This window comes from Blennius ocellaris (genome assembly GCF_963422515.1).
Source record: "Blennius ocellaris genome assembly, chromosome: 19".
NCBI lineage: Eukaryota > Metazoa > Chordata > Actinopteri > Blenniiformes > Blenniidae > Blennius > Blennius ocellaris.
Genome location: NC_137668.1, coordinates 19,493,025 through 19,556,631, shown reverse-complemented (window position 1 = coordinate 19,556,631; position 63,607 = coordinate 19,493,025). Strand labels below are relative to the sequence as shown.

The following is a 63,607-nucleotide window of genomic DNA, read 5'->3' as shown; positions in this document are numbered from 1 at the left end:
ATACATATTTCAAACTTGGCACACAATATTTAAATGTGCAAAATTTTAAATATGATAAAACTGCAACCAAGCACCAAAAAAAAAAAATCAAACAAACAAAAAACAAACGTTGAAATCAGGGCCCTGGGCAGCGGCCTGTTGCCTCCCCGGTGTGACGCCTCTGCTCCCTCCCATCATATAAACGCGCCTCCAGCAGCAGGCTGCAGGACGTCTGACCCAGACAGTCGTCCCTCGGTTAAATGGGTTATGTACTTTCTGTAAAAAAAAAAACAAAAAAAACAGCCGATGTGAAAAATATCTGCACTTGCAATTGAAAGACGTACATGGATGGAAAACTGTAACAGTACCTGGACCAGCGCGGCAGTTTTCCTGGTGAAAGCAGCGGCTCCCTGGACGCAGACCAGGTTTGTGTCCCCGTCGGTCTCGCCCTGATTTCTGCACTGCTTTTGCTTCTGTCGTCTCTAACGTGAGGAGCTGCACACTGTGTAACATGTGTCCCAGTCATGTGGGGAGAAGACATTCTCATAGCACAGTCACTGGTCTCAGGTACTGTGGAAGGACGAGAGAAACCGATATTAAGCTCTCTTATTATGATTACACTTTTGGGGAAGAAAAGAAAAACGATAACAGAGGAAAACTTTAGGTTTGAAATTAACAATAAAGAAAATAACTTAATAAAGACCGATTTAGGAAGAGTCTTTCACAATGCTTTTATCTGAGTTATGGCTGAAAAATGTTGATTTACATGAAAAAGCAAAAAAAAAAAAAAAAAAAAAGATGAAGAAGAGTTGTCTTTTGATTTTCATTTCTTACATCAAAATAATTTACCAGGAAATCATAGTTTGTGCCTTTATAAGTAAAATGTTTAATGCTGAAGTAAGTGTCCCTCGTCTGTCACGGCGGCGGCGGCGTTTGGTTTGAGGAGCGACTGAGGTGCCGAGTGTGCAGAGTTTCCGCTCAAAGCTGTCTTAACCGTCGCATTTCGTCTTGAGGTTGAACATAAATCATGCAGCTCTGTGAGGTTTACCTTTAATAAATCCACAAGTGTCCAATCCAGCTGTTCGACATGGTGGGGAAAAAACAAAACAAGTCACTTATCAGGGTTTGAATCTTTTCCACCTGCTGTCAACAATGGTTTTTTGACGCCATAGAAAGTTCAGACATTTACGGCATTCGTTCTAATCTGAACCCCCGACGTTTTCTTCAAATTAATTTCACTCGTCACTATTCTCTGAATAACAGACACACCTGCACAATGACTATATGTCACCTTCACTACAAGGAATTACAGGGACGTATTTGGTGCATATTTCAATAATAAACCCGAAATAGTTGACCCAATAAAAATGATGCTTAAATGCCTCTTTGAAACGTCATACATGGTTTTGAATATACTGATCAGTATTATCAAGCTGTGCAAACCTCATTGGATTTTTAACTCACCTTTGCGTGGTGGAGCGGCGCTGCTTCTGGAGATCCATCTCAGCCCCCTAATCTATAGTTGTTCACCAGAGATTTAAAAAAAAAAAAAAGGTTTTCCTCCTACTCAGAAGATTCTGTCACATCTGTATGGTCTGACCCATTGTAGACAACTGTGTCTGAACCATAAGGTAAAAACCCAGACTTTGTCCACCTTTACATTTGCAGGAACTAAAATACGAGTCTGAATGTTTTTCGGTCTCAATTGGAGATTTGAGGTCAGTTCATTGTTGATAAACTGAAGGAAAGCCTCGGGTCACGTTTGACTTGCACAAGAATTAATGAACTTTTAATGGAGTTTACAGCTGCGCTTCTCATTTAAATCGAACCTTTAAGCCGTGAAGGGGAGATAATGTGATGGGAAGGAGGAGGCGGTTGTACCTGGTGACAGTATTGTGAATCATGAGCTTCTCGCAATGCTGATTGAATTTCAGACCCCCCACACGAGCAGAGCCACGTGTTGGCCGCTGTATATGAACCCAAACTCGTCTCCAGATGTTCCGCGGAACCACGCAGGACGCTCCGGTGCGCTTTTACGCGTGGGGCCCGTCGCTGAACGAGGAGCTGAGAAGAGGAAGGAAGGAAGGAAACTCTCTGAAAGACAGAGCGGTTCAGCTGAGCAGCTAAAGGACCCAGCTCGGCTTAACCCATTTCATTTGCTTTATCTGACTTCTATTTTTTTTCCCTTCTGGGTAAATATTTCCCGCTGGGTAAATATTACGAATTCATATTACAAATATTCCATATGCATTTGCATAGACATACAAGATTATATATTATAATAATCTACAAACATTTGAATCAATCTATTGGACTTTGTATGCTGGATCGATATCAAGAGAATTTGTTCTTTATGACAAGTGACACTCACTGTTCAATTTTAGTAAAATATGCAGTCACAAACTTAAAAAGACACTGGGCGAGTCTCTCCAAGCCGGGGCAGTTTTTACGCCAACAATGTAGAATCAATTTGCCTTAATGTCATTAGCTTAAATTATTTAACTTTAAAATGAATTACATATATTTTTATCTGTAAGCTCGTTTCAAAAAATTAAGCATAAACTCAAAATGGCAATAACTTGGGCACATCATTGGTTTTAACAAGACTTCAAGAAGTTTGGTATGAACAAAATAAAAAAGGGCTTACTTCCACCTTCACTTTTTAGAGACTTTGGTGCAATTTGGCTAAAACTGAGGATTCATCTGCAACATTCAATTAACCAGTTAAGATTTTAATGTATTTGATTAACATTTTGCTGTAATTTGGAACTTCACTGATTCAGGAAAGACTCAACTAATATTTCAACTAAAATTTCACAATAATTAAAACAAAAAGCTAACATCTTTGTTGCTTCACTAAGATTCAGCAATTTCTTAATGTACACTTTGACACTGTACAGCTAAGATTTAACAGTACCAACTGAACCAGCATATTTTTCATGTCACACCCATTAAACAAGAATTTCCACCACAGCACACTGAATAAGACACTGGCAGTCCTGTTAACAGACACGTGAAACCTATATGAATTCTTAAACACAAATGTTTTTCGACTTAGATTCTTGATATAAATGATGTGCAGAAATTCTCCCATGAAACCACAAACGTAAGTACGAAAGAACAACACTGTGGGTTCCCTTTTATTCTTAAAATTTTATGTACAAGTGTGACTGATTTATTTTTTTCAATGTACATTCAATATAGAAAGTTTATATACGTAATATTACATTGAACATTTCACAAATTGCACTAGTCTTTCACATAGATTCATAATCAGAGTCAAAGTCATTCGTCGTGTCAGCTGAAGCTCATTTTCCGGTGGTTATTATTCACTTATAAATATTCTAGTGCTTTTTGCATTCTGGAAGGGAGAATTACTTTGGAAGAAAAAACCAGGTTGGTCTTTAAAGAGAAACAGGAGAATGAATGAGATCAGAGGAAAGAGAGGCAGGACATTAGATGAGCATGTGTGTCTCATTTTGGATTAGATCAGATGGCATCAGTCTGAAGGTTAAAGTGACATTTCTCACCCCAGTTAGCCGTTTTTAATTTTCTCAGAGGTGAATAGGTCCTGTGCGTGGTGGGCGTGTCACAAACCAGCCTCAGTTAGAAGAGTTGTGGGGTTAAATTCAGCCAATCGGGATAAGAGCAATAAGAAAGTGGATTAGAGACGATTGACAAGTAATAAGCCTCAGTCCTCTTAAATCTGTCACCAAGAAAGAAAACGGTAAAAAATATATTCATACAAAAAGTAAACTTTTTTTCATTTCACTGAGAGAAACAAGAAAAAGTAGCACAGAAACAAATAAACAAAAAAAAAAAAATGTGGTCATCCGTTAAAACGAAGCGCTTTTTCCAAGACTTGAGTGCCATTTGTAAAAGTTGGGGGGGGGGGGGTCGGGGGAGGAGAGTGATACTGCAGGAGGTGTTGCAAGAGACGGTCACTGACGGCCCGCTTCTCCCCCGGTATATTTTGAGTTGGATTTCTTTGTTGTTGTTGTTCTTTTCTCTGTGTCTGTCCCCTGTGTGAAGGGGAGCTGAACGGTCCCTCTGAGTTGTGGCCGTGGTGGAGCTGCAGGCCGGTCTGCCTGCCCGAGCGTGACTGTGTCAGTGTCCTTCAGCTTTGGTCTCCGTTGTCGTTGTCCACAGGGGGTGGGACGCTGGACATCACTGTGGTGCCCGTTCCTGCTGTCAGGTAACCTGCGACTCCTGGACCTGCGAGGAAGAGGGCGGGGTAAGAGGCAGCTCAGACGGGACTCGAGAAGGGAGCCGGATCGTGAGTGGAGAACTAACAGTGAAAGCTAAGAAGCTAAAACTACAGAGTGCATGAAAAGATGATCGCCACACCGACAACAGTCACATTTGGCACATGTGGACTGAACATGGTATGAAGGGGTGAATTCATGTTTTATTTGGAGAATATCTGCAATGTAAAACTATTTTACATACTTATATATCGAGTATTGCGATATGATTTGAAATAAACTGAGCATCTGACAATGTCCCTACAGAGTTTTTCTTGAAATGTGGGTAAAGACAGGATTTGTGCAGCCTTCAGCATGCATGTCTTCACAGGCTCACTGTCGAAGTTTTAAAGCTCTGTTTTGGTTTCGGCTCTTTCAGACATTTTATAGCAGTTGTAAACCCTCAGCTTATAAAAACCACCATCGACAATCTGATAAAAAAACCTTAAATATGCCAATTGATTGCATATTTTTACTATTCCAGTGACAACATAAAGCAAACCAGGCTGTGATTTCTCCTTTCTTCCGCTACCAGTGTGAACATGGCGTTGATTTCCAACAATAGAGTACAACTCAGTTAGTGAATGAGTGTGAAGATGGGAGATACATTTCAGGGTCATGGGATGGAGAGGTACAGGAATGGAAAATTAAGTGAGGGATGAGGATGGTGAAGGTAAAAAAGGAGGGGGGGGGAGGGGGCAGTAGGAGCCAGGTCACAGACTACCTGCATTAAGAGCAAGAGAGAGGAGGGCTGTGAGGGCCCAGCTCAGGAGTCTAGAGCCCACCTCGCAGTGGGCTGCTGGCGGCCAGGAGAGAAGGAGTGGATACCCCTGAGGAGGAAATGTGGAGGAGAGAGAGGAAGGGGAGGGCAGAGCCGGGAAGTTAGAAGACACGGACAGGAAAAGAAGGGTTGCTGGGTTTAAGCACAAAGTGAGGAGTCAGCCACGAGGTGATTTTTTTTTTTAAGGATAAAGCAAAGCATCAAGACTCATCAACAGGTGAGAGAGGAAGACAGAGACTCACCTGCTCAGCAGACAGAAGATTCTACAACAGAATGTTAATCTGTGGTTTAAAGTGACAGAAAAAAACCGTACCTGTCACGTAGCCGGCAGTCTGAGACTCTGTGATGAAAAGATCGTGCTTCTGGTCTTTGAAGGTGCTCCACACCGAGGACCTTGCGAGGATTTCATTTACCTGCAAATCAGGGACGAACACAGTTTTTAGACGAGGAAAATAACCACAAGGTAACACAGAGAAACCAAATCATTTTCAATTGTACCTGCTCTCCGTACTGCAGACTGCGACTCATGGATTTGAGTGCCTTGACGATCTGAGCCTTCGTGGCCGAGGGGTTATCCAACGTCTCCAGGCCGATTCCTTCCAGTAGTTTGAGGAGGTAAGGCACCAGTTCCACTCTCAGAGCCTGTCAGCGAGTCACAGAACGTGTCAGTCAGGGCTCATCAAACACAGCAGGTAATAAATAACGCAGCAATAACACAATCCATATACCTGAGCCACCAGCTCCGTCTGCTCCTTCTGGAACATTCGGTTGAGAGCTTCACAGGCCAGACCGGCCATGTCTGCCCGACACTTCATCCCAGTCATCAGCGGGCCGATTGTCTCCAGAGCAGCCATGGAGCGCACACACAGCTATGAAAGAATACACGGATTTAGTCAAAGAAGGCAGACGAGGAGAGAAGAAGGAGCTCCGAGTCAAATACGATGCTTTTAATTCAATAAATCTGGTACAGAGTCTGCAACTGTTGGGAGCTGTAACACTTGGTTTGTCCTACCTCATTGTCTGAGAGCACGTGGATGAGGCGGATGGAGCTCTTGGGCACGGCGTTGTTCTTGTGGTTGAGTGCTGCCAGGATGCGCGGCAGGTGACCCAGAGGAGGAACCTGGTCGGCCAGCTGGGTCTGAGTGCTGAACAGACAAACTGCCGCCGTGGTGACCGTCTCCAGAGCCTCACCCTGCCGCGCAACACAGAGTCAGGAAGAAATACGGCAAATAATAAGCAGATTACCATTTATCCATGAACGTGTTTGTGTTGTGCTTTTCCTCAAAGGAATCTCACATTGGGGTTGTTCTTCTCCAGCAGCTCAGTGAGTGTTTCCAGGAGAGACACCAGGAACTCTCGAGGTTTTCGCAACACCCAGCCAGGCTGAGCAATAAAGATACGCAAGAAGACTCCACCAACTTCCAGCTCGCCCTGCCCGGCTCCATAAGCCACTGTGAAGTCCTCTGGCAACTGAGCACACAGAGTGAGAGCTTGTATTTACACACTGAAGGACAACCAGTGAATATCTAGATTATCAACAAGACCACAGCCTCGCACTTACTTTCCAGTTCACATCAGGATTATCCTTCTGCTGTTTAAAGTGCCTGAAAAAGAGTGGAAAGTGTCAAAAGAAAATATCTGCGGCCGGCTAGTTGGACGTGAGCCGATATGAGCGGATGTCACATACTCGAGCATCATCTCCCTCACGGTGGTGGACACTTTCTCCCTCGAGCTGTCATTCCAGATGAGCTCAGGGTTTTCATGCGTCCCCTCAAATATGTGCACCGCTGCCTCGGCGTTGTCCCGCATGGCATCCATGAATACGCCCGGGAGGAAGCGTATCAGTGTTAGACGCACCTAGCGGAGAGCGATACATTAAAAAAAAAAAAAATACAAAAAAAATATGGAAGTGTATTGAGGTTTTTAAAAAAATGCAAGAAAAAGAGATGTCATTTCATCTGCTGACCTTTGGCCCAACCAGCTTGTCTGAGGTCATCTTGGAGAAGAGCTCTGCAGTCTGTGTGCGGACCTGCGGGTGTGTGCAGTTACAGAAGAGGTCCAGCAGATAGATGAGAGCACCTGCAGGACAGAGAGGGAGTTGTCAACACTACAATTGAGGGACGTATGGAGTCCTAACAAATAGTAAAAGGACACGGACCTTTGGCCATAGCCTCTTTGACAATCTTTGTATTAGAAGTCAGTGCATAGAGGGTTTCCAGCACCATTTGCCGGCCTAAAGGGTACAAAGAAGCATATTAGTCTAAAAACTGGAAAAAGGTCAAACTACATTTCAGCGACCAAGTTTTTAATTTTTTGGGTATGGCGTGTTTTCTTACTAGAGGGGAGTGAGTGCAGCAATAACAGGAGGTTGGACAACACCATGGACTCAGCAATGTTGCTCACACACTCCTGGTTAGATGTCACTGTATTCACAACCTGCAGAGAGAGAAACAACCTGATTACAATGCAGGAGACAAAAAGAACACGTCGTGATGGGATATAAAGGCAATGAGCGGTTCGGCTGTACCTCCAAAACCAGCTGCTGCACTCTGCCCGCTCCGTGAACCCGCAACAAAGAGAAGAGCAGCTTGAAATGACCGATGCACTCGGACTCCGACCCTGTGATGATACCAGAGGACTGTTTAGACAAGAAGCTCCAAATATAACAAGAATTAAAAAAAAAAAAAAAAAGTGCGTCACAGTGACGTATCTCACCGGGGTTATTCTTGATGACGTTGCGGAGAGCCTCTAAAGCCATCTCAGCGAAGCGGAGACGCTCGGCGTGTTGCTGGGACTCCACTTTGTTACTCTGACTCATGGCCAGCAGAGTGTGGAGGTATTGAGCTTGAGAGCCGACGTAGTCCAGCAGACTGGCTGCAAACGCTTTAGGAAACTAAACACGCACACGGTGGGGGGGAAATTAGATCATTAGCATTCCTTCAATATTTTATACCGTATTGGAAACAGCCTCCTTATAAATGCATTTACTCATGATTGTCATTCATATGTCTGGTAACTTCCTAAACTCTTTATGATACTGGAAAAAAGAATCATAAATTACCAGAAAGAGAAGAAAAAGAGCTTGGCAGACACACACACTTGTCGTTACATTGGCCCTTCAGGACTTCCACAGTACAATTGTCCAATCACAGACCAGATTTTATATTGTATCACTGATTTGTAACCTGAAGGTCTCATACACTCAAAAACAGTCCTAATGAAGATAATACAGATATTAAAAGATGAAGTAATCTTCGAAAAAGGGACAGACATGCCGCACATTTTTAGAAAATCCCACAGCCGAGGAATAAATTCAAAATCAGCTTGCATTCTATTCAATGATAATAATAAAAATAAAAATAATAATAATAATGCATTAGTTTTATATAGCGCTTTTCTGGACACTCAAAGATGCTTATGTGGTTTCATTTAATCAAATATTAGTGTGCTTCAAGTCTGTTTCCCTTGATTTTATTCCTCTTTCAGGAACCATCACACAGGAACAAAACCAGCCTGAATGTGTTGTGATAAGAACATATTAGCTCTTGTGATATTCACCTCCAGTGGGAATGACGGCTGTTCATTGTAGACACGAACAAAAATCTCCCCCACGATCAGCTCCTTGCTGTGATCACCGAACAAAAACTCTGCACCAAAGCTTTCATCATTCTCTCCCTGTGAAGAAGCAGAAGACAGGAGGGATTCAACACAAGACACCTTATAAACTCATTAATGTGACTGGAGACAGAACGCAGCATGCAGTCGTTCTTACCCTTTTGATGTTTCCCTCTTGTTGACACTCCAGAAACTCCAGCAGCTCCGCTCGCGTTCCATTGTTCCAGATCAGGTAGGGATTCTCAGAGTTACTATTCAGCAGCTTCAACACCTGACGGAGAGAGGCGTTTGCAGTTGCGGCGCTGAGGGTAACGCTCGCTGACGCCTTGTGACGAGCCGCATTTACTCACCTCAGCGGGAGATCCGGTTCCCAGCTTCCTTGAGATGTACGGCGTCAGCATGGCGGTTAAGCTCTTGCGGATGGTGGGGTTCTCCGGAGGCGTGCCCTCTATGCCGTTAGTCTCCGAGACGGGGTTGCTTCCATCTGGGCTGGTGGGGATTTGCACGTAACCTCCCAGGCGGCTGAGCGCGACCATGCTGAGCTTTGCCAGGCTGTTGGCGACCTCCTGCTGGTTCGTGTCCTGGCTCGCCTGCACGCCGCTCTCCTCCAGGGTGTAGTCGTAGTTGAAGAGGCGGACCAGCAGGTGCCAGAGCACACCAGCATGATACAGGTGGGTCTGTAGGAAGAAATCCACTGCAAAGGAGCTGACGCACTGGACTGCCAGGGCTGCAGTCTTTGGAAGACCCTGAGTGAGAGGAAGGACAGGAAAGGAATCACAGGAGACTCGTTTTCGGTCTGATATGTTGAGCTGTACGGAAGCAGAATGATAAGATATAAAGTATTTCAAAAATATAAATGTTCCTACCTAAATTATTCGCATATACTTAATAAACATTTATTGTAGTATAATTTCCAGCTCTAGTAAGTCTTGAGACATTTTTTTTTTTTAGAGGCCAAGGAAATTAACCAGGAATTAAAAGTTTCCTAGTACTTGGAAAAGCTTCCTGCAGTCAAAATTCAGCCATGGATAACTTATGATAATTCACTCGTTAAAGGTACACTGTTTATGACATCACTAATATGACAGTGAAAATGACAAGAAAACCAAATGGAGTGCCAAAATCTTACCTTTCCATAGTACAGGATGTGGCAGAGGTCTCTGATGATGTTGGGCATTTCAATGATTTTTTCTCTGCATTCCTCAAACTGGGCTGCAACACTATAACACTTACAGATGTGCCCGCACACCTGTAGCACAGTTAAGGGTTGACAAAATATTAAGGATACTCATTACATCACTCCAGCTTGGAAATATGTCTACATTTGTATGTTTTCTCATAGTTTCTACCTGCACAACCATGTCTTCAGGTTTGCTTGATGCAGTCAACACAGCAACACATCGAGAAAGAGCTTCCAACAGGATCTGAAAAGATGTGATCGAATATTGTTTATTTTGGTCTTGACCACTGTGCAAACGTCCACATTTACACAGGAATAGCTTCACTGCTTAGCTGAAGATTAGGATTTGTTACCTCAATGCCGTTCTCACGGCGCAGCTCCTCAGCATTCAGAGCCGAGCAGTTCACTGTGTGGAAGGCCAGCTCAGCCGCAGCGGGAAGGAGAGGGGAGGTTTTCGAGAAGAGTTGATCATCCACCGTTTCCATGGTGATTGTTTTGATGAGCATGGGGTAACCGGCGTATTTGTAGGGTTCGAGCTCTGTAACGCCGATCAAAACAAAACCAGAGTCAGGTGAAATCTTAACATAAAGGAACTTACGGCACTATGACAATATGCTAGCCATAGTTTGTTTGACATAAGTGCTCACCGAGTTTGTGCCTGTTGAAAAGGATGCTTTGGGTTTTCAGGATGAGGATAATGTTTTCTGGATCGGGGCCGTCAACGATTCGGACAGACTTTGTGCAGAGGAACTCATAGGCTTTGTTGACTTTCTCAAACATTTCCTAAAGCAAACAAAACATGAAATTCAATCGGCGCCGAGTTGATACATAAACAGATTTTTTTTTACTGGATGTGATCAGACGTACTCTGCCCTCTGGGTTTTTATCAGGATGGTACTTCTGTGCGAGTTTGAAGTAGGCTTTCCTGATTTTACTCTCTTCGTGCCTAAAACAAGGGAAACAAGTAGAATCATTACGTAATCTATTATAATCACATCTTGGTCAGTTTAACGAAGGACACGTATGAACGTTTTCCACTCACTGTCCCTGTCCTTTGGGAAGGTTGAGGACTTCGTAGGCGTCGTCCACAGACATCGAGGGAGGTTTCTTCTCCACTTCCCTCTTCCAGGCTTCAAGTGTATCTTTAAGCAGCTTCACCTGCAACAATCACAACAAAGACATCATGTATGAGATATATTCCCTAGGTTAGCATAGACTGGCTGTAGGAGCAAACACACATACAGCATCTCGAATGGGCCAGTTGGGGAAGCGGGTGGTGTCGCACAGATGTCTGAGGTAGTAGATGTTGCAGAAGAGTTCGTAGTCGAGTTGAGGGAAGCTGATCACCGGGATGGGGCAGTACTGGTACAGCGCCCGCGTGTTGCTCTGCAGTCGAGGGCTGAAGTCCGCAACATGAGCTGCTATCTTCTCAATCATCATCCGTCTGAGTGCAGAAAGAAGCACAATTGAATCAAAGGGGCTTTTCCTTACTGTGCCTCCAAATATCACAGCATTGTCTAGAAATACAGTGGCAATCCTGCACAAAGAAAAAAGTTGCCACCTCATCTCACTGCTCCAAATGGCCTCCGGTGTGTCAAATTCTCCAAGAAATATCTCAGAGAAGCGCTCGGCCTCATAGTTCTCCAGATAACACACCATGGCCTCAGGCAGCACCGGCCCCAAAACACTGCGTTGCACGATGTCCTGACCCTTTGCCTGTGGAGACAACATCACAAGCCTGTGTCATTTTCAAAGAGACCATGGATATTCAGAATCCAATTCTACGTGCTGTAATGTGCGAATCAATAAATAGCAATGAAATGTTTCACCTCCTCTGATCTGAAGGCTTGTTTTAGATGAGTGTATTTCAAGAACCTGAAGAAAAACAGGAAATTCAGACAACAGAATCAACATAACACGCACACACACTACACTGAACCTGAAATGGTTTCATTTAGAAATTGATGACCAAATACGGGACCCTGCTTTTTAAGGCATTAACAATGCTCATGTGTTTTCACCTGGCTACAGGAAGCACATTGGACCCTGTGTACATCATGATGAAGAAGAAGACCCCGGTTAAATAGAGGCGCTGCAGATTCGGGTTGTCCTGCATCACCAGGAAGAGAACATTGGCAACCTTCTCCACAAGAATGGGGTCAAAGGTCAACAGCAACTAGAGAGAACAAAGTAAAACAAAATGCAATCAAAGACAAGTCGTTTCATTTCGTTCAATAATCCAAAGATGCAAGATGAAACGACGTCTAATGTCACACTGAGTGAATACCTGGACAATGTGTGGGAGACAGGCATTGTCAGTGATCATCCTCTTGATTTTAGGTAAAGGACGGATGATCGCATTATCTTCGTCCCTGAGATAAAAAAAACAGTTATAATGTAATGTTACAGTTTAAGTGTGAAAGTTCAAATCAACAAAAGTTAGAAAACTTTCTGTTGATTCCCACCTGCTGGGGTAGTAGTGGCACATCGTGATGAGCATGTTGAGGATGAGTGTAGCCAGGTCTGACTCATTCATCACTGCCTGTCCTGAGGCCAGCAGGCACCATTTCAGCTGAGGAATGGCCTGCAGGGGGCGCCAACCATCCATCCCTTGAGCCCAGCAGCGGGTCTTTGCCGTTAGGACACCAGTGCTCCAGAATTCCTGCATCTGGGACCCAAAAACATAATGATGAGTGGATGGTAGCTTTCACTACTATTTAGGTCATTTGCTTTTATGTAAAAGCACAGTACGACTATTAACAATTAACATACCTCCTCAAAACTGAAAGGTCCCCTTCTTTCTTTGTCGGCATTACCGAAGTACCACTCTTTCTCACTCTCCCTCTTCATGTCTGGTGCTGCCTCCAACACATTGGTCTGTGAAGAGCAAAAAACCCCATTTGATACTCGAGGTTCTTTTTTTTTGATTATCAGGAACATCAGGTATTGTACAGCTGCATCATTCAGATTTCACCTGTAGCGGAACTGTAGCTCTGCTGGTGTGAAGATGAGCCAAGGTGAGCAGGTCCACCAAGATACGGACTCCATTTGAGTCCATCACCTCCTTCACGTTTTTCTGCAAGACGAAAAGAGAAATGTCAACAAGTAACAAAACTCCGGTTAATCAAAATCGCAACAGCAAACAAGTTGCTTACCCGGTTGAGAATGAGCTTGTTGAGGAAGAGGATGAGTCTGTCTCTTTCCAGTTTGTCTGTACACTGCAATCACAGAAGTGTTTTGTTTTTTTAGATTTCGAGGCAAGGGAACGACCAAAAAAATGTAAAACACTTTCTTACACTTTTGCACAAACTCACCCGGTCCAGCATGCCCACAATGTACTTTGTGTCGGTGAAGGGGCCGATTTCTTCGTAACACTTTCCGTAAACTATTGCGAGCGCCTGCAGGCACAGGCACTTCATCGTAACTTTGGGTGTCAGCAAAAAACGGTGGTAGAGCTCGTTGAAAAACTCGTACCTGAAAGTAAGCAGGAGAAAAAGCATAAATTACCTTTTTTTGGATTGAGCTATGAGTAATTATTTAAATGTAGAAGGTTCTTACGATCGCTTGATGGCGCTTGATTCTTCATTTTCATCCTCCTCCAGCAGCAGACGCAGGTAATAATCCCCAATCTTTATCTCATCTGAAAGGCACTCGTATTTCACCTGCAAAGCGCACAACAAGTCCAAGTTGAAGGAAGCTTTTAACGCAATGCTGCATAAGTGGGCTTTTGTCTTTTACTGAGTGCAAACCTCAAACTCCTGGTGGTTCCAGGAGATGACGGTGGCACTGCCCAGCTCGCGGTCCACACTGAAAGCCCGCATCTCTCCCTCCAGAGCGTCCCGCAGCTCCTCCCTGGTTTTCAAGTTCCAGATGAGGTTGGAGCGGGCGTGATCAAGCTGGAATCTTTACAAACAAGAGACAATTGAAAAAACCCCAAATAATAATAATAAAAATGTCACACTGGACATCTTGCATATTAAAAAGTTATTGGTGTGGGAATAAAGCAAAAAAAGACTAAAATATAAAGCAGAAATGGAGTTTTTAAGGTGGGTTTCGACTTTTCCACGCTTGGTCAGGTTCAAATAAAATCTGTAACATTTGCTGCGTTGGTACAGTCAATTTGTGGAAGTGTGAATATGTGTATACATTTTAAGAGCTTTTGGTTGATATGCCAGCAGGTGAAAAGCCCTCAATATAATCCACCACGTGGTGTTAAATTTAGAGCAGCATACTGCGTTGTTGAGGAAATGTACCCTTCAGTAAAGGTTTCTTGACATCATTTATTAAAAAGAGGAATGAGAGTATAAAACAAAACTAACTTGGGTGCAGGCGTTTTTTCTCAACTATCTTCTAGACCCAGAAAGATCATCTTAAATATCTTAGTCTTATCTGTTATAAGTACACAAAAGCAGAGTTTACATCACACAAATTACAAAGTTGTACCTGTAGTAGAAAAGCTCCCAGTTTGATTCAATCTTTATCCTCTGCCGTCTCTTTCTCAGGATGACAGGCTTTTGGTTGGGATTCTGAAATTTAAGGACAAAGCAAATGTTTTAAAACTTAATCACAACTACTATTCCCAGCATTCTTTTTTTTTGCCAAAACAAGCTTTGTGACTTTAAAACGGCTACAAGATAAGAAACAATATGGACACAGAAGAACAACAGACGCAAAGCAAATGTCACTGTTGAATGATGAGGGGAAAAATGGTTTTAGAGAATGGAGAAAGTTAAAGATTAATGAAACAAACACCAAAAAACCCTGACATCTTAACACAAGAAACACAAAAACCAAAAGGGATCCCAAAAGTTGTGTATGTTTCAAAGTGAAAGAAAGGTCTTCGACGAGTGTAATTTTTCCTGTTTTCTTTACATACAATATTTTTCATGACTCACAAAGTATTTGCACTTTATAAACATATCGAAGTGGAAGCTTCTGCTCCAACTTTTAAATTGTTTTATGCGAGTTAGACCACATGTAGTTTGGAGTCACAAAGAAACGCAGATTAAAGCCTGCAGAAAGAAAACGGCTGTACACGTCATAGGCAAGTGTTGCGTTTCATCCATTACTTTTATATCCGTCACAGAAGTCAAGCTGTGTCGGCGCTGATCTGTCAGTGGCTAAAGAATGCACGCACACGCACTCACACACACAGACTCACACACACAATATGTCACATGAAGATGAAAGACGGTTGGCTCAGGAGGAAGAATGTGGAAAGAATACAGTATGGATCCCATTGGTCAGTCCTACTTACCAGGTTATTTCTGTCCTGCTGCATTGTTTGACAGCAGAGAAAACCACATAAGACAAGGGGAGGGTGGGGCAGAGACACACAGAGATTACTGTTCCTCTGATCAAAACACAGATGAATCACAACAAAAGGATCACAGGCTACAGTACTACCAATAGACAAAGGCTGATACACTAAAATCACTTTAGGCAACATTGAAATTACTGACTATCCGTCTCAGTTATTGCACCTTCAACCACAAGTACAATTCATTACAAGTGAAGCAAATTATAAAAGTTGGTTGTGATTAGCCATTATCCAGCAAAAGCAAGCCAATTAACATATATATGAGGTAAGCCCGGGTCATTGAAGGTGTCGTCGGCGCAAAAAGAAAATACAGGTGAGGACATAATTGATTGGAGCAACAAAAAAGCAGGCAGAAGTGACCTGAAGCTTTATGAAATAGTACAAACACCAGAATGTCTGTAAACACAACACACATGTTCCATTCTGTATTATTATACATCCAAACTGATGTTTTTTTCCGGAGAAAAAGATGACATTTAAATGAACATTTTGTTCCCGTCAAACCACCAACACACAAACATAGACCTGTAAACTTTCCTACATTAAAAACAAACAAAAGGAGCCACAAGCAATTTAAACAGCCAAAAGATAGAATACTTTCAAAGATGTGTAAATGTGATAGTTTCTTGACATACTGACAGCACAGTGTCAGGTTGCAACAGCACTGACTCCCATGTCCATGCATAAAAACAGCAGCAGCTGGAAATGAACCCAGTATGCATCTGGATGCTCTAGCAGTGTTCAGCATCAGTGCGAGGGGCAACGGGGGGAGACACCTGGGCAGGTCCAGACAACAGCAGCAGCAGCAGCAGCAGCAAGATAACAGGGTTCTTTGAAAAAGTAAGGCAACGCTTACCTCCTTCTGGGCTATGCCCATCTTATCCCTCCAGTGCATGAGCACGATGTCGGCTTTCTCCTTGGCAAACTTCTCCACCTCTTTGGCTGCTTTGCCTGCTATCCGCTGCCACTCGGGCACTTTGTTCCGATTTAGTTGGTCCTGCGGGAAACAAAGACAAAAATCTGCATTTGCACTTGGAGATTATTTTATTTCATTCTGCAGAATTAAAAACACCCATATCATTATGACCACTAAGTTAATATGATCCCATTTTACAGCCCCATACACAACAAACGGTGACGCACTGCCTGCTCTTACACCTCTCTATTATATCTTGCATTAACTACTGCAGTTTCAGCGACAGCAGCTCTTCTGTTGGATGAGATCCCAACATCAACCTTCGCGTGCGTCAATGAGCCTCGTCAGCCTTGCCTCGGTCGCTGCTTACTTCCTCTGACCATTTCTGATACACACTGACCACTGCAGACTGAGAATGCAATACACAAGCTGCTGTATAGCGATGCCCGGCCTCCATCCGACGTATATGCATATCCACTTTTTTCCCCCACTTTTAACAGACTGCGGATTACATACAACGATTTACAGTCGCTGACCAGCCAATAAGGGGTCACAAAGATATTACGAATTGAACGAAAATCAGCATTTGTAAATCATCAATATTTGATGCAACACAGCTGCTTTGCGTTTGCTTTTGAAGGTAGTAGCTTTTTTTCCCATGATGCATATTTTATGATTTGATCATCTTTGATGTTTCATCACCATTAACAGATAAGACACACAAAGAAATACAAAATCTTAATAGATCCAGAGCAGAACCATCAGCTTATTAAATCCATGGAGTATACTAAATGCATTTATATATAGTCTTTAGCCCTCCATATAGTAGAACACGTTTTTCATGCGTTCCCCTTGGGAAGAATTAACTGTTTACTCCTGCATTAAAATATGCCAAGACAAATAGATGTAATTATTTTCACCTCTCACTGGTCATAAGGTTGTAAGAGCATGTTTGAGTGTATGCGTCCAGGTACCGTTGCAATTTTCAAGTTGTCTCGGATGTGCATTCTGTCCATGTCTTTCTCTGGGACGGCGTCTGCACTGTCGAGGTAGGCCAACAAACCTGTCGGCTGTACATTGAATAAGGAAAAAAAAAACGAGATAAGGGAAAGAGGGCCAACAATACTTAAAACCAAAAAAATGTTTGCAAATACAAAATGGAAGATGGCTGAGAAAATTGGGATGTAGTGTTGTTTTGAGTTGACATTTAGTCTCCCCAGTGTAGAAACTATCCATCTATACTTTCAATAGTTCTCCTGATCTAAATGGAACTTTATTACAAAAGAAGAAAATGCTTTTATTCGCTATAACCTTTTAATGGTTGTGCATTTATAAGTTCATATAATTTATTTAAGAGTGTAAAAACTGACAATACAATTCATCTTTCATGAATACTGTCATTTTCTAGATGCATCAGTACCACGAGTTACAGTTTGCAAGATAGTTGCCTTTCATACATGAACAAATCTTCTCTCCATGTCAAGATCTGAAGGTTTCACTAATGAATTAAAGATTAGAGCCAATCAGTTATTTGAGGCATCATTTAATGTACTGGCATTATTCTTTTACTTTTTAAATTTGGATGGATACTTCAGTGTATTTCTGCAGGATTGAAAAACCAAGGCCGACATGTAAGATTTTATGCAAAGCATCTATTCACTAATACATGCTGATATTAGATATCCTTCAAATAAATGTCTTCTTCTCAGTTCGAGCTCATCTCATTTGCAGGCTCACCAGTATTCTCTTCAGGAGGTTCATGGCCACAGGGTTCTCCGCTATCCACAGTCCCACCAGGTGACGACTCAGCTGCCTGAAAAACATCACACATCAACTGTTGAGTTGTTTGAAGATGGTCCTTGATGTTTTAGTGAAGTACAAGAGTGTAACTTGGAAAAACACACAAGCAGCTGGAGCCAAAAATAAAGCCAAACGTCTACATTGTGATGTGTGTTTACAGACCTGTTGGTGAGCATCCGCTGGTCTGAGCTGATGGTGAACAGCGACGTGTGCAGATGCCTCGGCAGAGCGCCTTCACTCAAGGCCAGCTCCTGCATTTTAGTGGCTATGTCCTTGTCTCCCTCCTGAGTTTAAACACGGCTGCGTTTATTATCATCGTAAATTGCACGCCTAAAGAGATCATTTAATTGTAAGACTGTGGAGCTCTTTAACCTTTAGGAGACTAACCTCAATGATGGCTTTCATCACCAAGCCTGCTCCCTTCACTATCGCCATGGAGGGATGCTAAAAATAAAGACAACTTTTAATACAAACCAATCTGGTGGACAGAGTTTTTCCGGCGGGACACTCTGTTTTTCTTTGATTGCCCCACCTGGAAGAGTTTGAACAGGGTTCGTCCATTTGAGGCAACCATCTCCAGCAGCATGTCAAACTGCTGACCCTCTGTGGTTTCACTGTAGGGGGCGCAAAGGGCAAACGTCAAGAAATCCAACAGGGAGCTGATGACCAAAGCTCCTGTTCCATGGTCCTGTGGGGGGGGGCAAGAGAAGCAATATTGAGAATATTTCAGATGCAAATGTATTGAAATGTATTTTCTTTAAATGCCCGAGCTTAGGTTCCAAACAGGTTGTTGACCATAAAAACAGATGTACCACATTCGTAATGAATTTTTCAAGAAGGTTTTCCAGGAACTTCTTGGAGGACAGCAGAGAGGCCTTGTTCAGCTGCTCCTGTCTCAGGTCATAATCATCATGCATCGGCTGGACAGAATGATAAAAGAAAAAAATCTTAACGTCTTGGAAAATACAAGACTTGTATGTGTTGCATTTGTCTGTGTGTATAGGGTTCCCATAGAGATATTTAGGTGATACTTACACACATGAGGGCACAGAGCATGTCTATAGCAGCATGCGTTACACCATTGTTGTTCCTTTTTAAAGCTTTTACCGTCTTTACTCCCAACTTTTCCCTGAACCTACAACACACAAGCAAATTCTCCAAATTAAAATCAGTTAGACATATGCGAGTTAGGCCTTGAAAGCACTGAAGAAACAAAAACAAACAAACAAAAAACAAATCATATGAATACTATTATAATAAGTGGTCTGGGGTTGGATACACAAAGAATTCATTGCTTCAGAAGTGGCTTGTTGTTTCTTTTGCTGATAAGCAGTTTTTAGCGGTAAATCACGTTTGTTTAAAAGCTTATTTTACAGCATTCGGTGTCTTGCACTTATATGAGGAAAACGCCAAGCCACACCAGCAATGAATCTGTCAGGAAAACCAATTTGGGCTCATTTGCTTCACAAGGCACGAGGAACAAACAGTAAATACAGTTCCTCTCATACATCTCAGTGACCCTGAAAGACTGCAAAGGATCCCTCATAGGACGGATACACAAGAATGTAAAGGAGTGAGTGACCAAAGTAGATGATGGGAGAGAGAAAAAGGCAACTATGAGAGGATGAGATGGTAACCGTGGAAGTTAAAGACAAATTGCAGCAGACAGTTGGGCTGAACGGAGTGAAGTGACATAACCTCCTTTCTGAAGTGCCCGTCTTTAAGCCTGAGATGAAAGCAGACCAATGATAAAAGAGAAGAGGGCTGACAGACATTGAAGAAAAAACTCTGGAATAAAGATCAAGGATATAAAATACAGGCAGACAAAAGGGCAGACTGAGATGTATGGATTCATATTTACGTTGCATCTGTGAGTCCAGACCCTTGACCAGACCTTGGAATGACAGAGCATGCCCATTACTAGCAGCTCCACAAAAAAGAAGCACACTTCAAAAAGAGAAATGAACAGGTAGGTGAAGTGAAAGATGTGCGGCGGTCTTACTTAGGCAGCTGGGTGAAGGCCTGGAAGCCAGCCTTGGAGGCCACCAGACGCCGAATGGCCTGGAAATGGCTTTCCAGCTCAGCGTTGAGAGCGGGCAGCTCAGCCTCCTGAGTTAAAAGAGCCAGGATGGCGTTGTTGATGAGCTTCTCTTTGTTCTCAGAGAAAAGACCCTTGAGAAAAACAACAAAGGAGACAGAAAGGGAAATCAACATGGATTCCACTTTGGCAGATGGATGGACTTAATTACAAAGGCGTAAACTCACATCTTGGGTTACTGCATGCAGCACTCCACTGTAGGATATGTTGGCGTTAAATCTGAACACTGCATCTGCAAAGTTTCCATCTAAGAGGAGGAAGGAGGAATGGAACAATTCAAGAAAAGAAAAGAATCACTCGCAGATGTCGACGCAATGTGATTACAAATGTCATTTTGGAGACACTGATAGTGTTGCATTGGACTCTGAATGACAATGATCATAAATAGCTGTTAAAAACAGTTTGTCAGTGTGAAGTGGGAATGAATAATCATCTGTGATGTGTAATAAACATCCCCGTCCATTACTGATGTTTCTTGTTTAACACCATCACTGGCCTTCTGACTTGCAGCTGAGAAAGATCATAAATCCTCCTGTTACCGGCTCAAAAAGCACCTGTTTGTACCTTTGAAATAAATATCATGAAAAGAAACATTTTGGATGTTGTGCATTTGCTTAAAACAAAAATCTAAATGGTACAAACTGGAGCGATGGCAAAAGGTAAGTACAAATAATCATGTACTTATTCTCAAGTACGATGCAGACTTTCTAATGTTTCGCATCATCATCATTACAATTTGGCATTTTATTTTTACATGCAGTTAGTGAAAATCCCCTGGTTTTGCATAAAATACTAATGTTTGACAGGTTGCACAACCACTGCTCAGCATTAATGGCAACGCTTTATGGCTTTATCGATAATTTACCAACATTAGAATGGTAAAATTAGCAATTTTTCATTAAAACTTTCATTTTATTCTTCATCACACTTAGAAAGCATTCGGTTCTAAAATGATGCATTATAATATATAACTAACAGTTTTAACACTCACTTTATTTCTTGTCTAATAATAATCTTGTCTAGGATTTAAAGAAAACATTCTTGGAAAAGACATTCATCTAACCACCAGGTTTTTCTGCTGCTGTGCATTTATTTTTACAAACACTGTAGTCTCCAAGCAACATTGGACCCAGTATATTAATTTATGTCACTGCTGGCAATTTTCAGCCATTTCTTTAGATGTTTCTATAATAATATCAATGTTTCATGAATAATGGATCGCCATCATCATCATCATCATCACAGAGACTGATATTCAAAGTGAACATCACGGATCAAAATCCCAATCCAGAACAGAGGAATTCCAAGACGTTATCAAACTGAGGTGGTCGTAACGAGATGAAGAGCGTTGACTCACTGGGAGGTGCTGCCAGGAATTTGAGATGCAAGCTCTCCACCTCCTCGTCCACAGGCATGCTCAGCAAGCCCCACCTCTGCCCTCGCCGCGTGGGGGCCATCTTGACGCAGACGTCTCTGTTGCCTGATGCGCGGACTCCATCAAGCAGGCTGGCCAAGAGCGAGTCCCTACAGGCAAACATACAAACACTCAGCTAAATGCGTGGCCACAGGTAAGTGCTATGACGTACTCATAGTGCGTGTCAAGCAGAGTTACGGCCACACAGCCGAACCGCAGCCACATCGGCAACATTCACAAAGTCATAATGTAAATATAGTTAGATTAGGATACAAAAATGTGATCAAATGCATTAAGATATTCCACTTAAAATGTGCGCCATTGCGGCTGCAGTGTCTCTGTAAACAAAGAAAGACGCAGACGTCATGCTTGTGTACCTTTCAGTGGAGGAGAACTTCCTGATCTGACCTCTAATGAATTCAACCGTAAACACCTGAGGGTTGTCAGCGTCACAGATGAGAGCAAATACCTGGAGAGAAATGAGGATGCAAAGTTGAAAAATGAGAGAGTGGGCCAGGGCGGATGACTAATGTTATGTAGGCTCAAATGCTTGGAGCATTAACCTGCAGTTCATACATAATGAAGCAGAAACAGGCAGTTCAATTAACATTCATCCCCACTGGAGCTGTGAAATGGTAAAATTTTCATGAGTTTCCGTTGCTTGAGCTAAAGCTCACCTCTCCAAAGGGTTTAATGGTGACGATGTTGTATGAAGCTGGATCTCTCTCGACAAGACACGTCTCCGTCAGGGCCAGGATGCGCTTGACAGGCTCCTAGAGACGACCAACATGCATAAAAAATATTAAATACATAACGGCACAAAAATGGATAAAATACACAGAAAAAGCAGACACTCGTTTTACAGCAGCTGAACTTCCAGTCAAATATTGAGTCATTAATATCAGATATCACATTGGAAATCCTTTCAAATCTCAGGAAGCGTTCACACTTGTTGTGTGATTTTCAAGAACAAGGACAAAGGGAGCGTGTCCTGACCGGGTGTCGAGGGGTGATCTTCTGCACCACAAACTCCGCCAGAGAAGTGATGCTGTCGTCCGAGCTGTACTTCCCCAACCTGTCGGTCACGAAATCCTCAAAGGTCAGAGCTTCCTTCCTCAGCCGTAGTGTAATGCCGATGAAGTTCCCGGCGTGCTCGATGGCGCTGCTGATGATTTCATCTCGTTGCTCCGAGGCAAACAGATGCTGTGACAAGAAAGAGGAAATGAGGACAGAATCTTGAATCCTAAGCGAACATGTAAGGCAACAACACCAGATATGGACACGCGGACCAAATAAATGCATACCAGCCTGCTGAAACCCCCGGAAAGGATGCAGAATCCTCCTTGGTAATCAGAGACTTCGACAAAGCCCTCGAGATTTCGATAGTCGTAGGAGCACACCACTCGGTTAGTGTGGGGGTCGATCTGGTCGATGCCGCCTGGTCTCACTTCTAAACAGATAGACTTCCGCGCGTCGCTCCAGTGATGCTTGTAGCAGTTGTACCGCTATGATGAGATGAGGAAAAAAAAAATTATATTCAGGTGCATCTTAAAAAAAATACATACAATTAACTAATTCCTGGGGGGAAAATTATTTTGCTAAACAGAACATTTATATCTATTCCATATGAAATTTAATATTTGAAGCTTTTATTATTATTATTATTGATAGGTTCTGTTTAAAAGACCTAAAACAATAATTATCATAATCAAAACTCTGAAAATGCTTGAAGCTTTCTAGGTTTAAACTAGGGTTTTTTCAGATCCACCTGTATATATTCAAAGCAATTAAAATTGTTCCTTTAAAAAAAACAGCACTTACCCTGCCTGTAATCTTTCCTTCTGAAAAATCTGTTCTGAATCTCTGCAGATGGGGGGGGGGGGGGGGAGGGAAACAAGCATAAGATAGTGTTACGACCCCAAAGATGGAGGGAACATATTTCAGGGACAGAATAAGTTCAGTCCTAACTGTTCGTCCTCACCAGTGCTTCTGTGAGCAGCTCCGTCCGGTGCTCTGTTGAAAACTTGAGCGTTTCAGACTTCTTGCCACTGCCTTTGCGGAATGTGAGGTTGAACTCGGTCCCCTGACCTTTTCCTACTGGACCGATACTACAGATATCTCCATAAGGCCACTGGAACAGAAAGAAAGACATCTTCAGCAATGTCGAACCAGTAGAAACAGGAAAGAAGAGAGAAGTTGTGCGTCCGTGTTTGTTTCACCGTTCTCGACTTCTTATCTGCGTGTTGATATTGACAACTTGTTTTTTGTTTTTCAATAAATATTGACGTGTAAAGAACATTGCCCTTAAATTTACACTGATTTGGATTTCGCAAGCAACAAATACCCTATTAGTAGAAATACAAGATGGGCTTTTGTGCTTGGAAATATCCCTGATAAAGTGAGTTCCTCCTTTATTCTGGGATTAATCTTACGGGTTAAAGGGTTACGGCGAGTTCTGCAGAGTACCAGAGGAACACATTGTACATTTTGACAGATCCAAGTAAATGCGTACAATAAAAGGAAAACTCATAATGATTATTCTGAAAATGTAGACACATTATTCAATATCTGCATGTAGCTTCTAAGTATGTTTATTTAAAGCTCTCATAGAAGTTATTCTAATGAAACAACCATATTGAATGTGCACTGCAGTATACATAGAGGTGAGCTTATTCTCAGCCAAACTGTGTTTCAGCTCTTGACACCTCAAAAAGTGATATTCAACAGTCTGAGCACATCCCACAAAACATCTGTGAGATGAATGATGATGCGAGTTCTTCAGCGACATGCTGCATACTGACCTGATTTGTTACTTCTAGTGTGGTGGGGTTGTAAGTGGTAATGCCATGTGTCCCCACTGAGAAGACCCGCTTGTACCTGGAACACACACACACATGGGATGAGTCAGAAAAAGCACACGTGAAGGAAACGCCTACAGCAGCTAAAGCAGTCTCATAATATTTGCGGTGAACGTGCGAAAACAGGACGGGCGTGTGGCAGATCCTGTTGCCTTGACAACTGTGAACATCTCTACATTAATTTGCCATGACAAGGGTTCCTTTATGCTATAACGTTACATATCTTAGCATTTATATTTCCAGTACATTAAAGTGAAGGTGAGGTGGCGTGAGATGAGCTGGTCCATTTGCAGCTAATAGTTGTCCTTTCAAAGTTAATGATGAGTCAGGGACAAGCCAAATCAGAAATGAATGAGATAATCCACATTTAATTTGTAGAGTCAGATTCCAGGCATATCTATGAGAAAATGCCTGAAATAAGGCAGAAATATGGAAGGTTTTTACTAAATGCCAATATCAACGCCCCAATAATTAAACACTGGAGTCAGGGGAATATTACATACCCTTTATTTTTTCAGAGGACCACTCACGGTTGACATTTAATACCGGCAGAAGTCATACAAGTGATGAATACTTTTGATTGAGTTCAGTTTTTCTGCGCAGTCTTGAAATGAAAGTTCACTTATTGTACGTGAGCGGCTCTGTAATGAGTCACGCAAACAATCAGAGCTAATTCATCACAACGGTCTTGACAGTGGAGCTTTCTTGCACAGTCGGAAGGAAGTGCGAAATTCTCTTTTGTCGCTTTTTCTTCATGTTACACTGAGCCAGTGTGTGCATGCGTGCGTGCATCTGAGCACAGGCATGAGCAGTGTGGTTTGGCAACACTTTCAGTTTGTCCTTCCTGCTCAATTCTTAACATTTTTGGGTTTTGTTTTTATCTAAAAAAATATGAGTCGTTGGAGGATTTTTGACTGGCTAGTATTTCTGGAGGCGTGTTAATTACTGAGCTGTCTTCGTATGTTCATCTGTGTACATCATGTTCCACTCGCACTTAATGACTCTGTGAACCTGGTCAGTCACGCTGACTTGGCTTTTTTCCTTTTTGCACATCCTCATTATGTCCTGAACAACAAGAGGCCCGGTGAAGCCACCCTTCCGTCGGCTCATCCCGTCAAAAGGCAGAGCAAAAGAAAGCATAATCGAGGGTTTGCTTCCACAAAATGCATTTGTGTTTGTATTGCATGACAAACACGGGCAGACAGAACGGGCAGAGTGAGCCGGAGGCACGGCCAGAGAGGAACATTAAGCACCCAGCTCGTCCCTCCTTCAGTCTCCACAATTATACAAGTGTCCTTTGGGATATGTTCCTCATTAGGCTGTACAAACGCACCATCTCCTTCAGCACTTCTTCCCTACACTTCGGTTATTTCAGGCTGCAGAGTCTGACACCAATGAGTGTCCACATGTCTTGACCTTGGAACTAAGTGGCCGACTTAACTTGGGTGTCAGCACAGGCCTGGTTAATTATTCATTCTCTATGGGGCGATGTTTTTTTTTTTTTAATATATTTTAAGAATTCATTCAAGGGAAGAGACAATATTCAGATTTCTTTAATCAGTGTGTGTCTCACAGCCATTTACTGTGTTCACTTTTCTAATATTGTTAAATCTAATTGATTAAGGATGCATCTTGGAACTTAATAGGTTGACAACACGAAGATGGTCATGAGTAGCATCCTTTTCAAAATATATTAGATATGTTTTAAATGTCTATATAACACATAACATGTAGTTACAAGCTGTGAATTAGAGCTGGAGTTAATTAAATAAACAGAAGCTACAATTTGCTACCAAAAGAAGAAATAACTGCACATTAAATGGTTGAAAGAGTTCCGAGTTGAAGTATTATTGGCAGAATACATCAGTAATTTATTGTAAAGGCACTACACATTCAACATCCCTATTGTTTTTGCATCTGCCTACTAAAACCAATGAATTACAATTTACAAGTCATGCTGCTGCAGTTCAAAGTTACGTCAATAAAACGACATGTATACAAATCAGCAGAGACTTGGCTTAAAATTGTGTTTAGTATCCCCATAAACTGTTTATATCATTATGTTTGGTTGTCATAGACAAGCAGTGGATGTTATATTAAGTCCATTTGCAAAACAAATTGCTTCAGAAGTTTCTTTAACCCTATGATGAGAAATATCTATAAAACAAGCACAATTTTTACCACAAATATAATCAGTGAAAGGTAGCAGTATCATCTCCATTCAGCCGTACTGTACAGCACAACTTTAAACCTCTTCCTTCCACTTCTAGGGTTTCATAATATAAAATTTGGCAACTTCCTGAATCTGACTAAACTCTCCTCACAACTGCTTCTCCTCAAAGAAAACATGATTCAGTTCTCACAAAGGAAAACATTTGTGTGCCTTTTGAAAACTCTCATGCCGAACACAACAACTAAATCCTCTACTTAAGAATGAGCACAAACATTAGATTGGGGAAAGTACCAGTACACAAAGGAAGTCCAAGCAAAACTCAATTATAATATTACAAGTAAAGTCATAAGATTTTGTGTATCTTGTGTCAGCTAAGCTGAAGTAGCTTAGTTTAAGTGACAGCAGTAAGATATGAAGACAAACCATACTGTGATTTGCAAAAACGGCATAGAACACAGGTCATACAAGGCGAGACGTTTTACAGGATTCATTATCAAAATTCCAAGAAAAGCATGTCAGTCAGGGAGGACACAAATTAGTCTAACTGAATGTGTGACTAAAGTCACAAGACCTGGTTTAACCATGTTCATGAGCACAGAAGTCATAAAGCAATGCTAACAGTCAAAGTCTACTGCGATCCTGCTGAATTGAAACTAAAAACAATCCCAACCGAGAGACCATATTTTTAAATTAAATTGTAATGAATATTACACTGGATGAGTTTGTTAGTGTGAACCTGAAAGAAATCATTTTAAGAGGTAGTTGCTATGAAACATCTTGGGGTCTGGAGAAGTCCAGTGAGACTGTCCACTGTCAAACATAATGTCAGGTTATGCAGAGTCAAAAGTATCATACTGATTCAAAGAGCTGTACAATATATTGCAAAATGATCAAAATGTCAAAACTTGCATTATAAATCTAGCAAAAAAAGCTGCAATAGATGTGCATTTGTGCACTCCATATCAACGTGTTTAGCCAATCACATGGCGCCACACTGCAGCCTTGTGTAGATCACTTCATCACATCATACCTGGTGAACAAGGCTGAAACAGAACAAGGAAAAAAAACATGGCAAAAGCTTATGAGTTGCTGTTTGTTTGAACTGCAGTCGTGTGGTGAAAAAAATAATTAAATAAAAACAAACAAGAAGCAGTTGTGTCTACTCATATGAAGTTGAATTTGATCACTGGGTGCTCAAAATGATCATCTCTGATAAAGCACAGAAATATATTATAGCACAGTGGTTCACAACCTGGGGTACCGGACCCCCATCTGTGCCCTCGAGGTCTGTTCTCTTCTGAAGATTTTTAGATTAAATTTGCACGTCTCAGAAATCAAGGAGGGGCCCGTTACTATTCTCAGAGGCAATCTGGGGGGAGCTCCAGATGAAAAAAAATGTTAGGAAACACTAAACAAACAAAATAAGCTTCACTTGCATATCTGTCTCCTCCTCCTCCCTCGTCATGTTTACCCTTCGACTCACATTACTGGCCGATCCATCAAATCATTATCTCATCCAAATCCGCGAACAGTCCCACATCTATTGACGGCAGCGATTTCGGTTTCCAAACATGACGGACAATCTTGTTGTGTAAAGCAGAATCGGTACGACCCACATTCATCCAGGCTCAGCAGGAGAGACAAAACATGTGCAGACTAATTCCGATAATTCAGTCTGGCATGGATGGTACTTCAACGCTCGTTCAGCTGGACAACTCAGGGGGCATTAGCAGGATGAGCCTCTGTTGATGGCGAAAGCTCTGCAGCCCCGCTTTAAGTTACCAAAGCCAATGCAAGGCCTTAATGGGACAAAGACGTTTAGAGAGCGAGTATTGGTAATGTGATCTCACCAACGCACTGCCCAAGCTGGAGCTTGCTTATAGCATTATCTTCAAGGGCCACAAAGCACCAAACATGATGAATTCTAAAGCAACACTGGAATAAGTAGGTATTGGGTAACTTCTAGAATGAAAGAAAAAAAGCCTCAAGCATTGATAAAAGCCATAGGCAGCATTCGATTTACAATTTGATGCTTTTTCACACACTATGTCTTCATCATTTCACTATCGTTAAGACAAGAATATCAATTCATGTTATCGCTATTCGTGCTGCTTAAAAGAAAGGCCAGGAGGATTGTAAATACACAGGGAACCAATCAGACATCCTCTTCCTCTATCAGTGTATGTCTGGACCTGTTATGACAACAAGGCATAAATAACTAACCTACATCATGCAAATATAGAAATAAAGTTTCTGGTATGCTTTAGATTTAGATTGCATCATGTGTCAGACAGGAAACCATCCATAACATCTCTAATTAAAAAAATATATGCTTTGAAAACTACTATCAGAAATGCTACTGGACTCACACCAACAACAACCTTCTACATAATTACATTCAATTATGTATGTGTAATCTATTAAATAAAACAACTTGTCTGAGTGGTGAGATTATTTTATTGTTGCTGCACTATTAGATGTCTCCTATAACAGTTTAATAAACCGGTATTTTCCAAGCCTGCATACACGGGTTTCATCCTCATCTTTTTCTGACTTTATGCGACTTCATGCGATAGCAGAACTCTGCAAAACACTCTGATCACATAACTGCTGATCAGTGACCACCAAATGTGGTCTGGAGACCTCCTGCTCCCATCTAAGATCAGGAAGTCAGCACAATTGAAGGACTGAGTCAGGGTGTTCTCAAATCACCTTTGCAAATGACAGAGAAAAGCTCAAGTTAATAAAGGCTTGTAAAAAAAAAAAAAAAAAGTTCAAAAAAACAATGCCACACAAGCCCTGAAATACAATCAGTCAGGGGGAGAAAAAAAAAAAGAAACAACAAGTTGGTGTCTTACTTTCCCCTCCAGGAGTGTTTAGTGGTGTAGAAACAGGCCAAGTCTTTGTTCTCTTTGACGACATTCATCTTTTCACAGGACCTACAACGCAGAAGAAAGACAAGTCAAGATAAAATGAAAGATTCACCGTCAGTTTAGTGGGGAAAATGAATAACTAAAACAGTGTCTTTCTATAGTGAAAGGTCTTAGACTCTTTTTTAACAAGTAAATACGACATTCAAGTTTATGTGGCACACGTTCCAATATATGCAGACGCACACTTCACACAGTCATTCAACATTTTCAGTCAAGAGTGAAAGCCTCCCCCCCAGTCACTCCCTCTGCTGTGGAAGTGATGCGGAGTAAACAGTGATTATCCAACAGTAAAGAGAAGCCGTGAAACACCGATTCTGCACAGTTACTACCCGTTACACTCGTAGCATCCATACATGTGTTGGTGGCACATGGCTTCTGATTAACCACAACTCTTTTCTCATAATTAAATCCTCACTTCATCTCATTTTCCAGCTCATTTTGAACCAACGTGCAACTAAAGCCATTGATGTATGAATTTCTGAGCACAAACAGAGGAGGAATTTAATGTGTCGAGTCCAGCAGCTGAACATGTGTGAACAAAATCAGGTGTAACGTAAAGAGATCATTGATCCCTGGTGAAGAAAAAGTTAGGACCGTGTCTTGGTATCTGGCCATTTGTCAGATATAAACTGGGAAAAGCTCTTATTGTCCTTCAAAAACAGGTTCAATTCAGCCAAGAAATAAACTAGAATTCACCTGCACTGCTGTAACACCTTAAGAGTTCTTCTCCCCACCCGCTTTGGATAAAATCTTTGTCGTGATATCCAAGTGTAGCAGTTTGGGACAAACCGAGGAAAATTCAACATGAATGGATCAAAGAAAAGGCAGCCATCAGTACATAATAAAGCAAAAGGAGGGAATAACTGCCTAACCTATCGTCAGTGCAGTAATTTGCTGGCGACTGCACTGTGACAAGGGGAACCTGTGTCAGCACTCTGCCAGGATCCTGGAAAAATCTGACTCCAGTTTTCCTTCCTCTCCTTTTCAGCAAACAAATGAAGCAGGGAGCAGCAAATAAATGAGCAATTTATTGCCTCATTATTCACAAAAGAGGCAAATATCTGGTGGCAGAAGAACAGGATGCAAAACAAAGACTTCAAATGGGGCCATTTTAAAGATACACAGACAAAAAGCTTAGTATACTCCAAACCAAGTCTTGCGTGAATATTTTACATTCAACTATTCATGGGGCCATATAATGAAATTAATCTACTACAAAGCAGGGAACTGATGACATGCAGCGTAGAGTCTTAGCATGAAGTACTGCATAACTTGTGCTTTGATGCAGCAGAGGGTGGAGCAGTTTTGTTTTTTTTCTCTCACTGTGATAAGAATAAGAAAAAAAAATGCTGAGGCAGACTCCAGGATTTGGTCATGTGAGCACCTTTCCTAACAATTCCCCTTGTCTGTTTGCATATCAAGAACACCAAACTGTGATCAAAAACACACATTAACAAAAAGCGACATAAATAGAGATGGTGTGGAAACCCAAAGAAGGCTAATGGGTTTATGCAGTCACACATTCTTAAACTGATCTCACAACTTTGTCTGAGCAGGTTTTAATAAAAGCTGATAGCTGCAACAGCTACTGTGTTCCCACAGCGGATGATCACTCTTGCTTTTTAAATCAAGTAACGCTGCAGTTCTCACTTGGCAGCATACATCTCCTAAAATTTGAAATCAATAAATTAAAAGACTATCATTAAATCAAGTAACTTCATCACTATAACTTTGCTTGACTTGAGTTTTTAGTCTCATAAGTTAAAAGAAAACATTGAATCACCTCTTCCCTTTTGAAATGCAAAGATAATAGGTAATGTGCTTCAGCATCAGAATGGGTACAAGGGTTGATAATCATGTGACATTGTGACAAAATTACATGACCCAACCCATGTTTTTATATCCCAAGTTAAAATTGTGTTTCTTGTCCAGACATAACACCACCTAAAACACAAAGAAATCAAATTGAGCTGAAGCTGATAGAAAAAAACAATACATATAGCTCTTTTAGCCATCTCATAGTTTAGATTGATGATTTAGATTGATTGGCATTTTGTGAATGTGCGTCCACTCTTGGTAAGCTGCTGGTCTTCCTTTCAATCACTCTCACTTTCCTATCACTACACAACCGCCTTTTCCGGTGTTTCATGTGACCCAACACCAGGCTGGCAAAAATATGGCCCATGAGCCTGAGCCTGCTCACAAAAGAGTTCAATCCAGCCTGTGAAAAGAATACGTGTTATAAAGGAAACATGAACTGAATTGTTTGCCTATTAGAAGTAACATTGTGTAAAGAAGACCTAAAACAAACAATCACAGAGAGAAGCTGCAGAGAACACTTTATGCCTCTTTGTTTGTATTGATGAGATGAATGTGACTATTTAGAATTTGCTTTATGGAAAGGGAATGGCACAACAATTTAATGGTTTATAAGTGTTTCTCCGTTAAATTAATATTAGATGCTCTCATTTGAATTTCATTCTACACTGTCAAAATCCCTCAAAGATTATATTATTTTTTTTCTATTTGCCTTGACATATACCGTGATAAACAAGCCTGTGACTGCAATGTGTTTTTCCTTCTTTCAAACTTTCTTCTGCATTGGATACACATTGCAACATCTCCTGGCATTTGTCAATTACATGAAGCAATCTCTCGGCCAACACAGGAACTTTATGTCAGGAACTTGCTCAGCTTCATGTCGTGCAGCACTTTTAGGATCTCAGTGATCTGGGAAGCAAAATCTATAGGTGCTGCTCATTTTACTTTGCAGCAAGCAATAGATGCACGGATTGCTGGTCATTTAGAAGTGTGAAAAGTACTGATGGCACGTCTCGACTCCCCCCGATCTGTCAAGCAGATCCATGTCAGGAAGCATTAACGTTACCTGGGTTTCAACAAGCAGCTAGCCAAACTCTGCTCCACTGCAGCGGGCCTTCACGCTCAAATGACCGGATAAAAAACTAGCGATTTTAAAGTGGATACTAATACTTTACCTACCCAGTACAAACCCTCAACCCGCATGTTATTGTTATCAGCGTGTGTCTGCAGAATGCGGAAAAGGGTAGCCGTGGCAGGCCAGTGTTGGGCGAGCAGCAGGCTAGCAGCTATCTAGCGCGTCTCTCCGGTTTGTTTGACGGCAGAATTAGCTCGTCGCATTAGCGGCGGGTTTCACTCAAGCAAACATGGACAAGAGCGAAGTGGCAGCGGCTCCCGGCCGCGCTTACCTCTAAACTCGCAAGCGGGCGATGTTCGTAGCCGTCCCTCAGCCCCCCACCCTCCTCCTGGTGCGGTCGGTGGCTCTCAGTTTTCCTGCTCTGATGCTGAAGGTGCTCAGTTACGCCGTATTTCCCCCCACAAACACTCAGGACGCTGCCATGTTCCTGATACCTACAGGGAGCCAGTGCGCATGCGCGCGGCCTGCCTGTCATGCGGCTGTCAGCTGATTGGTTTCTCTCCACTCAGTTATGATAAGAAACACTAAATTCACTTTGCATCCAACCAAATGTTGAATTATGGACGCATTACAGACAATCACCCAAGTGTGACATTCATGTTTATTAAAATGCATGTGTGAAATCTAATCTACAGTTCAATCTTTCTTTCCTTGTATTACCTTTTATCTGTCTATTTCTGCAGAGTGGGAGGGTTCAAGAGTGATTCAACTTGGTCATATGAGCGCTTTAATGGTTTGTTGAATGGAGTAGTAGCCTCGGGTTTTAATAGGGCTTTCCTGCCATCTAGTGGCACTATTGCATCAGTGCAGGAATATCGTCAAACTTACGTATTCTATCCTGTAAAGTAAGTGTACAGCATCTAAATACATTTTGACTGAACATTTTCAATTAGAGTAGCTGTTGTTATTCATCTATGCAGTGGGTATTTTGGCATTTTGGTAAGAGAAATGAGAGATCAGTTTTATGCAAAGGATGAATATGCCAAAGAATGCACGCTGGAAAAAAGGCTGCAAAATGGTGCAAATAGAAAACCAGGTTCTGTGACGTTTCACTGCTCCAGGAGTCACCATTCAAACTGACATTTATTAATTTTTTTGCTTCTAGATTTCAACATGTTCAGGTTTTCATTCAATTAAATTTAAACAGTTTCACAATGTACTAATACGTCTTTGCATAACATCAAAAGACAATATTTGGACTTGTCCCAAAACTATTGTTCAATGGTTATTGTGCTCCATTTTAATTCGTCTCACCGACTCAAGATCGAATTGGAGTCGATGTGGATTCTGGACTAAAATGGGTTCGACTCTTTTATTCCTCAGTCTTGACCATGGACAAACTCATTTTGCTTTAATTGTTGCTATATGTGGAGAGACGCAATAAAAAAAAGTTTGATGACAGCTGCCAATGTAATACTCCTACTGATCAATGCTGAACTTTTCACATTAAACCTGATAATGGTTCTAGTCTCCACTATAACAATTCTGCCCATGTCTCTGATTTGAACTTGATGCACCTCATGCTGCTCTGCACACTGTAATTGTAATAAATGAAAGAATGAAAGTGCTCTCTCTCTCTCTCTCTCTCTCTCTCTCTCTCTCTCTCTCTCTCTCTCTCTCTCTCTCTCTCTCTCTCTCTCTCTCATGAACACACAGGCATGCACACACACACACACACACACACACACACACACACACACACACACACACACACACACACACACACACACACAAATAACCTTATTAAACATCATAGACAGCCATTATGTCTTATAATACCACTCTCATAACATGGTTAAACAAGTCTATAAACCTTAAAGTTCATTCTCAGTTCAACAAAAGAGAAAGAAACTGCAGGTGCCAGCACTTTATGATGGAATAATGAAAAGCTTTTGTCAGCTCCTAATAGCGAAGTGCCAAAATTATTACAGGCAGACTAAAGACACTATAGTAACACAGCACCAGACACACAAAAAGAATATCAATTCAAAGCTTTAATATTCTTCCTTAAAGATAGATCTTTGATCTTGATAATAAAATGTAACAAAGTGAACAAGCCATAATTCTGTATTTTTCAGATACCAAATAGTTAGTTACCTTATATGTACTCATTATAAATAATTGACTGACTTCTATCAGATTGGCATTCATGAACCTTCATCTTATTTCTTTTCAATTTTAGTAAAGTTCTATAGCTTGCTCATCTGTAGGTTCTGAAGTTCTTCCAATTGTTCATTGATTGTGTCAAAGCTTCAAGCTCAGAAAGACTCCAGCAATTTTCAATATGTGGGTCAACTCTTGCACATTGGAAAAGAAGAAAAAACTCCAACGCCATATTATATTATTTATTCAAGTCTGCTCAAGTCCCAAATATCAATGAGATTAACATCTTAGTAATTTATCACATAAATATCCAGCAACTGAGTCAGGACAGCCAACTCGACTGTTGGTGGCAAACCTTTCATTTAATAAGAGGTCTGTCATATACAAATGATCTGTATGTGCATTATACAGATGAGGGTCTCAGAAGTTGTCGCCTTTTTCAGCTATCATTGAGTGAAAGGAAGGTCAAATCCTGGACAGATTGTTTGTTTCTGTGGGAAGTTCTATGAGAAAAATATCGAAATCAGGCATATTTTGGCATTTTTACATGAGCTATTTCTGATAACTAATGTCACACTTTTTAAATTCTATTCACAGGACTTCTACTTTGGCTGAGCCATCCGGGGAAGCCCGGGAAAACCTCAAGATTCCAGTATTCATGATCAAGTGCAGCACGTGTCTCATAGAGGAAAACCGAGATCAATCTAGACTTTAAAAAAAATAAAACTATGCACATGCCCAGACCCAAACATGCCAACACAGAAGAGTTATTTTGCAAAAGTTATCTAAAGGTCTTCAGGAACAATTGCCCCCTAAACAGTCTGCTAATACTAACTCATAATGATAGTCTCAGGTTCAAAGTACAGTGTGTTAAATATATTTGGTTCAGGCCTTATTTAGATCACAGCCTAGAGCCTTGGTGGCTTGTGAATCACTTATGAGTAACAACTCTAACCAATCTTAAATGAAAAAGCTGCCTTCCCACAACCAGCTGTAGACTTTACATTCATGCAAACTGACAACATTGTTTCTGCGGTTTTTTAGATATTTTCTATTGATCATGTGCTGCATGTCTCGCTGACAAGATTCACTTTCTTGAATTATGGAAACCAAAGGTGAAGTTACTAGTTAATACATGAACGTTTCCAAGATATAACTAGCTGAAAAAAAGGAACAGTACTAACACACAGAATACAAGGAAAAAAACTTTGAATAGTCATATGTATCAGCTGAGTGTTTAGTATCCATATCCAATTATAAGTGACTTACCGTGACTGAAGATAAAGGGGAAACATCTTGACCTCTGTTTACCGACTGATGCTGCACACTGAACTGAAAGCAGAATAGAACAGATCACGGTCACGTTATAAAGCATCTGATTAGGTGACCAATCATGTGCTGCCAGTTAGTTTGATTCAATTATAGCTGGAGAGACATGAGGGGGGGGGAAAGAGCTCCTTCTGTCTTCTGTAGAATCTCCCTGAAGAAAATGGGAAGTGAAGTTCTCCAAGTTTTGGTGATAATGTTGATTGTGTTAAGACTGTAATATTATATTTTTATGACATTTTTGAATGGTTGATATGACTTTGAAAGAATGTTATTTTGGGGGAAACATGGCTCTCACAATCCAGAATTGAGGTCAATGGGTGACTGTGGATTGCACATGTGGGTGGAATGTGTGTGTGGTTGTGTCTTTCTGTGTTTGTCCAAAAACGGACCACTGACCTGTCCAGAGTGTAGTTTGCCTTCTCCCATAGTTAGCCAAGATCGTCTCTTGTACTGTGCAATCCTGAACTGGATAAAGTGGTACAAATAATTGATAGATGGATGATGTAGAAACAATCATACACAGTCCTGCTAGCTGTGTATTGAAAGGAATATAATTAGTTAGTTACCAGTGTAACAAATGTATAAATAAATGCAAAGAAACATGCATTAATAACCCTCAACTCTACTTAATAGTATAGAATACTGTATGGCCCAATCCGACTATAAATTTGGTATTAATGATGCAGCTCTGATTCAAAATTAGATACCGACAACCTATTTACATGATAAAGAGTGGTTCAGTAAAAAGGTAGAGGTCACTGGAGAGGTATCCAGTGCAGGCTGTTAATGAGGAGTCCTCTGTCAAACACTCAACATCTTCCCTGTGTTCCTACCACAGTGTTTAGCTCTGTACTGCCACCTACCGCTGTACATCACATACTAACTCAGGTTCGATTGTTGAAATATATGTATTAATAATGGCAGAAATCATAGAGAAATCAGCTTCAGGATATGTCATTTTTTGTTTACATGATATATTTCATTACAAAATAATATCGTGTATTTATTTGAAGATTATCCACATTTCTCTTTGCACGTGATGTCAGTGAACGCACCTCTCGTAACCAAGGCACTGACGCTCTTTTCCGTTACCAAGGCGCTCTCGAGGCAAACAGTAGCTTTGGTAGCTAGGCTAGCAAATCTGCGAGATAATCTATGATCTAGCCTCGGTCTCGCCTCTTCACTGCAGTGAATACGAGTGCTCGGGAGTTCACCAGAACCCTCGACTCTAGCGTATTACGTCTGGGGACTAATCTGCTCCCGACGTGGCCTACATTTAGAGTCACCGATTCTCCACTCTCTTCTCTGGACCACAGCCTTCAGGCGAGCTAACTTTAGTTCGGGTAAGGCCAGCTCCACAGCCGCCATGGTGAGTATAGCTGCTACGGTTTTCTGTTTAGGCCACCTGTTTGCTTTTGGGAGTTTAGCGTGATTAAACGTTTCCGAACAAAGCTTACGAGTCGCAATCAGAGACGACTTGATGGCTAACGATAGCATGCAACCCCCCCAGCTCATTAAAAAAAAAAGGCCCTGTTGGATGTGAGCAGGAGAAAATCCTCTAAGTTAGCTGGTCAGGTACTTGTGGTGTCTCTATGTCCATATTGCATCACTGGCAACGTATTTAACACTAACATTGACAAGTATAGCTATAATAACAATGATCGTAATAGCATTATGCCTGAAGTATAAAGTGATGTTGCAGTTTCCATCACCTGAAAGACATACAGACTAAATATGTTCGAAATAACAACAAAACTAAGAGCAAGGGTTGAAATTGTAATAAAAGACAGAAAATAAGTTAATAACATATTTAAAAATATTTACATAAATAAATGATGAACACATCATTACAAATAAACTGTGTAAATCAGCTGACTGCTATAATACCATGTCATCACATCAAAGCAGGGTTATGACTATTTATTCTAAAATGCACTAATATTGGCCTTGCAAGTTGCAGAAGAAATACAATTTTTGTTTATGTAAGAAAGAAGGGAGCAAAAGTAACTGAATAAAAAAAAAAGAGTTTGAACCACTATCTCACTATCTACGTCAGTAACATATTTTGTCTTATCTTCACGTAGGCTGAATTCGGTTTTAACGAACACCACCAGCATGAAACCATCAATTACATGCGGTTTGCACGTTCAAAAAGGACCCTGAGACTTAAGACAATTGACTCGTGCTTTGAAGAGCTGAAGGAGAGCAGGTACGTTGTTATTATGTTTGTATATTCTGTCAGTGCTCGTATCATGCGCAATCTCAGTCATTCTTTCAGATGGGGCATCAGTAGAAGTAAATTATGGCAGACTGCAGTTTCCAGATGTTGTGCGCGTGTGTGTTTTTCCCTGAAGGCTTGTAGAAGAGACGTTCACAGTGGACGAGGTGCGGGACATGCTGGACGGTCTGCAGGTGGTGGTGCGTGGGGAGGTGGAGATGGAGCTCATCAACACAGCCCACACCAATGTTCTGCTGCTTCGCCAGCTCTTCTCCCAGGCGGAGAAGTTCTACCTGCGACTGCAAAGCGATATCTCCGAGCTGGAAAACAGGTGTGCTACAAAAACAGAAACACACTGAGGACTATGTTTTAAGATGCCACGTAATATAAAATAACTGAAAATGAGGAATGTAATTAATGATGATGGTTTTTATATATATATATATATATATATATATATATATATTTTTTTTTTAAATAATGTATAGTAGACGTATCTTATTATGAAAGTAATGCATCAAATTAACTTGGAAACCACCTACAGATTATCATAATGATAAGCCAAGGTCAAGGTGACTACCGCAGATGCAAGATGTAACAAAAGCGTTGAGAAATGTTCCTCTTCGGTACGATAGGCCACTTCCTCTTCAGCAGTGTGTAGATGTAGATATTTTATACATTTTACCAGGTAAAAAGGTCACTGTCACAAGAGTAACCCTTCTTTCCACTATGCTAGTTGCTTTTTCTTTTTTTTTTTAACAGTGACATACAGTCGACCTCACCGCCACAGACTCTAACACCTGCTCAGTGAATTTTGAGGTTCATGCAATAGGGCTACAAAACAAACTGAAAGCGTTTTGGTTTTTTTTAAATTTTTGTCCACTTCTGATATTTAGTCTTTAACCACAGTATGGGTAAAACGTGCAATGTATATTGTAAAATCTAAAACAATATTGAATGAATGAATTGAATGAAAGTTGTGTCTACGCAGTCTGTGTATATTTGCTCCAATTCATGGAAACATTACTCTGTATGCTCTTTGTTTCTATTTTCATATCATCACTGGATATAGATAAGGTTTTGTGTGATTTGTGATTGTCAAAATTGTCAAAATCGGAAGGTTTATATAAAAGAGAGTAGTATCGGGCGAAATTCAAAGAACAGGAGGGCCTTCAGGGAGAAATGTTAGGAACCCCTGATCTATGCAAAATGTATTTTTCATTAACTATTCGTGAAATACTGTGTAAAAATAATGTTATGTTTCTTTACTCTGAACATCAAATTGTAATTTTTGTTGTTCTCACTTTATAAAATGGATTTTTAAGTAATTTTAAGAATGCATATTTCTTCATATTTCCATGATAAATCACATATAAATTTCAACCCAAAATGATCTCACAACTATGCAGACATTTTTGTGCATTGTCTTCATTGGTTACCGGTTTGAAACTTATCATCGACAGCAGGTGATATTTCAGACATAATTCAAATTTTGGATTAAACCTCACGTCACCTTGTTCCTCTTTTTACTCATGGGATAAACAAAACACATTTTCCTAGCATCGTATTCACATTATAAGTCATGCGAGCTGAAACTGTTGATCACAGTGAAGCTTTGCAGTGCATGCACTCAGCTGAACTTTGTATAGCTTTTGACCGACGTAACCCTTCATTGTATGAAAGCAATCTTTGGAAAACAAATTCCTTTGTAATATGCACATGGGTGGGTGGATGAGCAGCCTGTGAAGCCCTGTTCACAGCTTTCAGTGATACGTGACATGTAGGGTGTCTTTATTTAGGAGTACGCCCCATGTCACAGTGTACGTGGCTTTCGCTGCTTTTAAGTAAACCACATTAAGCCTTAGGAAACAGTTGTGCTCACCACAAGTGTGTATCTCATAAGCACTCTGCTGAGAATACAAGTTTTTATATTTTTCATGCCAAACATTTCTGACCACCAAAGTAAACGGTTATAATGTTAGAAAATACAAACATGGTGGTTATGTGAACCACAGTTGACAGGTGACAACTTTCCCATATAACAGGGGGAAGTTTTTCACTTCTATATTGTTTTTCACTTTCGTGGGTCTGTTTAAAACCCTTTGTCTCTTTGTTCCTTTCCCAAATAGGGAGCTGTTGGAGCAAGTAGCTAAATTTGAGAAGACCGACTTCAAAACCGCAGATAAGGTGAGCCTGATGTGCTCCTGTCTCACGTGCAGGAGCTCCAAGCATCACCATGATCTCAATTGTCATTCATCATGCAGTTGTAGTATATTTGCACCCACATGAAGTTCAGTGACGAGAGAGAGGGCATGCATTCCTGCACATGTGAAGCAGTTTTAAGTGTAAGGCTGCCAGGAGTTTGCCGGTAGCTGCGTGGTTCAGAAATCACAAGTCGCTGAAGTTCCTGTGGTTTTAATGCCAAAACAAATTAACTTCGAAATGTTATGGTACAATCTGATAACTCCCACCTTTTATTATTAAAAAAAAAAAAATGGTATGCACAGACGAACGACGCTATGCTGAGAAAGGCAGGAACTGACTGATGTGAAACAACATGTTACGTTTACTTGTGACTTTATTCACAGACAAACCAGGAAACAAGCAAACCCAAGTTAGCACCTCTGAATGAGGGTGGTGTGTCTGAACTTCTTAACAAGGTAAAAAAAAAAAAAAAACAACAATACAGTTTGTTACATAGATTACATGAACAGATCAAACATTAACCCAAACAGTCATTACCATTTATTACTGTATGTTTCTACTTCTTTAGGAAATTGCAAGACTACAGGAGGAAAATGACAAGCTGAAAGCCAGGCTCCGCACTTTAGAATCTCAGGTATAATTAACATAACAGAAAAAACATATTCAGGCATATTTGCTTACAACTGGTGAAAGCAATTCTGCTACTTATTATCGTCCTGGTTAATTTTAACAGGCCATGAGTGCATTAGATGAAAGAAGCAGAGCAGAACGCGCTCTGAAAGACCTCCAGAAGGTGCAAGGTGAACATCAGGTACTCTTCCTTGTTTGCCTTATAAAATACAACAGTTTGCTTTTCACTTTGTAATGATTTTCTTTTTTTTTTAACTCTTTATCTGCCATTTGCCTTTATCTGCTAATTTGGACTTAAATGGTATGTATCCACCTAGTCAAAGTGTGACTTTTTGCTTTAGAGGATGTAGATTCTCCAGTATGAGGATGTTGTAGCAAAAAATGGCCAATCACGTCGTCTGATCTCGAGCTGAACTCTTCCTTTTAAGCTGGCTGCTCAATCCCAGGAGATCAACAGTCTGGAGGACACTGTGGCGGCTCTGAAGGAGGACTACCAAAGGTCTCTCAGTGCCAATGTTGCATCCCAGAAAGATTTGCAGGAAAACCTGATCTCTGCCAAACATGAGCTCCTACGAGTGCAGGAGCAGCTGAACTTAGCAGAGAAGGTAGGTTGACGTTTCTGGAAAAATGGAAAATAGCCGACATCAGCAACAAGACTACAAAAACAGTTCAGGAATCAGATGACACAATGACAAAACAGGCCTGTTTGATATCTACAGATAGATTGTAGTTTTTAGTGCCGTTTGACCAATATTATGACCCACTGAAGTTAAGAGGGTGATTTACATACAAATTAGTTTAAAAACAAAGTCTAAAATAGGAAATGACTGATTTTCTTTTGTTATTAAATTATTAATCTCAACACTGTAAAACGAAACGACTCAAAAGGAAATGAACTGAATCTGGTTTTGTATAAATCAAGCTTAGATTGCAGAACCAGAATAGTACAATCCCACGTGTCACATGTTCTCTCACCTCTCTATTCTTTCACGTGAACTAACACTCTTGATGGTGTAAACAAAGAAACTTGTGGTGATAACTGACATAGGAAAAGAAGTGGGAGGTGCTGTTTCAGAACAACTCCAGACTCTGCTGTGATGTGGCCTCAACAGTAGCTGATTATATTATATAATAGTCAATATGTCAATTAAAATAACATAACATTGGCTGGTTTTGCATGATCTGTCCTAAAATTGACCTTCACAGCAATGAAAGAGACAAACAGCTCATTCTAATTTTTTTTTTTATATATACATCTGAGCAGGAGGAAACAGGGCGTTTCAGCATGAACCTGCGTTGTGTTCTTCAGAATCAAAACAAAGCTTGAAAAAACCTGACTGCTTTCAAAACAAACCACTGTTCATGGTCTCTTCAAGCACGTTCTCTTCAAATTTAGTGTTTTGGTTTGAAACCTCTTCTGATGGAAAGGGTTTCAATTTCGTCGTCACTTGCTATGATGTCAAGTAGATTTTTAAGTTTCAAGTAATTTGCTGTCACCGCTTATGCTGTGTTTTATGTTCTGGTGTGTGTGTGTGTGTGTGTGTGTGTGTGTGTGTGTGTAGGAGCTGGACAAGAAGTTCCAGCAAACTGCAGCCTATCGCAACATGAAGGAGATCCTGACCAAGAAGAACGAGCAGATCAAAGAAATTAGAAAACGATTGCAGAGGTGAATATTGATCGAGGATGATTATGTATTGTAGAAGTAGAAATTGTATTTATGTTCCACAAATATGCTGAAGTCCACCAGGAAACAAAGCACGAAAACAGGGCAAAGCATAAAACCAATATGATAAAATCATAACTATTCAGCACCATATTTTTATATATTCTCAGAAGAATAATAGAAGCTGAAGGTCAATCATTTCTGCTTGTATTTAAAGACAAATATGCTTTGTTGTGACATCGCACATAAAGGTTTACGTATAAACTGGAATCAGACATGAGTTCCCATCTCTCACCATCAAAAAAGAGTGTTCTTAAATTGAAACTCTGTGTTCCTATATCCAATCTTTTTTTTCAGATATGAACCCAATGAATGAGTCGTGCCCAGGACAGCTGGTTTAACAGAGGACCAGAACGCATGACTGTGATGTGGAACCACCAGTTCCACCGCTGAAACACAAGAGAGACAGGAAGAAAAAAAAAGCACCTTGGGAGGGGTGGTGGTTATTTATACTTTATCTGGCATCTTTAGTAGTTATCGGCTTTTAGGGAAAGTTGGAAACACTCATACATACAAAATGTAGTCGAGATAAATGATAGCCTTTTTTCAACTGTGCTTTTTTTGGTCTCTCAGTTCGGAGCGCACTCCCGGTAGCCAGCAGACTCCCCTCAGTGCTCTATGCAAATACTAACTCGTCCCCGTTTGAAGAGGCCTTGTCCGTTCACTGACTTGGACAAATTTGTGCTGTCTGCCTGAAGTTTCACAGTCTTATCTCTCAGATGGTTACTGGTACTATTTAGCTTTCCTGCACCAGATAGTTGATTATGGATTAATTTTTTTTTGGGATCAGTTTTAATTTTATGAGTGCTTTTTGCTGTCAGAATCTTGTCATAATTGCATTGGATCACTTCCAAGTCAAATCCAAGCCAATCTGACAACAAACAATGTAATTTTGAAAAAAGTGTGTTGCCTCTTCGAGGTTCCTTCTGCTTTAATTTTTACCTAATCCTTCATGAGCATTTCACACAAAAATATTTCTAATGGTCTGGCATTGTACGAAAGAATGATCATTTAAAAAAAAAAAGAAAAAAAAAAGCTAATTTATTGTTTTGTTATTTCCTTTCTGCTTTTACATATTAAATGCCATGGATAGCGATCTAGAATGACTTCCCTCCTCGGAAGGCCTAGCATATTTTGTCTGGAATTACTGTGTACTTTTCGTATAACTGTGGGTGATGGAGTATCAGAGAAAAAAAAAAATCTAATATACATGATGTTCATGAAGTAATACTCTTGTAGAGTATGATACGTCTACCCTATATTATACTAGATGTGCATTTGTTCGTATCGTGTAAAGTATGGGGTAATAAAAGCTGGTACCAAAAGTGTGCTTGGTCAGTTTTTTGTGCTAAAGTCATTTGAGACTTTTCATGCTTTTTTTTTTTTTTTTAAATTAGGACAAAACTTGCATTTTGAATCTCAAGTGATCTCACATCAGATGCACAAAAGTGAAGCTTTTGCTGCAACATTTGAAAGATTTGTCCTTTATCTCCAAACTTTATCATCAAATCAATTAAAAAAAAAAGTTAATATCCTGGAAAATTAAGAAATTATCAAGAATTTCATGCTAAATATACACATGCAATAAATCACTGTGCGGAGCTGTCTGATTCAACCACAGGGTGGCATACTACAACAATCGATGATGCATGTATACAATAAATTATTGTTTCTGTCTCCATAAACTTCACACCTGTTTGTTTGCATATTTGTGTTGTATAAATGAAGCCATGCACTGGTAAGAGATCTGCAACAGGCATATTTACAAATGGGAAATTACATTAAATTCTCCCCTACAGTTAATTATATACAAGAAGATTAGATCCTTTGTAAAGAAACAAAAGCACCACTAACAGATGCATAAAAATCAAATATGTTCAGATGATTAGGAACAGACAGAAATGGTAAAACACCACACATTACTGTAAAATACTTGTCAGTGTTACATAATGTGCAACAGACATCTTTGTTGTGGCTTGTTTGTCCCAAATTTCCGGAGTCGGTATGAAGGTGGTCATCAAGCCCTCAGCTGCTGAGCTCCTTTTGTTCGCAGTGAAACCCTGAAAGCCACAGGGTCCTGATTTTGACTCTGATTAGAGCTTTACATTATGTGTGTTTTTCATGAGTACAGAAACATTTTTGGGAGGAGATTTGCGTCAATCAAAGAACAAAACATAAAACCTGTGGGAGGAATTACCATTTAAAACCACATTACTCTGTTCTCCTGTTTGACATTGATCAAGGAAACAATCATATCTTTTGCAGATATGCATCTAAACGAATGCTTTCCTGTTTTCAGATAAATAGTATCAATCGTGGGAATGCTGGATGTCACGTAGGAATGCAAAATACTAAACCTGTCGGATGTCTGTCAGTGCATGAAATAAATCACAGCTTTCGCATACACAGGAAGTGGTAACTCATGTTTCTGTACCAGAATGAATCTGTTGCGCTGCTGCTATTGCAGTGACGATGTAAGTACTTTCCCACAGCATGGGGCAACAGTTAATACATGTCAGAGAAGTAAACCCAGTTCTGAGCAGCTTCATGAGCGCTGAGAAACTCAAAGGGGTTTTCTCGGTTTTACCAGCAAGACGAACGAACTCTGGTCTTTGTTTTTCTTTGGAATCAGAAGTCAGATGTTGGCTTGTGAGGATTCCTGCAGAGTTTCAGGGTGCAAGGTGATGTCCACAGTAGGAAATACATAAAATGAGCCAATTGTTGCTCATACTGTATGTAGGTACGGGCCAGGCCATCTAAGTTCAGGCCTGTGACATTTCTGAAGTCAAAACATCAGCTTTCATTTTGAAATCACTGAGGTCTTCCAAGTCCACGTGGATGTGGTCCAGACAATCTGCACATCTGGATTGTTAAACAATTTCAAACATACTGGGTAAGAAGTGGAGCTGTTTATTGTAAAGGGCCTTGCTCAAGGGCTCACGATGGTGGCCTGTTGGCAGTTGGATTCAAACCTGCAAATGCTTACTTCTCCACCAACCCATCACAGCAAGTGCTGTATGATGCCCCACACAGGAAAGCACTTATCTGGATTGTGGGATGAAGTTGGAGATTCTGCTTAAAATCCAAACAGAAACAGAGAGAACGTGAACACAAAAGCATCTCATCAGCCAGTGTTTTTTTTAACCTGGCACTTATTTTCAAATTTTTTTTGCTGTGGTGTGAGATACTACAGTATTGTACAACCTTTAGTAAACAGTGCTGTTGTCATTTTCAGAAGAACAACAGAAAGCCAGCAGCCTACGTCAGTGTTGATTTCACACATAGAATTCAGCTGTACCAGAGCAGAGAATGAAGCACCTCAGTTATGAACTGACTGGTAATACATCCTCTCAGTATTTCTGAGTAACCCCAGTGTGATGGTAAATGTTCTCAGAAATCAGTGATAACATCTATAATTGATAGTGTGTTTCTGTCTTTCACAATGTTTTTATTTCTGTACCTATCAGCAAATTGAGTCAACCAGGAGTTTCTAAATGTCTCCGCTATTAATGAATACATGATAAACATCCAGATTATGTAGATTTATTTTTATTTAAATCTACAATTATTATTTATTTACCTAATTTTGACATAATTCAGTTTAACATTACAACTTCAGCATGCAGCATGTTGAGTTCAACGAGTACATTTTCTTTGCCGTTGTCTTTCTGACAAGTCAACATACACAAAGGATTACTCTGTTTTACTAATTGTTTTAAAGGATGACTCACTTTCACTATCTTTTAACAGAATAAATGCAGCTGTCATCACTGTCTATGGTGACTAATATCAGCCGTTTCTACTCTGTGAGACTTTTTCACACACCGATGTTCTCATAACCTCAGCATCTTGAGAACTGCAGTGGTAGGAGTATTTTCCAAACCATTTGCCAACTTACAAATAGACCGACATGATCATGCTGTCATAAGTGATGAACATGATGAAAGCAAAGCCCAGTTAGTCTTGTAATAATCAGATTGGCAGTTCAGACTCAAAAGGGGATAAAGAATTTTCTGGAGAGAGTCTGAACTATATATTATTTGCATCATGACTCAGCATTTTCTGTGTTCCTCATTTCAGTCCAATGTGAGAAGCACAACTACAACTTGCTACATGTCTAATGAAGATACTGTGTCTAATTAGTCATTCAGTCAAATAAGCTTAAACAAGGGACCTTTTCAATCATTTAATAACCATTATTTTAATCATATTTTGTTACTTCATTAAAACACTTCCTCTGTTATCTTGCAGTCAAGTCATGGCTTAATCTATTCTGCATCAATGTGTGTTTGGGCAAGACGCTGAGCTCCAAATTGCCCCGGATGTGAGCGTCTGAATGAAGGTGTCTATAAATGACTGTGACTGATGAATCAAAGGACATTGAGATTCCAGCAGTGGTAAGTATGCATCATATAAGTACAAGGTCCATTTGCCATGCTAAAAGACAAGCTAAACCCACAGCTCAGGCCCCTTCTTATTTTGGACTTTTCTTGTTGTTTGACTTTTTCACGTGGGCGATGAGTGTCTTCCTAGTCCATGTCTCAAAGATAAATATGTCCCATTATTTATCCATCCTTAGCCAAAGCCCAAAATGCAAACCTTCATTTTAATAAAACAGTCACCAAAGTGGCTCCAACAACATCTAAACTTTATTTGCTCGGAGGTGTCGAGCATTTTCAATCTACAATAAAATGTGGACTTCCCGCTGTCTCCTTTGTGCCGTTATACATTCTCACACACCAAAACAACATGTTCATCAAGCCACACTTTGGCAGTTATTTACCACTTTGCTGCAGCAGGAGGTGAGAGAAACCTCTCAGTCTGTGTCTTGCTTCAAATATCTGTTCCCATAAGAAAAACACCGGTCTGATCATAACACAGCCGTCCCCACACACACACACACACACCACAGGGGCCCACTGTGACCAAAACTGAGAAACACAACCGGCAATAGGTAGAAATCTGAGGAGTTGATGGCCCTCATGTTCATCCTCTTTCATGAGGGGCCTCAGCGCAAAGAGTGAAACAGTTTGAGAGGACCGGGAGGTGAAACTGTGAGAGAACAGCAGCTTGTTTAGAATCACAGAAAGACGTCATGAACGGCCAACAAAAACAATACACTTGAAGTACTAACAATGAGTCTGAACTACTTTGTTCTTGGAAACTCTGCTTCATCAGCAATCCTGTGATGTCCTTGTTGTTTTCTTGGTCTCGAGATGAGTTGCTAACATTTGTTTGTGCTTCTGGAGAAATAGATGGCATGACCGGGACTTTCTTTTGCACCAGCATGGTCAGACTCATGACTTCTTCTTTTTTTTCTTTCTTCTTTTTAATGTATTTCCCTTTGCCCTCTGCAGAACCAATGAAATCTACACTTTCTGTTGCTCTGTTGAAGGTTACTTTTCTGGACTTACCTTATGAGTGTTTTATCATCTGCACTAGTGTTATTGTGCAGTAGTTTGCTGCTATAGCTGCAGCTATAACAACAATAGCACCAAGAAGGTACTTTATGCTTGGATAAAACATTGCATTTGTGCACAAACACATCAATGTCGAGATTTATCCATCAGACAGTTTCAGAACTTTGTTATTGTTAGGATTTTTGCTCTATGTCTTATCATTTTACCTTTAACCTGATTTAGAGTAATCGGTCTAACATCCATGTGTTATGGGTTCAAGCTTCACATAGACTTTATTGAAAATCAAACAACTTTCTGTGTTCAGTGGTTCAATAATCTGCAACATCTTTGGTGGTTTCCTTTACGTCAAGCAAGATGTTTCAAAATGTTATTGCTTATCTATAAACATCAGCATTTTAAACATTTCATTTTGAGTTTCATTCAGTTACTACTTGGTACGACACAAAGCATGTGCAATGTCAAAGTTAGGGGTTGTTACTTGGACACACTATATATATATATATATATATATATATATATATATAAACACATTACAAGGACTATCGTTGGCACTATCATTGATGTTAGAAACTGTATGAACAACAAAGAAAATGTTTTTAAAAAGCTGAGGCGTTAACAGCATATCGATGCGGCCACCTCTTTGAATATTTGGCCTTATTCACACCTCAGGGGTTTCTGTTTCATCCATCACTCATCTGTGGTGTTAAGTGGTCCACCTGTGTACACAAAGTGTGCCAAAACCCAATCAAACCTCAGGAGAATGTGGGTGTAGCGCTTTGATTTCAGCCGGGTGTGAAAGATCGAAACTAATGTGCTGTTGTGACATTTACAAGTCACAAATTTCAAGCTTCAGCATGCCTTTGCTGCTGCGTTAGCATGAACTAAATTAAAGAAATACAATGCAGGGAGATGTGTACAGTTTTTTGTTTTTTTTTCTTGAACACAGTCTGAGGTGAGGTGGTGCACATGATTCTCTGGCTGATGGGGAAGTCATATAAGAGAGAGGAGGATCAGTGCAGTTGTTCAATGTGACAGCAGCACTGCCCAGACAAAGGACAAGCTCTTGTTTTCTGCATCCACACACAATGGGTAAGTGATCTACTGCAGTTATAGAGTCAGTTATCTATTTACCTGTAATGTTATTTGTCTTGTCTTAATATATTATGATATTCAGAAAACATTATTTCATTTTCGGATGATTTTTACAGCTTGACACAAGTTTTCTTATTTTCACAGAGTCCTTTGTAGATTACGTGGAAAATGAAACTACTGAGTATTCCATTCCAACTGTAAGTACCACTTTGATGTAACTTTCGGTACCAATTTCACCTGTTGCAAAAAGCAGGAACAAGTAATGAAGACAATTCAGATCTTGACATAATGTTGTTGGGATGGTGTAGTTGAAAATATAAGACTGAATCTGCAACTGTAAAATGATGTTTGTGAAAAGAAAGAAAAAATCTGTTTTGGCTTGTGTGTTAGTTTATAATAATATTTCAATTTTATAAGAATTAATTCTGGTTTTAACAAATGCAGCAACAGTCAGTTTCAAAACATGCATGAAACACAATGTACTTGCATTTTGTCTGCTGCTGCATCCAGTTAAATGACACATTAAATGATGCAAGTTGAGTTACAGTATCTGAAGCAACTGTAGAACCTTAGATGTCTCTGTCATATCAGAAAATTTTCCATTGCCTGAGAAAACCTACGCTCTGCTTAGTTTATCTCTGCCCTATATCTATACTTCTGGGGTACTGGTGTGGGCCCCGTGATGGAGCCCCTCAGGTTGGTTAGCTACCCCCCCCTCACGTTTGGAAAGCAGCAGGAAACTGAGCTGTGGTGTGGTTTCTCCTGCACAGACACAACACCTGCACCTGACAGCGAGCCTCGATCTTCTGCACATTCTGGTTAGTTTGTACGTCACAGGCAGTGTTAGATGTCACCTCAGCGAGTCTCCACTAAAAGCATCTCGTGTTACGAAACTGTACAGCAGTTGGTCGGTTGAGTGAACGATATGTATGACAGGAAATGAAAACAAATGGAGAAATAAAAGGCCAGTGGATCTGCAGCACACATCCCTCTTTTATCCCACATCACATGGTCTGTCTCTGATTGCAGGACCCTTCCGACTATGACTACGGTATAGACCCATCCGAGGACCCAGGATTGTGTTACAGAGGCTGGGTGAGGACGTTCCGTGGCCAGTATGAACCTCCCCTCTTCTGGATCATCTTCATCCTGGGTGCTGTGGGCAACTGTCTGGTGGTTTGGATCTACACCACCGTGCGCAACCGCCTGAAAACAATGACCGGCGTGTACCTACTGAATCTGGCCGTGGCTGACCTCCTCTTCCTCTCCATGCTTCCCTTCTGGGCTGTTGACGCCATCAAGGGCTGGGACTTTGGCGTCCCTTTTTGCAAAATGGTATCGGCCGTCTACAAGATCAACTTCTTCAGCAGCATGTTACTGCTCACCTGCATCAGCGTGGACCGCTACATTGCAATCGTACAAGTCACAAAAGCACAGAATTTTAAGAAGCAGAGGCTGTTCTACAGCAAACTAGCATGCCTTGTTGTCTGGTGCATCTCTGCCCTCCTTGCCCTTCCTGAGTTTATCTTCGCGCAGGTGAAAACTGACCCAAATGGACGATCCTTCTGTTCACTTGTCTATTGGGAAAACACAAACAATTGGACTAAGATATTTGTGCTGTCCCTGCAGATTTGCATGGGCTTTTGCCTTCCGCTTCTCATCATGATCTTCTGTTACTCTGTCATCATCCGCACGCTCCTGCAGGCCAAGAGCTTTGAGAAGCACAAGGCCCTGCGCGTCATCTTTGTAGTGGTGTTTGTGTTCATCCTCTCTCAGCTGCCCCACAATGCCCTGTTGATCATGGAAGCCACACAGGCCGCTCATACCACCATCACTGACTGTAAAACGGTAGTTCTCTTTGACGTGGCTGGACAAGTTGCCAAGAGTCTGGCGTTCACCCACGCCTGCCTCAACCCGTTCCTGTACGTCTTCATGGGTGTTCGGTTCAGACAAGACCTCCTGAGGAAGCTGAAGGCTTGTGCTGGCGGTATGGGCACAGGAGGGCTCAGCAAAATACAAGCAGTTCCCAAACGTCCCTCTATCATGTCAGACACTGAGACCACCCCGGCCCTTTCCATATAAACTGACCTAAAGTCCTAAACCTGACAACTCTCAGACATCAGCATTTACTTCATTTTGTCCCCTAGTATCACCTTCTATTAGCAGAGCGTTTCAACGATTAATGGAACAATATGATTACATGTCTATTTTTTTATCACTGTAAAAACTGTACCATACTGTAAATACTGGTTTTTTTTGTATGTACTGTATGTTTTACAGTTTATTTCCAACATATGTCCGTTGTGTGCTGCTGAAGCTGTTTTCTTTTTTAATTTAGATTTTGTTTTCATACAAAATTTTTAATAAAACAAACCAAAAAAAATCTCACAAAGGATACTGTAATTAATGACAGTGAATTTGTTTTCTCCTCAAACCAACAGCAACACACAGGATCAGAATGTGCATGCAAGCTCGGAAAGGAAGCTTTTGGCTTCTAACTGGCAAACCTATTGAAAGTGTTCACTGATCTAACGTACATGCTGTGGTCAGAAACATGCTGGCATGTGGCCATGTCAAACCACAATGTTTTCGGTCTGAGTGCTCCTGTCTGTGTCACTGTAAGTGTTGGCACTCTCGATCGTTGAAACTTCATCTGAGATTAGAGATGACTCCACAGTCTGAATGTCTGCTCATTCAAACCGACGCGCAAGACGTGTCTTGCCACTCGCCTTGCGACAGCGTGCAGTTGAGAGACACGCAAATAAGCACCACAGCCGCAGGTCCTTTTCATATCCCTCTGCAACTGTACTGTGGAGCAGATGACTTCAGGTTTGCCACCGAATGCACACTAAATGTTCTGGATTTTACAATGTAATTGGGACACACATGCATGAATGTCAGCGCAAATCAACATCAAAGCCATTTTAGATGGTGGGCTGCAAGCCTGCTCTCTTTTTATCTGCTGTGGCTCCATGACTCTCCACAACTGATCAGCATGACATGGAGAAGAAGAATCAAAACTGTGACGGACCTGCTCTGATTTTGATTTATCTTTGCACAGTGTTTTAACACTGTTTTTCTTAAAGTCTGGTCCTCAATTAGAGTTTCTCTATTTCATGTTATAGGTCATACTCATGTTGTCAGTTTTAACACCTTTAAAGCATACTCATTGAAAATAGAATATTTGGACCCCTTAATTTTTCTGAAGTGACACTTTTCAGGATCATATTAATGATTATGATCATTATACAAACATGCATATATTACAATTAGTCTATTTTATCATTAATAACTAAAAGAGGTGTTACAAAAAAAGGAACTAATGACTGAATGCAATCCTGTGGTCACATGCACATTATAAAGTATGTTTGTATATTTTACAACCGTTACCCAAAACTCTGTCTTACAATTCATTTTATTTTTATAGTGAATTTCATAATACATTATGTCAGTGTCAGTATTAACACTGTGAAGTAGTGACAGGAAAAAAAGAGGACTCTGCAAAACACAATAGTGTTTGTGTAGACATAAGAAATGTTAAATCTTGCACATTTTCATAATATAAGTTCTTTTTGGATTGGCCTGAACCTATCTTCATGAGGTTGAACAATTTTAAGAAATGAGAACCATATATAGTCATGAAAGGTTAAGAGCCAGGTCTGGATTTTGTCTGTCTTATCTATAAATGTGACTTATAAATGCCTATATGATTCATATCATGGTTGGAGTCAAAGTTTGTTCATGTTCTGGCTTCACGTCATGTCTGTCTTCATGTGTAACTCCACTGTTTTTATTGAACTAAGAGTTGAATCACCTGCATTTAGTCTTGCTGTTTTGGCCGTATGGTTAGATGGACTTTTTTTTTGTGGACTTCAGTAAAGATGGTCTTTTGTTCCACATCTCTATACCCTGAACAAAACTAAGGTTTGAGGAGTGAAGTAAGATTTCTGCTTATGTCACACACATGAAATAACTAAACACATGCCGCCTCTTATTTATTTGATAAATTATCAAAGATCCACATTCAAAAATATTGCTTTCTTCATTAGATTTGGATGTTTGTTTTGGATTTAAAGTTGATATGGAAATTGAATTACGTGACCTCAAATTTCATCTCAACCACATGCCACACACTGAAAGTCATCAACAACTCACAGCTGCTCGAGAAAGAAGGAGAAAGAGGCATCAAAAGTGCATGTGATCTGAAACACACACAAAAAAAGAAGAACAAAATCCGGGGTGTTATTGTGGTCACTGAGGTTGGTCCCAGTCTAGTGCTGCCTACCTGCGCTGAATTCAGGTGAGACCACAGGCACCTTCTGTTACTGTCTGCGTTTTACACCGCGTCTCACTCTCACGACAGGAAACCAAGTCAATAACATGTTCCAGCTTAACGACAGACACTGATATCCCCTGGTGCTCCTGGAAGATGACGTGAAGGCAGGGCAGAGGCAATTACACCAATTGTCCAAGTGAGTACACACCTTTGGTCGTGATATTCACATGTTGAATTCATCTGAAACTCGTGAGTCTCTTGTGTTGCTCACTTGGTGGTTCTTCTTGTGCACGTCAGGGAGAAGTGTATCTCATGCCCCTTTAAAACCAAAAAAAGGGGAAACAACAATGTGCCACATATTGTGAAATCTGTTGCATGTTTCACAACTATCACTGTAAATAATAAGAAACAATAATTTGTGAAGAATGAGAGGTGTTTTTACAGGATTAAAATAGACATTCAAAAGATATTCTTTTATAAAGAGATGATAGATTTCTCTGGGGCTTATGCTTTTTTTCCCTATGAGAGGACAAAAACTCGCAAAAACTCATAATTCATCACAATCTAGTAAATGTCAAATGAAGTGTGACTTAAAAAAACCCAGTCTGGTTCAGAAAACTGTATTGTATTAAAATTAGCTCATGTTTCTGGTTCTCAGATTTTATTGCAGGAGCCTGTTGCTCACAGTTGGTAGGGGAGGTCACCATCCGACATCTAAGGTCAGTGATATGATACTCATCACCACCTGTTCATGTGCTGAAGTGTCCCGAGGAATGAAGTCGAACACCCCCAGTTGTTCCCAACGGTGTTTGAGCACCTTGCATAGCAGCTGGTTGCATTTCTGCAGGGTTCTGGTTCACTAGAGATAGAACAAATAAAGTGCACTGAGTCAACTGAGGCAGTACATATAATATTAAATTCAATGTCCCATCCCATTTTTGCTACTTTTTGGTCTGGTCTCAACTACAACTATATTTTACAATTAAAGTAGCTGATACCCCTAATTTTTTCTCCAGGAAAGTTTGGCTGTTTTAGTGTGGATAGTTAACAACACTGATCAACGATCGGTTATAGCAGCAGTGAACACTACAGGGCTTCCCTTTGTCCACATATTGTTTGTCCACATTTTGTTATTGTAGAATTTGATCCACATCTGATCACATCTGCACACAATACCCCACAATGACAATATGAAAAACGTTTGTTTTCAAATTAAATTAAATTAAAAAACAAACTAAGAAATCACGTATACACAAGCATGCACAGTCTTTGACATGATCCTCATTCAGTTGATTCGACGGGGTTTGGAAAAGCACACACCATCTTAAGAAAAATCCACAGGACGCCATCATCCAATAATGGCATTGATTGATTGATTGATTGATTGATTGATTCATTGATTGATTGATTGATTCATTCCGTGGCAGAGTGGTCCTATGAAAACCACTCCATAGGAAACTCCACATGGCAGCCAATCTGGAGTTTTACACCCGAATGACTCAGATCATGAGAAACTGCATTATTTGACGAAAGAAATATTGAGCTCTTTTTTGTTTGGAGGAAAGCAAGCTCAGCTCATCACCAGGCCTACACCATCCCATAGTGAAGCTATGGGATACCCCTGTACCTGAAAGCAGAGTTTAAAATGGTATAATGGTGACAGGTCAGTAAACGATCATTCCGCATGAGCGCTAAGGTTTGGTGATTTTGGCCACAAGATGGTGCAGTTTGCACAGCAGAGTGAGCCTGTGGTTTGGATTTCAGTGCGAGTCAGAAGCAGGCACACAGCTGTAACGGGCATTCACTCCATCTAGTGGTCAGGGTCAAGTTTGCATGAACAGAGGATTCTGAAGTTCACAGAAATGCAAAAAGAAAAAAAAAAGGAGAAAAAAAAGCCAAAACATAGCAGGAAATGAAGAATGCAAAATACCCACAAGTAGAGCAGCACCTGTGGTTTAGAGGCATCCCATCTATCTTTCTGCACAGGGGACAGTGTGTGTGTGTGTGTGTGTGTGTGTGTGTGTGTGTGTGTGTGTGTGTGTGTGTGTGTGTGTGTGTGTGTGTGTGTGTGTGTGTGTGTGTGTGTGTGTGTGTGTGTGTGTGTGTGTGTGTGTGTGTGTGTGTGTGTGTGTGTGTGTGTGTGTGTAGGAGACATGAAAAAAGATGGATGTCGGGAGGACGTGGTGGAGCCTATGACTAATAGGAGAGACAGAGTAAACATATGTGACCCACTGACACTGAGCAGGCTGCAGTCTAGTTTCAAACAATCCCCACTCTGGTTCTTGTGGACAGCACAAAGCCTCGGGGACGGCGGTGTGTGCATCAAAAGTGACCCGGTGGCTCCGAGGACCGTTCACTGCAAAAAGCGGGTCACAGATAGCTCATGGTGGACATTGGGACTTCTGTAGATTTGAAACTTGTGAGGAACGTGTCAGAATGATGCATAGGGGGAAAAAATTAAATGGGAAAGGAGAGGTAGCCTTTATCCAAGGAAACAGGATCTTCATACCACTCTCTGGCATAAAAAGAAATGTAATAGAACTTGGACCTCCACAATTCCAGCCCAAACAGGGAGCCTCTTATCATCCGCCATCTCTCCCACAGCTAATATTTCACTTCAGCTCCGGGGCCCACAGAATGAGAGACGTTTCCATTTCATGTCAGTCATTTCCAGGCCTGTGTGTTACCTGTGTGGTGATAAGTGTTTGACTGACTGGGAGTGTCGTTAGTCACTGTCCGGCTCCAAGTGACAGCCACAGATTGACGCTGATGATGAGAAGAGGAGGAGGAGGAGGAGGAATGATGAGGAGGAGGAGAGAGGCCTGCTGGATTCATGTCCAACACAAACCTGAAGCGGATGCAGGGGGAGGGAACGCATCCACACACCTACAGCGACTAAAACACAAAGCTATGCTTGAAAACACTGAGCACAAGGTGCAGTTTCTTCCCGCAGTCCAATAACATGAAGGCATATAAATCCCAAAAATGTAAAGGTAAATAACAACAGTGATCACTTCTGCATGACCCTCAAAAACATTTTAACCCTACATGGTGGAACAAATCATGAAGGCTTAAGTGTTGTACCACAGATATGTAGATCAGACCAGATATGTTTAAATGTAAAATCACATTACAATATCATGACTTTGCTTTGCAATAATATATCTACTGTATATAATCTTTCTAAAACTGCCGTTTTGCTCATCCTGAGGAAATCTCCACTATAACATAACGGTGTCATGGTCACAGTATGTGTTGAATACTCTGTCGTAACTGATCAACTGCCACACTGAGGGTGCTTTTAAGAGAAATCACTTTAGTATTGGAACATCTCTAGACGTCTACAATTTACGAAAATTTTTCCTTCAAGAGACACTCAGGATAGTTTGTTGAAGTTATTTACCGTAGCCGTGTAGTTTGTATTTTGTTGCAATAACTGATGGTTCAATTGCCTAGTTCAATTCACATTATGATTTAATTTTCCATATTCCATATTCCATTTAAATGGTTTTTCCTGTCTGGAAATCTTGTGAGCTTGCATGTTCTCCCCATGTATGCATTTGTAGCCACCGCTTCTTCCCACAGTCCAAAAACATGCATGTGACATTAATTGGTGAGCTTTAATTGGGTATGAATGTGAGTGTGTGGTGTTGTCTGTCTCACTGTGTTTGCCCAGTGGATGGATGGATGGATGGTATTGTTAAATGTGTAAATCACCGAGGTATTAAAAGAAATTTCCTAGAAATAAAGATTAAAAACGTACTTTATGTCAGTATGATGATGAAAACTTGTTGCACCCGACAATGTTACTTAAATGAGCCCATAGGAAGCAGCCAACTCAAGAGTACTGCTTGAACGAAGAATGAAGTTGGCAACACTTTCAGTCTTTCAATGACAAATTACAACATCATTGTTTTCTCCATTAGTCTCACGATGGGCAAAGCGAGGTGAAGAAAGAAAAAAGAAAAAGAAAAAAAAAAACAGGAAATAACACAACACTTCAAGGCCAAAAAAGTTCAATCTCTGGACATCTCTGGAACATGTTTTCACCCTCGCAGTCTCCACTTTCCCTTTTACCTCCTCTTCCAGGAGCGAGGCAGTAAGCTGTGAGATGGATGGGCTGAGCGTTGCAAGGTTTCCAAAAGCGAACAGAGTCTGACTGCTGCTCTACCTGAGGAGCAAAAACAAAAGAGCCATCTCTACCTGTAGGACTGTGGGAGTCGAGGCTTTGATCTGGACCAGAAAGAGAGAGTAGTTTGATGAAATATTGATGCTTTTTTTTTTTTCTAACTGTGTCCTGGGGGAGCTCAGTCTGCACGCAGGATGTGCGCGCTGATCCACAATGCTGCTCCGCGCCTGGCTGGATGAGAATGGACTCGACTACGGGGCTCAAAGAGCGTTATCAGCCCTAATGGGCCTAATGATGACCCCCCACTCTGGGCTTGAATCCGGTCAGGGATTCAACCCCCTTTCTCGGTTGATCAAAAGAAGAAGTGCGTTAAATCAGTCAGCACCAATTGGAAAATACACACCGTAGCGATATGTGTCTGACATCTTAACACAATCCTGACAGCAAGCCTGCACAACAAATCTGTATTTGGTGTGAAAGTGGTAATTGTTTGACCTTGAAGCAAAGGCGCAGCAGTTGTAAAATGTACTTGCCGTGTGCTTAGCTCTGTGATCTTAAAGTGTATACTTTAAGTTTATTTCAAGCTGCGTTTTAATAAGACAGCCAAGTCAAAAATTAAACAATTCTCTATACTAAATAATACAGTGCCAGAATCTTGAAACCAGGGATTCTTCTCACCGATGCTGGTTTGGCTGAAGTTTTTCAATCACTGAGGCCTTGTTAATCCCACTATCACACACCGTGGAACATGAATTCAAATGGGCGCTGGGAAAAAGTTGGATTCGAGTTTGTATGAAAAGTGACCCACATTCTTCAGGCAACAATGATCTGCATGGAAGAAGAAAAAAAAAAAATCTGAATATTGATAAATTGCCTAGAGTACTTTTGTCTGAAAGTTAAGAGGGCAACACACTCCAATCAGAGTGTAAAGAGAGTGTGAAAAACGAGGGGGGTTTATCACTCTCCCATGCTCACGTTCATACACAGATAGACGGCGGGGCATAATGACTTCTGCGGAAAAAGCAAAAGCGATTATTTGAACTTGAAGCAAGAGGAGAAGGAGGCAGAGAAACGGGAGACGAGAAGGGGGTGATGGGGGGGTCTTAGGAGGAGCCAGGGGCAGGAGATAGTCTGGGAAAGGTCTCGCGTTAAAGTCGAATTAACATGCCTTTCCATTGGAGTCCATTAGATAATCATATTCATACCACACAAGGCTCAAAACCCTCTCTGTTTCATTATTCCCTTTTAATCCAGTCTGATAAGGGGGTGCAGGCGTCGTGGTTTTATTATGTCGTCATTTGGAATCCACATGAAATCCCCACGGGACGTTATCATTGGGAAATTGCTTTAAGTAGCCCAAGTGGATATAGTTTTGCGTTTATTATTTCTGACGGATTCAAAATAACTGCAAATATCCTTTTTTTTTTCTTTTCCCCCCTCCGATTATTGGGGGCTAAGAGTCTTATCAGTCATTCACACTAATGGCCCACTCGAGCCACCCGATACCTCCGGCAGGGGGGTGGAGGGCTGATGGGAGAGGAAGGAGAAGGGGGGGGGGGTTGCAGTGTTAGAGGGTCCTATACGTACAGGTACAACACATGTGAGCGGGAGAGAGAATAGTGCAACATGAGCAAAGATGGAAAACACACACACACACACACACACACACACACACACACACACACACACACACACACACACACACACACACACACACACACACACACACACACACACACACACACGCGCACACACACACGCACAGTCAATCAGCGCTTTTTCTTCAGGGTGTGTGTGTTTTTGGCGTTAAATCCGGAGTTCCTGGCAAACAGACCAAATGTCAGGTTACGGTAGTCATTAGTGGTTCAACACACTTGTGGTCTAGAGATTAAGGCAAGGAAACACTTGACTGAATCCTTTAAGGCCTTATTAGATAGTGAGAGTGTGGGCACAAAGAGGAAACATGTGGGGCAGCAAGAAGCCTCTGAAATACCCAGCTTTTACATTTTAAATGTTATATCGCCTAATTTGATCTTTTTTTTTTTTAAACAATTTTTCAGGCATGACATTTTATTTTCTTGTTGAAAAGAGTGACTCGTGTATTAAAAGGAACAAAGAAAAAAATGATCTGGTTTTTTTTTAGTTTTTTTTTTAGCAAGAAATGAAAGCCTTTTGGCAAAAAACGTGTTTGCATTTGTCCTTACTACATTGACATCCTTGTCTGAGAGCAATTTATATATCAACTTTTAAGGCCACAGCTTTGAGATTCAGCATCTTGCTTTGATTTCCCTGCTTTTTCCACATGTCTGTCAGAGATTTATTGCCTCGACTTGGCGGGATATATTTTGTGTTGTTTCCATTATTAATAGTAACACGTGACAGAAACCAGAAACTGTTTGCATATTTTGATTTTAAAAATGTTTAAACATAAATTTGACAAATGTAAACACTAAAAGCAGAGAACAGTCCACGTGCTAAAAGCTAGTTTTGCTCGTCTATCTTTCAAATAAGAATTCTTATTCATATATATAGATTTTCTTCAGAATAGTTTTCTTTTTTATCATTTATATCTTTTATTTAGCAATGAGAGGAAAAATGCATGCATTGTTTATCGTGTATATGAGACCAGGACGAGGAATACATCAATCCACAAACTGAACATACATTAATCATCACACTTAAACATTAACAGTTACGAGGGTGCATGAAAGGGTTAAACTGTTATGATTCAAACGTTTCTTCTGATTTTCAGGGGGTTTGGCTCAAACGTCGGACAGCATCAACTTTTTAATTAAGCTCCCATTAAATCTCATTTTCACTTTTACAAACAACGTTAACCCACACCCTGTGTTCATGCTTATTATTGTGGCTAGAAAATGTAATTCCTCAAACCCAGAAAACTGCGTTGGCTCACCGTGGCTCAAAAACCTAAATCTAAATGGTTTTGTTGGCCCAGTGCTTTTTGCTTGTAATGCACTGCAGGAGCAACAGTTTTAATAGCGACAAGCTTCTTCTATGGTAGGTAGTATTTCCTTAAGGGGAAAATGTGTTTTGCTGGAAATTAGGTTTGACTGAGTCATGCTGGAAAATATTATTAACTGTATTTCCATTTTTTTTAGGATTAAGTTGCAGTTTAAATAAATAAAAAGCAGCATTTGAAAACCTGAAATTGTCCTGGTTGTGAGCGTGAACTGCTGCTCGCACATACTGTAATAATGTTACAAGAATTCATATATGCAAATCTATTTTCAGATATGGAAATCTATGCAACATTATAGAACTTAAATTATATGTAACATTTGTGTTAAAATGAGAAACTACTCAAAGTATTTACCAAGAACTCAACCGCATTGTCAAATAAAGGCATTTGATCATGTTTTTATGCCAAAAAAAATCTACATTCCTCACATTTTTACATCAAAATAGAAAGTAAATGAAATATTATACTGCTGCAGTTTATGTAGGCACACAGATATAAAGCAATAATTATATTTAATAATAATAAAGAATTTATTGACAAAAAATTGCAAAATAGAGGATGAACATGAATATTAATTAAAATTATGATTAAAAAGTCACAATGTAGATTAAAGAGTGTACATTGTTAAATATAGGTAAAACTGCATATTTGAATAACTCCTCAAAACTGCAACGCAAATAGCAAATAGCAAATAGCAAATAGCAAATAGCATTTAATTCCTGTGATCTTTCCTTCATATTTTCCAAAATTAACTCACGGCGACTTTCAGTCAATAAGTACAATTTGGACTTTTATTTGCTATTGAATATTTTTTACTGTGCAGTTAGTTCTATCATGAAAACCACCAATGTCTCCTGCACTGTGTTTGTAACTAAAGAGACTTCCGATATCCCTCAGTCTTAAAAAGCTTGCCTGCCTCTGCAGTGAAAAAAACACTCGAGCATCTGTCATGCCTCTGCTCCTCGTAGCCAGTGCAGTTCGAGCAGTCACATCTGTGTGGATATAATATGCTTATTCTGCTGTATCCATGTCACAGTGACATCTGTCCAGCGGCGGAGAATTAAAGGCAAAAATCCAAATGCCTACACAACAATCTGCCAAGTATTGATTTACTGTTCCTCGTGTAACATACATGGACAAACCGGGCACGACATAATATCTCAGTGAGATCATCTGAAACTGGAAACACGCTTCGCCTGACGGTCCCCCATCTGAAAGAAATCAGCAGGAGATTTAGTGAAAGGAGTCGTGACAGAGGTGTGAGGGGAGAGTGGCTGGTTATCGTGTGTGTCTCCACCTCAGAGAGTGTGCCTCCCTGTCTGTACATCTCGGGGTCTGGAACAAACAGTAGTTCCTGCTTAATTGGGGTGAGATCTGGGGCTTAAAGGGGGCCAAGAAGGGACCTGAACCCCTTTCTTTCTCCTCCAGAATCGCTTTGGCTACAGAGGTGCTTTTGATGTGTGCTTTGGCTCTGCGAGTCCTACTTTGGAATATGTTCTTGGGAGACCATTGGTTACTTGCCTCCAGGCGGAATCTCAATCCCCAGGATCCTGGCCCTCTTTGATGAAATACTTTCGGGAGCCGCTAACCCCACTGATGCCCATGTGTACCTCCTCCCTCCTTCTTTACCCTCTTGTTCTCCACCGCCTCACCCCCCCTGCTCCCGCCCTCCACCCCAACCCTTCTCCCCCACACTCACCCTCCACTCCCGCCCTTTCCCTACTACTACTACTACTACCACCACCTCTACCACGTTCCTCGGATTCTCTTTGAGAGATTCATAACAAGGACTTTATCTCTGTGTAGTCCGGACCAGATGAGCACCGTCTGACAAACTGACAGGAGAATTAGTCGTGTCTTACAGACCGCCTTTAACTGTCTCCTCTCTCAGCCCTGTTTCACGGAGCCATGAGCATTTTCTCTTTATCGACATGGATTTAGACCACTTCTGCCTTATTATGTGTACGAAGCTTTCGCGCACATATTTTGCAACCTCCTGATCTCAACTATTTCCATATATTCTTCATTTGAAAAAAGTTAATGTTTCTGTCCTTCATTGGATAGAAATTGCATCTACGCACACTTACACTTTACAGTTGTGTTGCCATCTCGCTCTATTCTGACGTCCGAAATCCATCTTCACACTCTGACAAAGTCCGAATCAAAACACTTTTAACGACAAAGATGTTGACAGGTCTGACAGGAGGTCCCAGGTCCTGATTGATTGAGATTGTAATTAGTCGATGTCGACTTTATCAGCATAATGAAGGGGAAGTGACTCCAAAATGTCCTCGAAAAGACAGAAAATTCTTCATTTTCAGTCAATCACATTATGCTGATTTCTTCATTTGCCACAGTGGCTGATTAGATCAGGATGAATAGACACACTGCGCTTTGATGAACCTGACCTCTCGGCCACACACACACACACACACACACACACACACACACACACACGAAAATCCAAGGTAAACGATTAACGGGTGATTTTATCTCCCACCTCTTCATTGATTGTGACCGCACCCTAAAGACCTCTTTTACCACATCATTTCCCTGTATATTGATTATGTATATTGATCACACCTCACCCTACAGGAGGGCTTCACCCAGCATTCGGTAGCACTCTCAACACAAGAGTCCAGACTACTGTTTTACACCTTCATGAAGTCACCATGATTTCAGTTTGGGTGACAGTTGAGAATGAATCATCCGATTTATAAAACCCCCCCCCCAAAAAAAACAACAACCCCAAAACACACAGTAAGGTTTGTCCTGATAGTTCAATTATTGAGGCTTGTGTCAGTTTAGGTTTTTGTTTGGCTTCAAAAGTGCTTTCAAAAGAAAAGTTTATTTTGTTTATTGGTTAAGCTTTGTCTGGGAGCATTGGTATCCTGACTACAGCCAAATCTAAGGTCACTGCATTAACTTTCTAAAAGGTAGCAGCTGAATAGACACCTCATAAGTTTATTTTAGTTATTTAATGCCAACAGTGTAGTGAATCAACAGGGAAGAAATCAGTGTTTGGTGCGTCTAAAGCAGCATCACTTCGTCTCCTTGCACTTCCACACAGTTTGTAAGTGAAATGGGAGATTTTTATTTCAATTATCTCTGAGAAGTAAACAGACATTGTGGTCTGGTTCAGATCCTTTTCCACCTTTGGATAAACTCAAAGAGGCTTGGTGATGTTCAGATCAGGACTCTGGATGCCACACCACCACTTTCAGGAGCCCTTGTT

The 63,607-nt window shown here is 40.8% G+C and overlaps 3 protein-coding genes across 4 annotated transcripts; 2 read left to right on the top strand and 1 right to left on the bottom strand.

Moving 5' to 3' along the window:
* Positions 1-3,115: 3,115 nt before the first annotated feature.
* Positions 3,116-32,654, bottom strand: dnajc13 (DnaJ heat shock protein family (Hsp40) member C13). 2 transcript variants are annotated; one of them, XM_080515288.1, is made up of 57 exons: positions 32,539-32,654; positions 29,237-29,317; positions 24,149-24,224; positions 23,329-23,478; positions 23,169-23,210; positions 22,652-22,852; positions 22,344-22,550; positions 22,025-22,120; positions 21,725-21,816; positions 21,291-21,457; positions 20,101-20,180; positions 19,838-20,007; positions 19,697-19,729; positions 18,871-18,970; positions 18,648-18,755; positions 18,368-18,523; positions 18,223-18,279; positions 17,998-18,119; positions 17,773-17,848; positions 17,010-17,105; positions 15,976-16,116; positions 15,057-15,074; positions 14,243-14,325; positions 13,549-13,702; positions 13,358-13,461; positions 13,114-13,273; positions 12,955-13,017; positions 12,774-12,875; positions 12,572-12,676; positions 12,265-12,467; positions 12,087-12,171; positions 11,821-11,975; positions 11,629-11,674; positions 11,361-11,515; positions 11,042-11,243; positions 10,842-10,957; positions 10,667-10,745; positions 10,447-10,582; positions 10,153-10,337; positions 9,969-10,043; positions 9,749-9,868; positions 8,970-9,365; positions 8,777-8,890; positions 8,563-8,679; positions 7,720-7,897; positions 7,532-7,623; positions 7,341-7,440; positions 7,163-7,237; positions 6,971-7,083; positions 6,692-6,861; positions 6,566-6,608; positions 6,301-6,474; positions 6,017-6,196; positions 5,733-5,873; positions 5,503-5,646; positions 5,318-5,417; positions 3,116-4,194 (listed from the first exon to the last, which is right to left on the bottom strand). In XM_080515288.1, the coding sequence occupies exons 2-57, from the start codon at positions 29,302-29,304 to the stop codon at positions 4,097-4,099; spliced, it is 6,819 nt and encodes a 2,272-aa protein (XP_080371414.1). In that variant the 5' UTR covers positions 29,305-29,317; positions 32,539-32,654; the 3' UTR covers positions 3,116-4,096. The 2 variants fall into 2 exon arrangements, with proteins under 2 accessions (XP_080371414.1, XP_080371415.1); XM_080515289.1 differs by lacking the exon at positions 19,697-19,729.
* Positions 32,655-36,903: 4,249 nt separating this feature from the next.
* Positions 36,904-43,715, top strand: lztfl1 (leucine zipper transcription factor-like 1). Its single transcript, XM_080515367.1, has 10 exons — positions 36,904-37,068; positions 37,784-37,908; positions 38,054-38,248; positions 40,047-40,104; positions 40,506-40,577; positions 40,691-40,756; positions 40,856-40,933; positions 41,181-41,357; positions 42,315-42,418; positions 42,773-43,715. Exons 1-10 carry the CDS (start codon positions 37,066-37,068, stop codon positions 42,789-42,791), a joined length of 897 nt encoding a protein of 298 aa, XP_080371493.1. The 5' UTR covers positions 36,904-37,065; the 3' UTR covers positions 42,792-43,715.
* A 4,020-nt stretch (positions 43,716-47,735) lies between these two features.
* LOC308143895 (C-C chemokine receptor type 9-like) lies at positions 47,736-51,069 on the top strand (the record flags this gene model as incomplete). Its single annotated transcript, XM_080514837.1, has 2 exons — positions 47,736-47,765; positions 50,017-51,069. The coding sequence occupies 2 exons, from the start codon at positions 47,736-47,738 to the stop codon at positions 51,067-51,069; spliced, it is 1,083 nt and encodes a 360-aa protein (XP_080370963.1).
* Between the last annotated feature and the right edge of the window lie 12,538 nt (positions 51,070-63,607).

Bases quoted from the DNA above. Each gene is read 5' to 3' on its own strand.
- dnajc13 (XM_080515288.1), bottom strand. From the start codon at position 29,304: ATGAATGTCGTCAAAGAGAACAAAGACTTGGCCTGTTTCTACACCACT. The intron at 17,849-17,997 runs GTCTGTAAACAC...GATGTTTTTCAG, and splicing joins CAGCGGATGCTCACCAACAG to GCAGCTGAGTCGTCACCTGG. The intron at 11,244-11,360 runs GTGGCAACTTTT...TTCTGCACTCAG, and splicing joins ATTTGGAGCAGTGAGATGAG to ACGGATGATGATTGAGAAGA.
- lztfl1 (XM_080515367.1), top strand. The intron at 37,909-38,053 runs GTACGTTGTTAT...TTTTCCCTGAAG, and splicing joins GAAGAGCTGAAGGAGAGCAG to GCTTGTAGAAGAGACGTTCA. The intron at 40,934-41,180 runs GTACTCTTCCTT...CTTCCTTTTAAG, and splicing joins AGGTGCAAGGTGAACATCAG to CTGGCTGCTCAATCCCAGGA.